Below are 58,568 nucleotides of genomic sequence, written 5' to 3'. Positions count from 1 at the left end.
CGTCAGGACTTGTCCTGCTATGTTTTTTAAGATCTGTTCACACATTTTCATGATTTTTGAAGTCAAATTGGAGTAGTGATTTTGGTCACGCTGAAACAGGAAGTGGCGCGAAAAAGCGAGTGATTTTGCGGCGTGAATTTTTTTGCTCTAATTTTAAAGTAGAGTGAGAAAACGGCGTTTGAACAGAAATTCGCTTTCCCGCTAGTGGTTTTTCGTTCACATGCGGCAATTTCACTTTGGTTTTTACCGTTTATTCGATTTTTTGGATAGGATTTTTTTCTAAATGGTTTTCCCAATCCATTCATAGTTCATTCCGGGTCTCATTTTTTGTTTAGTCCATGAAAATTCTTTGAATTGTACGTCAGGACTTGTCCTGCTATGTTTTTTAAGATCTGTTCACTCAATTTCATGATTTTTGAAGTCAAATTGGAGTAGTGATTTTGGTCACGCTGAAACAGGAAGTGGCCCGAAAAAGCGAGTGATTTTGCGCCGTGAATTTTTTTGCTCTAATTTTAAAGTAGAGTGAGAAAACGGAGTTTGAACAGAAAAAATTCGCTTCCCCGCTAGTGGTTTTTCGTTCACATGCGGCAATTTCACTTTGGTTTTTACCATTTTATTTCGTTTTTTTTTGGATCGGATTTTTTTCTAAATGGTTTTGCCAATCCATTCATAGTTCATTCCGGTTCTAATTTTTTGTTTAGTCCATGAAAAATCTTTGAATTGTTAGTCAGGACTTGTCCTGCTATGTTTTTTTTAGATCTGTTCACACATTTTCATGATTTTTGAAGTCAAATTGGAGTAGTGATTTTGGTCACGCCGAAACAGGAAGTGGAGCGAAAAAGCGAGTGATTTTGCGGCGTAAATTTTTTCCGCTCTAATTTTAAAGTAGAGTGAGAAAACGGCGTTTGAACAAAATTTCGCTTTCTCGCTAGTGGTTTTTTGTTCACATGCGGCAATTTCACTTTGGTTTTCACTAATTTTTTTTTCGATTTTTTGGATCGAATTTTTTTAAATGGTTTTCCCGATCCATTCATAGTTCATTCCATGTCTAGTTTTTTGTTTAGTCAATGAAAATTCTTTGAATTGTACGTCAGGACTTGTCCTGCTATGTTTTTTTACTTCGTCAAACTTTTTTCGCTTTACCCATTTTGCCGCTTTTTCGACAATTTGCGTGAACTTTTTTCGACTTCTCAAGGCTAGTTTCTCTCATCTCTCATTCTGTTAAATGTAATTTTGAACATCAGTTGCTCAGCAAAGCAATTCAAAATGAACAGAGTCAGTATAAAAAATTGAAGTCAGAAACAGAAACGGGATAAACCCATGAAGCCCAATTTTAGATGCCCGCTATTTGAACGTCGTTCCTATAAGTCTTAGTTAACATCTCTAATGTTTATTGGTTACAATAGCAGCCCTTGTAGCCTCTCTCTAAGCAACAGAAGTATGTTCAACTACGAAATACCATCAAAATAAATCGGACTTAAAAAATGTTTTTGTACAAAAATCTTTTTTTTTCAATATTTATTCTTTCAATCCCAATCATGCTTATTGGAATCAGCGACGGCTATTTTCCGGCAATTTGCCGGGTATGTTTGTAATTGGGTTGTCGTATTTTTGTCGGTTTTAAACCTAAAATCTCTGAAAATTCTCCGTGAAACCGTACCAACTGTCACATTTTGTAGGTTCTGAACATACGATTTTAAGATTTTAGTTGAATTCATTGAAAGAAATCTCTTCTATAAGCTCTAACAGCTTCATTTAACAATGATCAGTAGATATATAAGTTCATGAATTCTTTTAATTCCTGGAATTTTTGTTGACCGGGACTAATAGATAACCTACTATCGTCGGGCGAATTGATCTCAAACGAACGGCGAGCTGTTGGCTTCGGTTGTAAGCATCCGGGGCTTAGCGATGCTAGCATTAGGTGGGGGGGGGGTGGCTTGAGTGGAGTGGGGCGCAGGGTGGGGGTCAAGCGTTGATAGGATGAGGGGGAGTCAAGCGATGGGGCGGAAGTAAGGTTGGTAGGACTGGATATATGGGTTGAAATCGACAGGTGGAAGAGGATGAGAGGTGGACAGTAGGATTGATGGGATGGGATTAGTGGAGGGGGTGACCGAGCGGTGTCAAACTTTTAAGATTACGAGCCACCCTTCACATCAGAAAAAACAGTTTCGGTCAATGGCGTACTTAGAGATTAGTAGGGCTCTAAGAGAGCTGCTTAGCCACAGATGCCATACGAGTGCTACCTTTTCATCATATTTTTGAGTACAAAAGTTAGACAAAAAATCGGTCAAGCAAAAAATCGCAAAAAATGACCAAAGGGCTAATGTAGTTGCTGCAAGCTTCCTTTGAGAGCAATTTAAAAGCTACCAAAATACTATGCCCTTGTCAGTCGTTTGTCTGTGAGCAACCTGTTCAACTTTGGGCGTTGTAGTGTGCAAGGATTTTGGGGTAAAAAAGATACAGACATGCAAACAATGTAAGAGCTAATATTCAAGAAGTCTTGCTGTGTGAGCATTTTGTCTCACGCTCATAAAAGGGAAGATTAAATACGAAAGTAAAATCTTTCCCGGTATTATGTCCTGAAACTTCAATCACTCATGTGTTAGACATATTTCAATAACTGCTAGATAAAATTTTAAATAAATTATAAACGGTGAATAACTATAAACTTTCTGAAATTTTACTTATGTTATCACCGTAACTTGAAAATCAGTTAAATATGGAAATGAATATCATATGGAAGGGCCATTTCATTTGTAAGTTAGTACCTCAGTTTCTAACTAAATTTCATTTTTATTTTTGTACATTAAATTCTTTTTTATCTGTTCACGTACCCAGACAGGTTTTTTATTAGGTTCTTAAGTTGTTCAAGATAAAACTATTTCAGATGATCAATTAATTATTTGCTATTTTAACTGTTTATTTTTATCCTTGTTTCATCAGCTAGAAACTAGTTATGAATTCAACTTTTCTGTTACACCTGATTTTAATCAACGAATAGGATTCGATTCTTTCACCTCCCATAATCCCAATTGTAACTATTAAGAGTATTTTAATTATAAATAGAAGTGACTTCGCACCGCAAACTATATAGTAGTTGTTCACTAAGCATTCACGTTGCTAAATTGTAATATATCCTGTTTAGATGCAACGATATCTACAAACTTTTAAACTGAATGTTGTAACAGTGCATTGACTGAACCTCAGTGGAAAACTACCCTTTCGGCAAACTTTCTCATTCCTAAATTTGCAGTTTTGTTTTTTTTACCTCCGATATCACAACCACACAGAAAACCACTTGAAACATCCAATAACGACTAGCTTTATAATGATAAAAAATTATTGGATCTTTTCTGTCTGTTTTCTCCCAGTACGTTATGCTCCTCCGGTTACAGAGCACGTGTCATCTTTATCTTGAGCACCTGTTAATCATTATGAAAAGATAGCACATGCATCTTGGGGGCAAGGAATATGCAACCACTATATTGGGGGCGAAAACGTAAAAGCTCCAAATTATTATCAGCAATTGAAATATTTTGAGATCCTTTCCGTTTTTGGCCGATTCCACCTTTTTCCCAACCTCGCAATAGGTTATGCAGCCAGTTACAGAGTGATAATGACGATAGCTACAGAGTAAATCAAATTGCGAAAATATGACACGAATGCTTGAAGCGAGTAAATAGCGTAAAACCAAAAAAACCAATGGGCCTAGGGGTACAATCAGAAAAAAACTCGAAAAGATTGAAATTGATGAAAATATAACAGATTTGGTCAGTTTTCCGGTACACCAGACACTGTAACATAGCTAACTATTTAATAGGATAAAAAAAACCACATTGTTTTTCATAGTTATCTAGAATTTTTCAAGATGTTTGGCACAATGGGCATTAATACAGGTATCCAACTGTCATAATACCATTGATCACATTTTTTAGGATGATGTAAATCACCACATCAGATTTTGAAGTATCCCGATAACACATTTTGCTTTCTGGCTCGAAAGAATTTATCTGCGAGCTAATTATTAGCCAAAGTAGAAAAACTTACGTGCGCGTGGCACATCAAAACTAAGAAAGAAGGAAAGAATGACATCATTGATTCTTCTATATCGGATCAGCTTTTGCACTAACAAATCATAACAGATTGGCTATATATAACAAAATAAAGCTATATTGGAAACTTGAGTTGTTGCAATTACCACCCGAAAACCCAAGGAACGAACTTTAAGTAAAAATGCAGTAAATAAAAATGAACTCTTCAAAATTAAATCATCATCTTAAAAGATCTGGTTTGCGTGACTAACGGATGCAGTCCTGTTATTCAAGAACAAAAAATCATGCATACGTCATTTCGTGAATCATTTTGTCGCTTTCCATTGTTAATATGCGTGAATTCTGAGCTTAAAAATGAGATGTTGATCAAAATGCTTAACAAAATTCTCCCAGGACAACTGGTTTTTTTATCAGGTTGATCGGGATCTAGAGGATTCAAAGAGTTTAAAGATGTTTGTAGGTCAAATAGGTTAACCTCAATAGAATCCGAGCTTTTCGGATTGCTGTTTTCAAAACTTCCTGTCTGATTTCTGTATACAATTTTGATGGAAAACTGAATTAAATGTTCTTTGTGAGAGGCTCTTGGACAAAAAATTTAATGCTTTTAGCATTTTTTTTCGGAAAAGCTCCCGCTTCTGTGTGATTTAATGTCTTCCAGTTGGGAAGGGTGCTCCATATGGAAACCTATTACGTTGAAACTTATTGAGGTATTTCGCAAAATTTGCTGCAATCTTTGGTGCAATGTTATACAACAGTATTTGGTTCCAGCCAATTTTGTTTTTTTTTGTAACAGTGTATTCAACAATTCTGACTATTTGTTTTTGTTTGAAAAAGCATGCTATGGGCATCGTTGCTAATTGTATTGTGTGTCCATAAATATGATTGCTTCCTCTCTTTGCTTGTTGGTGAGTTACATTGTTGTTATGTAATACACATCGTTTTTGCGTTGTACAGTCCCTTTGTGATGCAATTGGTTGGTTAACATGGGCTTGCAGTACTAAGGCACTTAGGGCTATTTCACTTGTTTCTTATTGTTTCAATAAAATGATATTGACCTATGAAAGGCTGAACGGTTTTCTAACGCGAAACAGATAGTCTAGTTAACAACTCTATTTACTAGCTATATTACTATTAATCAATTACTGCTAAATTTATGTCATTTTACAATGTCTGTTACTATTGTTACTCTAATTTGAATGCTGTTCACAAAGCATTTTTATTTTTGCTGAGGAGGCAAAAAAACTATTGATCTATTAATCTTGATTCTTAAAACTACAATTCCGTTTTCCAATTTCAGTAGTATTGTAAGTGCTTTATTAGTCATTGAAACGAAATTGAGATAACTTGACCGTTGGACTGATGAAAACTCCAGCTTTTATTTGAAACAACCAGCTATTTTTTTTTCATTCCAAACAGCTGCAGCTTTTATTTCAAACCATTTATAATTTCTGTCCTTTTTGTATCGACTTTTTGTTATATATCCGACGACTAGGTCTGCGACAACCAAATCCTTGACTCTGACCTAGATTTAGTTTTTTATTTGCACTGCACAGTAAGTAGTGAAGAGAATTTCTCTAATTAAAAATCGGCTTTCGAGAACTGCATACTGAGCTCTAAACCTCAGATGTGAAAATCTGTGAGATTCCTCCATGATGAGACGGATTAGGTTTCCACGGAGTGCCTTAGTGCCACCTCTTTACTCTGTACCCAAAAAAGTTTTGGCGAAATGAGAAACTCCCCTTTTGTATCCTTTTTAACACTTTTAACCTTTTGTAACCCTTTTATGGGGGCACAAACGGAAAAGTTCCGAAATGGACTTCAAGTCACACATTGAATAGCCCCCCGCATTGTACCATTGAATAGCCCCAAGTAATTGTACCATTGTGGGACGCTATGTGTTCGCGAGGGCTGTAATGTGAAACCCAACTTCAATCATTAAGTTATTTGACAAAAACTGACCTGAACTTTATAACTTGAATCAATTGGGTTGTTGTGTCCTGTGTCTTTTAATTCTATTGACCTTCGAGATAATCTTCTGATAATTAATACCTCTAAAGCTTTAATAGGATTTACTCAGTTCACCCCAAATAAAATACATGTTTATTCTCAAGCAAATTTTTGAAGGATTTGAGAGATTACAAGCTCATCTGAGCACACAAAAATTGAGTTTTTGGGCTTTATTCCATAATGTACACGTTTCATCCTCTTTGCCAATGGGACTGAATTATAACTCCCTACTTAGCGACATTGTACCACAATCAAGAATTAATTTTGTGGTAGAAAAATTTGATACACACAAAAACTTGTATATAGTGTGAAATTATGTTAAAATCGCTCCACAATGCTCTGTAGTACATCCCCGCGCACCCTATATCTGCCCCCCTCCAAATTACTCTGTCAACCGGATAGGCACGAGCTTCTGTACAGTATCAACACATGCTCAATAAGTAATGGCTACTTGATTCTGCTTTATGTCGCTGAGAACTTCTGGCGTTTATGGAGAATTGCGAAGTGGTTCGGGAGCATAAGTCAGAATTTCAAAGTGTCTTCTGTAGATCACGCAACCGAGCTCAAAACACGAAATGCGCTCTTTTAAAATGACGAAAATCACCAGAAGTCGCATTTTGGAACTTCTGGCATTGCAGACCTTAATCGCTCAGCATATTTAATTGCTTACCTAAAGAATACACAGATTTTACCAACCGCCGCATCGAAAGAAGATCGGAACTATATTGAGCACAGACATATGGGTCAGTTTTGGTGGGAATAATTACACGACGGGTGTATTTACCTGAAATGCTAATACTGAAGCTTAGACATCCCAAAAAACCAGGCTTAAGTGAGCTGTTTGAAGTCACAATTATCTGAGCCTAAAGGTTACAAAAATTTTTCCAATGAATCAGGAGAAATTTTCTAACCAAAAATTGGCTGTCGAAAACTGCATACAGAGCTCTATGATGAGTTTATTAGATGAGAATTACTGTCGCACCTCAGTAGTCATCCTTCAAAATAAAACGTGGGGTAATAGGGAGTTATCCTTGGTAGTGGTACATGGATTGATTTGGGTGGAAATACATGTGCAGTGCAATTTTTTGAAATTTATGTCGGTATAGTGACAGTTAATTTTCAGTGATCGTTTGTAAAACCATATGCCTACCAATGCTACAGTTGATTTGCAAATTAGTCGCAAAACTTGCAATGAAATCAAAAGATAATATTAACAAAACGGTGGAGGCTTTATAAAGTTTTTGGCTACTTGTCTTCATTTGGAACCTGAGATTGATTTAGATATAGCGTTGGAACTACGATCTTATGGTGATTTGATTGCCATCGACAATTCAGCACTCGACAAATATTTTAAATATTTCAAAACTTTGAGAGTTCATGCGATGCTTCACGACGCTTTTGGTTTTGTATTTGAACATAGTGAAAAGGGTCCAAGCTATTCCTACGTATTACCCTGTCCAGTGATAAATGAGTATCCTGGTCATGTGACTGGAAATGTTCTTTTCATACGTGAAATTCTTCAAAAATAGTTTATTCAAGTTACTGGAATGTTGAAATCCGGAGCGGTTGTTTTTGATTTTGATGGCTTCGAAGTAAAAAAATCTGTTTTTATACCGAAATAAATTTCGGTATCTACCAAATTTACCACGACATGTTTTAGTGTTTACTTCCAAACTAATCTAACATACGTTCCTAGAGTGATGCAAAATGATGCAACTAAACTCTTAGTTCCACTTCTATTTGAAAAAGTTTTGGAGAACGTTTTTTTTCATCCACTCTGATCAGGGTAGCGATCAAGTGGCTCGCAAATTTTGCCTACGGAAATAATTTGTTTTGCAAGCTTTTTGGAAAAAATTTTTCTAATTAGGAACTAAAATCCCCGTTTGAAGGCGAATTGGTGGTATGATTCGTTGTAACACTTGTATGTATTGTGTCCGAAGTTTAGGCAATTCAAGCGTAGGTTCTATGACAGCAAAAAAGAGAAGCGATTGTGAACATCGCATTGAAACATTAACTATTTAACTATAATGAAAACAGGTTCAAACTTTGTTGTCGATGCTTGATGTACTTGATTCTATTATCCACCCTTTGTCGTAAAATGAGAATGAGAGCTTTTGGAGTTGCTTCGTTGTGGTAAGTTCTTAACTTTGACCATCAGTGAAAAAACTTTGCTGCCCCTTTTTGTTGCTTAAATTTAGACAAACTCTGCTGAAAAACCATCTGAGAGCTTATGTAATTCGTTATTTCAATCCTAGTTTTTAGAATTGAGAGAGAGCATGCAAGAGGCGTTCGCTTATTCTATTAAGGATGCTTCCCATAAACTTACTGATTCATTGTTTTTTTGCAAATTTTTAACAAACTGCTGTTTCTCGTTTTTAGATATAAAAAACGGCAGGTGATTGCTCCTCAAAATTTCAACACCAATAAAGAGATTTATGCTGCTGAGCGGAAAAAATGTTCCAATGAGCACTAGATAATCTACTAAAACTCTTAGATTTTTATCCAGTTTCTTTACGCAACCGCAAAAACGGACTCGCGATTTTCCATGTGACACAACTCGCGGTTAACCATGCGGTTTTTGATGTGACACAATCGGTAAATCGGGTAAAATTCACGCATGCTTTCGTGTAAATTTAAATTAAATCATGTGTTCTCCAAGGAATTTTCACGTGATCTTTCCAACGAAAATATTACTGAAACATGAGAACAATTTTGTTCTTTTTCCTTGATTTGTTGTGCATTTGTCCGTTTTAAAGGGTAAATTGAGTAAAAGTACATAATTTTTGAGATATTCACAAGAGAAAAAAATAAGGTTTATTTTTCTTTATTTTAGCATGTTTTTGTAATGCATCTGAGTGCCGCGATGGTTCTGACTCGTCAAGAGTTATAGCTGAAGCGATGATTTTTCTGTTTTGGTACTTTTTGAGTAAAGTTTAGCAATCGCTTCACCTCTTTTGATTTTGATTCTCTCTTTTTTCGAAGTTTTAAAAAAGACCAATTGTTTTTGTTCTGTAAATATTGTCTATTCTTGCTTTATAACTTTGCAGAAAACCTCAAACTTTGATGTTTCTCAAAGCTGTTATAGCAAATCTTCATATCTTCTGTGAAACTTTTTGAGGCTCTTGAAGTTCAATGTAACAAATACACACAGCATATCAAAAAAGAGGATTTAGCATCGCGCTATAGAACGTTTTTAGTGAACTTGGGACTTACGAAACCCAAATAAAGCTTTCCAAAAAAGCTAATAGAGAAATTTTATCCCATTTATCTTTTTGTTTATTTATAAAAGCCAATCCCAAGGGCTGAAATAAAGTTATAATTGTTTATGTTATTGTTTCCAAAATTTTGCATTAAGTGCAGTAAAGTCTGCGGTACCTTTTTTTAAGTTTGGGTAGAGGGCTTTTTTCTGGATTTTGGGTAGAGAATGAAAACAAGGGAATTCCAATGAAAATAAGAAAATATGATACCAGAAGTTTGCGAATAAGCTACATTTTCTCAGTGGACACGTTAAACTTTTCAATTTTAAAATTTTTCGGGCAACGTTTTCTTAATCTCTATTAACCAAAACTACCAAAGCGATTTTATAAATCCAGAGAGAAACTTGTATGAATTCTAATAGTTTTTGTAAAAAAACACCCGGCCTGAAGATTTATTAGATTTCAAATGCGTTTAATTTTTCGCCATTCTGTTTCTATGACAATCGTATTGCTACTGTTTGGAATACTGTTGCTCCATTTCGCTATTCTGATTGGACATAGCTAAAGTCCATCTTTAGGCAAGCATTCTCCATGTTTGGAACATGTCTTTCCTTTTCGGCATTGGGATGTGTAGATACATTGTGTGCAACTTAATTCCTGGGGATGACAGTAATACCCACATAAACAGAAAAGCAGAGACCAAATACCATAGGAAGAAATGGCCCTAAACGCCTACTAAGGCTAGAATACTCAAGAAGGTTGTGGGGGGGGGGGGGGAGGGGGGGGGGTAGGAGGAAGTCCCTATGATTCTTCTATAAACTAGGAATATCAGCCTCCTCGAATTATCAGCATAATCAATCTCCTTCACCGAACCAGACACTCCGAGACACCTATAACTCGAAGAATGATATGCTCAGATTAACAAGGCTCTGGCTTTACCAGTTTATCCAGTTTTAGAAGACGAAAATGGAGTGTAATGAAACATATATTCTAGACTTTTGGTTGCTCATATTTGGTTGCGACTTCTTGTCAGATGTTTATGGGAAAGAGTAACTCTCAGGTTTTTGGCGGTAGTTTTAATCATCAGCAAATGTCATGCTTTTCTTGAGTTCCCAAGGTCATCGGGATCATGCTCCAAGAAGGAGGGCAGGGGTTGGAGATCATCTTGATCGTCGTTTGATCCGATATCCTTGAACCTATATAATTAGAATGAAAATACTGCAATGGCAATAACATCAAAGGGGGTGGATGTAGCTCATGTTGCCTAAGACCGGTGCGAAAAATTTGAATTAAAAAACTACGGGGAAAAAACCCGTGCGAGGCCGGCGACAGGACGCACGAACGAGCCGTAAGCCGTTTTTACTTTGGCAACTCGTACTTCACCATCTCATCCAGGGGATGTTTCCACAACTCTTCCAAGGGGCCAGATTCCTCTCGGCGTCAAGTCCTTGAGTACCCACACAACATCTCCTAATTTCAGAGGAGGCTGGTTGTTGTCTGTCCATTTACGTCTCTTGAGTAATGTCGGCAGATACTCCTTAATCAAACGGCGCCACACGTGGTTCATCAACTGTTGCACGTGCTTCCAGTTCTTGAAACTAGCTGGCTGTTGGTCTCCAAAGTTTCCGGGTGGCAAGGAACTGTAAGGGCGTTGAATGAGGAAATGGTTAGGAGTGAGTGGTTCTTCGTTTTCAGGCTGATCAGCAACGTTTGTCAGGGGTCTGGAATTCAGGATTGCTTCGACTTCTACCAATATTGTCTCAAAGATGTCGAAGGAGAGACGCTTAGATCCTAGAATGATTAAGAGTGTCCTTTTGACGCTCTGAATCAATCGCTCCCACACGCCACCGAAATGAGGGCCGTATGGTGGGTTAAATTTCCATGTGGTTTTGACTGCAGCTAGGGCTTTATAAATCTTGTCTTTGTCTAAAGCCTTAACCGACTTCTTCAGCTATTCGGAGGCGCCAACAAATGTTTTTCCGTTATCGCTGTACAATAAAATAGGTTGGCATCTTCGGCAGGTGAATCGTCGATATGCATTGAGGAAGGTGTCTGTATTTAAATCTGGACATGTTTCTAAATGGACTGCTCGAGTAACGAGGCATGTAAAAATAAGTCCATAATGTTTCTCGATTTTGCCTTGTTTGTCCTCAATATAAAACGGGCCAAAAAAGTCCAGTCCTGTGTTTGCAAACGGAAATTTGGTTTCTTCTGTGGGGAAGCGGAAAGCAGGAAGTGGCGCCATTATTGGTTGTATATTTTGAGTGTCAAAACGGCGACACAGAAAACATCGGTATTTTATTGAAAGTAGTGTTTTTCGAAGTCCAATGACGTAGTAGCATTGTTGTACGAACGCTTCGACCGGTTCTGTTGCTTGATGAGCACAAATTCTGTGTGCATGTTCAAGGTATAGTCTCGCAATCTTTTCCTTTGCGTTCAAGATTATTGGACATTTTTCGATCTCCAATTCTGTTGGAACAAATAGGAGACGGCCACTAGATCGTAGGAGTCCGTTTTGGTCAATTATTGGATTTAAGTTTCTCAATTTGCTCTTGGCGTGTAATTTTTGTGTTCTTTTTAATGCGTTGATTGTTGAGGAAAAAGCATTGTTTTGAGACAACTTCAGCAGAAAATTTTGAGATAAACAAACATCATCTTTTGTGTATTGGCTTTTGTCGGAACGATTCTTCTTAGCTCTGTAAATTAAATTGAAGACAGCTGCGAGGGTTAAAAGTAGCTTATTCCGTGTTGAAAAGCGGTTTGGGTCTAGAACAGGTTTGATTGGTGTTCTTGTATTTCTGGTTACGGCACCTACGGTTGAAATCTTTTTCAAATCTTTCCAAGAACTTTCAGTGTTTTGCAAAAATTTTGGAGCTGTAAGCCATTTCGGGGGGATTTCTGATGGCTCAAGGCCACGCGTTCTATGGTCGGCTGGATTAAAATTAGTTGGGACATAGTTCCACTCATCAGTTTTAGTTGTTTTCTTAATTTCTTCGAGTCGATTTGAGACGAAAACGTTTTGTTTCTTAGTTGAACTGATCCAATCTAAGACAACACGACTATCAGTCCACAAGTAGACTTTTTCAAATTTTAATGTCATTTCGGTTTCTATCAATGTGCGGAGGCGTGTACCTAAAACGGCTGCTTCGAGTTCTAATTTTGGCACACTAATTTGTTTTATTGGTGCAACTTTGCATTTTCCAAGCAGAAAATATGTTTGAAAGATTTCATCCTGTTTTTGGGTGCGAATGTAAGCAACTGCTGACAATGCAACGGTTGAGGCGTCAACAAAGACTTGGAGCTGGTGATTATTTTCCTGATTCGTTGAGGAGTTAAACAATCTGGGGATTTCGATATCAGGCATTGCAAAGTAACTATCGAGCACTTTTTGTTAGTGATGCAAATTCAATTGCATTATCTTCTGCGCAACGGTTCAGCGGTTTAGAACGAAAATTGCACAAAATGGGGAGCAGGTTGCTCCAAAAATTAATCTGGTGAACTGGTATTGGTTAACCATCTCTTCATTGGGCCAGAGAAAGCGTAATGCAGATTGGTCCTCATGCCTTATTGCTATCTGCATGAACATGCCTTCGATATCAGAGAGAATGGCAACTGGGTTTTCACGAAAACTCAGAAGAATTCCTACCAAGTTGTTCAGCAAATCTGGTCCTGTGATCAAATTGGAGTTCAAAGATTGTCCTCTAAACTTGGCCGCAGCATTTGCTACTCTGCGCACTTTTCCGAGCTTGTTTGGATTAACCACTGGGTGATGAGGCAAATACCAAATTTTCTCGGGTTCTGGCTGCTGCATTTCAACTGGCTTGACATAAAATTTTTGAAGATCTGTTGTGAGAGTTTGCTCATACAACTCTTTCAATTGGAGGTCATTACTGAGTCGCTTCTGAAGACTTTTCAGCTGGCTGAGAGCTGCAAAATAATTATTTTCAATTCTCAATGGTTTTTTCCAAGGCATTCCAATTTCGTACCTCTCACCATTGTAGCTGATTGTTTTGATCAATATATCAAGGGCTTCCTTGTCAACGGGATTTTTAGATTTTTAGATTCAGGCTCGGGTTGAGTTCCTTCAGCTTTAATTTTCCAGAATTGCTCAAGCAATTCATCAAGAGGCTGATCGTCGGAGCTTCTTCGTGATACGTGGTACACGTACTGTTTCTGCTGGTGAGATCGTTGTTTGGGTTGCTTTTGCACTCTTTCATACTCTCCAGCTAGGGTCCATCCAAGACTCGTCTTTACGCCGAAAAGCTGGTTTTTAGTTGCCGGGATGACTTCAACTGGATGTGTGAAAGCAAAAGTGTTTATTCCCAAAAGGGCGCCGATTTTGCCTTCAGCTATTTCTGGAAAGTGAATGTGACGGAGTTCTTTGAATGCATCGCAAAGTTGGTTCAGTTCAAATGTTTTAGCTGGTGCTACATTTAAACAAGGAGTGCTATAAGTGGTTGTAATTTGAAACTTTTGATCCAAATTTTCGTAGGATGCAACTGTCACTTGTTCAGAAATTTTTGAAAGTGGCATATCATGCTCTGTGTTAAGATACTGAAGCGTAGTTGCTTCTTGATCTTCGCATGGAAGAGCAAGGAACTCTGTGATTCTGTCAAGCATGAAAGTAAATTGGCTTCCTGGATCGATCAGAGCGTACGTATCGAAAGCTTTTTTGCCGTTTAGAAAAGATACTGGGATAAGTTGAAGTTGTTCGAACCATTATTTTGGTGTAGACTGTAGATGATTCACGCTAAAACTTTGGTTGGCATTGTTCAAATTAGCGCGCTGGAATTGATTCTGATTTTTGTTTGCAAAAGACTGTCCGTAGCGGCTCTTTTGTGATTTGGATGAGGCGCTTGCGTTGTTGTTACTTCCTGGTTCACATTGCTGTTTGACAAGCTGATTTGCTTGGTTGGTAACACTTGTACCTGTGGAATTGCTGGTGGCAAAAGCAGCTGGTGGACGCTTGATAATTTTAGCAGGGTCATGCAGTGTTGTGTGGTGGTATCCGCTGCATGTTTGGCAGCGTTTTGTTGATGGGCAGTTTTGCTTCTTGTGTTTATTGCTCAAACAGTTCGAGCAAAAATTGCTCTTGCTTACAATGTCAAATCTATGGTTTGGGCTGCATTGTTGGTAATCGGGCAGGTCGCTAGTATATGATTTCCTCGACATTTTTCGCAAGAAAGCTTTGGTTGATTTGAGTTGTTTAGGGGTGGAAATGGTGGAGCGCTAGGTGGTTTCACATTACCGCTACTGCTTATTGCTGTTGACTGATTTAGGCTAGTCGGCTGTGCTGGAAAACCTAAATTTTGGGTACTTAAATTTCTTGAGTGATTAACGCTGTTGTTCAAATTTCCAGAGATACTAAAGTTGTTTCTACGAAGGTTATTTTGCTGGAATTTTTCGCGGTTTATCTTATCGTACACATGTGCTTGAACTTCTAACCATTTCTGAAATTCAACTAAATTATCTGGTGTTTCGATTGATGTAACGGTGTGCTCTGTCCATTTGAGGAGGATGTTATGCGGGACTTTTTCTTTAGCTTTCTTCATAAGTGTTGAGCTCTGTAGGTCCGCTGTGTATCCCAGGTATTGGAAAGCTTGCACTAAACGTTTCAAGAACAAAGCAAAGGCCACAAAGTTTTGCTTGTTATAGTCATTAATTGATTTCCAGTTTTCCAATTGATTTATGAAGGCGTTCACCACTATTGTAGGATCACCAAAATATGACATCAGTTCGTTTAAAGCTGTGCTATAATAAGCAGGATCACACGAATAAGCTTGGATTACATCTTTTGTTTTGCCAGTAACTGCATTTTGCAAGTAGGTGATACGATGTGTGTCGGTGATACTGGTGTTGTTACGTATGAGGCAAAAAAAGTTATTTATCCATTCGTGGTACTTCAATGGGTTGCCATTAAAGTTTTGAATTGTAAGAGGTGGTAACTTTATTGAGTGTTTACTTGTTGGATTCTGCCAATATGGAGCTGTGTTTGAGGTCCACGGTAAAGAATGATTTCAAATGAAGGGTTTTTGAACCCTTCATTTGATATTGGATTTAATACGCTGGAAAATTGATGTGAATGTGGTAATTGTGGCTGGGGATTTTGCTCTACTGAAGGCAGTGCTTGTGGGGGAAACGTTGAGATTGAAGGAGCAATTGCAACAATTTCAGTTATTGTTTTTGAACAGGCGGTTTGTTGAACACCGAATGGGTTGACAGGCTCAATGCCTACGGTATTGACTTGTGACTGTGGCTGCAATTGAGTGACGTTTCCAGGTAAATTTTTATTCTCTGTGTTTTTCGATTCCTGTCTATTATGCAATGGTAAAGAAAATATGTTAGATGTTTGAAAATTGTTTGCGTTTTGGCAGAAATGTTTGGAGAACTGATTAAAGATTGTCATTGTGTTACTCAGTTCAATTGGTTGTTTTGTCTGTTGCGGATCAAAATTTAGATTTTGTGCTTTTTCTTGACTGTAATATTTGACAGAACTGGGATTCATCAAGCGGGGTTTATGTGTTCCTTGGAATTGGGAACAACCCATGCTCTTTGGTTCAAACGTTTGCGTCTGAAACAGTTCCTCGGCGATATCTCGAGAAAATTCAGACAACATATTTTTTGACTGTAATTGATTATTAAGGTTTTCCTGAGGAAAACGGTTTTGAAAGTTATTTTGCGTGCTTACAAAACTGAGTGGCTGGATTGAATCATCGTCTGCTTTAAACTGCTGCTGGTTGACTGTAAAATTTTCAACAGCAGATAGCGTTGTATCACTGAGAGCAAAACGATCGGGAGTTTTTGCGACGGTCGTCTCAGGTTTCGCAAAATTTTTATCCGAGTGTTTTACTTCTGTTTTGGAATCAACTGTGTTATGGATGTTAATTGGTCTGAATAAACTTGTTGTACTCATTGCAATTGTAGGGGGATTCTCGTTGTTGCCATTTAAAAACTTTGACACCATTGATTTGGTCCTGTGGCATTCAGACAAAAACAGGGATGGTTTCTCAGGTCTCGGTGGGAGAGGTGGTGTTTTCTTGGAGAATGATGAACGTTCTGGGTTGCTTGCTTCTGGAATCTCGTTCATTGATGGTGAGCATCTCCGTGAGGTTGGATATCTGGCAGTCATATGAGTTGTTACACTGACATCATCGCGTATCCTAGTTGAAGATTGGCTGAGTAGTCCATCGTCATCTAAACTGTCAATTTCGTGTTCAAATTTCTCTAGCCGTGACAGAAGGTTTGAATATCGTTCCATGACAGATGAAGTACTGCTGGAGTTCGGACTTTCTTTTAACACGGCATCAAGTTTTGTTTTCAGCTCGTCAACATTTGATTTTGCTTTATTGATGAGCAGGGTGAGTGATCTGAAACTCTTTCGCTGATCAATTGCAGATTGTAAGAGGTCCAGCTTGCTTTTCAAACTCAGCTCTGCAATTTTGAATTTGTTTAGGGCGTACTGACAACTCTGACTGTTCTTCTTTGTCATCTTGCTCTTGTTGGTCTTTTTCGTACTAACAGGTAAAAAACGGCTTCGAAACCGGAGCGACGCAAATTTCAAAGTCGAAAAACAATAATTATGACACTGTGAGGCTATTCAGCCCCAGTTTTTGTTGTTAAAAATACGACGCAACTTTTCTGAAAAATAGAATCCTATTGTTTTTTTGTGCTAAATCTAGTTAGTTTTATCTAAAAAAAAGAAAAAATAAACGTGTGCGCGCGCTTGTTTCGTTATTTCAATAAACACGACCAAATAATTGCTAAAACTTGGGGAAATTAAGATTTCCTTATGAGTATAATAAGTGTATGGCTCTTGAATAGTTTTTTGTTACAATCTTTTACAAGTACAAAACCTTTTTTGAAAAAGGAGTAAAAAAATGCTTAGAGATTGCTACTGCTTAGACCCTGTGTTGAAAAAATTTCAGTTGAATTCTGTTTTTATTGCGGTGCGAATAGGAAACGTGAGCTACAGACAAGCAGACAAGACAACTCAATTTGTACTGGAGCTCGTTTGAAATTTTTTCCTCTTAAGTTGAACTGCTTGCTTCTTGTTTTCTTTTCAAAACTTTTGAAATCTTTACTTTGAAAATTCCTTCCGCTCCTGTAACTGCTGACAGTAAGTTTTGAAGATCATCTACTATGGTAACTACTGACATCAAAAATACTCTCTCCTTCTATCTGGTGACTACTGAGAGCAAAAAAAGGGCAAAGGGACTTCTTTCGGCGACTTCTGAGACCGCGGACAAAAGGAAGAGACGTTTGAGTTATCCAACTCAAAAGAAGTATTTGTGTGAGCAAATTTGCAAAATTTAAGTGGGGAAATATTTCGAGCTTTTGATTTTCTTGCTTTTGATCTAAAGAAAAGAGAGTTCTTAATTTTTCCTCTTTTTTCGTTTTTCTTGAAGTTGTTTTCAGTGCATACTACCCCATTAACTAAGCGCGCGGCTAGTAGTATGCAAAATTTGAAAGCAAAAAAGTGATTGTCTGGTTTTCTTAAAAATAAAGTTTTGCTAATATGATAAACTTTATATATCAGCTTGTTTTGAAATAAACTGAGGGGGTTCGATCAACAGGTTTTCTGGGACTAATAAATGTTTTAACCAAAACTTTGGGAAAACGTTTTTAATTTTTTTTTTTGAGTGAAAGAAGCAATTTTGCCAATTTTATGTTGCCTCTTTTCTAAAAGTAAAATCGAATTAATAATTTTGAAGCTTGTATTATAACAAACTGAGGGGGTTCAATGAAAAGGTTTTCTTAGATCTACTAATTGTATCTATCAAAACGTCAAGAAAAGTTTTTTTTTTGAGTTTTTTGAGTCTAAGAAGCAAATTTGCCAATTTTATGTTGCCTCTTTATTGAAATGCAAAATGGATAAACTAACTTTGAAGCTTGTTTTGTAACAAACTGAGGGGGCTCAATGAATAGGTTTTCTGGGATCTACTAATTTTTTATAACAAAACTTCAAGAAAACGTTTTTTTTTTACTTTTTTAACGTCAAAGATGAAATTTTGCTAAATTCAAGTTGCTTTTTTTCTAAAATGTTAAATTGATACACTAACTTTGAAGCTTGAATTATAACAAACTTAGGGGGCCCAATCAATAGATTTTCTTGGATCTACTTATTGTTTATATCATACTGTCAAGAAAACTTTTTTTGAATTTTTATAGTCAAAGATGAAATTGTGCTAAATTCAAGTTGCCTCTTTTCTAAAATGTTAAATTGATACATTAACTTTAATGCCTGAATCATAGCAAACTGAGGGGGCCCAATCAATAGGTTTTCTTGGATCTACTAATAGTTTATATCATAACGTCAAGAAAACGTTTTTTGAATTTTTAAAGTCAAAGAAGCAATTTTTGCCAAACTCTCGTTGTCTCTTTGCTAAAAAGCAAAGTCCATAAACTAACTTTAAAACTTGTATTATAGCGAACTGAGGGGGCCCAATCAATAGGTTTTCTTGGATCTACTAATGGTTTATATCATAACGTCAAGAAAACGTTTTTTGAATTTTTAAAGTCAAAGAAGCAATTTTTGCCAAATTCTCGTTGTCTCTTTGCTAAAAAGCAAAGTCCATAAACTAAATTTAAAACTTGTATTATAGCGAACTGTGGGGGCCCAATCAATAGGTTTTCTTGGATCTACTAATAGTTTATATCATAACGTCAAGAAAACGTTTTTCGAATTTTTAAAGTCAAAGAAGCAATTTTTGCCAAATTCTCGTTGTCTCTTTGCTAAAAAGCAAAGTCCATAAACTAACTTTAAAACTTGTATTATAGCGAACTGAGGGGGCCCAATCAATAGGTGTTCTTGGATCTACTAATAGTTTATATCATAACGTCAAGAAAATGTTTTTTGAATTTTTAAAGTCAAAGAAGCAATTTTTGCTAAATTCTCGTTGTCTCTTTGCTAAAAAGCAAGTTCCATAAACTAACTTTAAAACTTGTATTATAGCAAACTGAGGGGGCCCAATCAATAGGTTTTCTTGGATTTATTAAAAATTTTCGATTAAAATGTTGGGATAACGTTTTTTGATTTTTGACCCTCAAAAAAGCACTTTAGCGACTTTTTCGTTTTTTGTGCAAAAATTTTACATAAACAATTAAACTTTAAAAAAGTCAATTTAAGGTCCAACTGAGGTGTTCTATTCAACTACTAATTTTACTGTTATGTAGATTTTTTGCGACAAATTCAGAAAAATGTTTTTGAATTTTTCTGATGGGACAATTTTCATGTTTTTGAGATTTTTGTCGCAAAAAAAATTCAAGTTTTTTTTTTGGATACGTCTAACCGGGAAAGGGACTTCTGAGGTGACGTCTGAGGGACCTCGGGCTATCATCTCTTGGTGACGTCTGCAACCAAAAAAAAGTCAGGCCCTCTTGATCGGGTGACGTCTGGAGCCCTTGAAAAAAAATCTCCTCGTCTTTGGTGACGTCTGAGACCAAAAAATCGTCTTGGGGGGCTTCTCTTGATGCTGATTGAGGTGTTGTGTAACTGGGTAACTGGTCATCAGGTTGGCCCCTTTTGTTCGGACACTTGGTACGGTTTCTTTGTCTCTTTTTCTTGGGGGGGGGGGTGATGTCACCCTCTTTGTTTAAGAAAAATTCCGTTTCAGAAGGTAGACTATGTTTCTTAATCACGGAGGTAGGTCTCCATTTTATGTAATGAAACATATATTCAAGACTTTTGGTTGCTCATATTTGGTTGCGACTTCTTGTCAGATGTTTATGGGAAAGAGTAACTCTCAGGTTTTTGGCGGTAGTTTTAATCATCAGCAAATGTCATGCTTTTCTTGAGTTCCCAAGGTCATTGGGAACATGGAGTAAAAAAACAGAAATCACTGGAGCCATCAGAAAAACTCCAGAAGGCTTTAGCCATGAAGTTGAAGAAAAGATAACCTTTCCAGTAAATAACTTTGCCAGATTGCTTCTGAGAACAGTTAAATTTTACAAAAATCTGACTTAACAATTTCATCAGTTATATCTGCCATCTCTCACGATATTTTTACCTTAAGATTATTCATATAAGCTTTCTCATATATTCTCGTGCAAAACTCTTTCAAGGTGAATTTTTTTGAAACGCTCCCCATGTTAGAGAACGTTTTGCGCCAAAAATTCAATTATAACTGTAAAACCTTTTTGTTATATAAAATGTATATATAAGTAGTAAGTAAATACTGTCTCAAGAGAGGGGGTTATCCTATGATACCTAAACATGGGATAATAGGGGGTTATCCTAGACGGAAAGGGATTAACTTTCATTCTTTACCAGATGTGATTATGTAAGACTATTTCCAAGGCGGCAAACTTGGTTTCGGTCAAACAGCCAACTTTGTTCTGAATCCAGTTCCTTTCTTTGCATTTTTTCGTATGTGTACCTCCTCCTCCCCCAAGTACACTATGATCCCCTCAGTTACAGAGCACGTGTCATTACGTGGTAAATCATTACGTGAAAGTTTGGCCCGTGCGTCTGGGGGTTGCAACTAATATGCACTCACTAAACTGGGGGCACGAACGGAAATGATCCCTTTCCTTCTCCAGAACCACAAAAGAGTGATCAGAGAAAAAAAAAGAAAAGTGAAAATTCCAGTTCCAATTAGAACTCGCAAGGGCATCCGAATCCACTCCTCCACGATAAAACCAGCCATCACCATAGAGAAAACTTAAAACAGAAACGCTTACGAGGATCGCTCTGCCTGTTTGGCTTTGTAGTGATAAGAGTTGAGAAAAGCATATCCTTGTATATTCCGTACTTGATTATGCAAAATCGTTGTAATGCAAGCGCCACCAAAAAACGTAGGCGTCCGTTGTAGGAGTTGCATTGGGCTCAGATGCAATCATTATGTCCGGCGGACTTTCTTAATTGTAGCCTTGGGTTGGCTTGAACATTGCAATCTCCAAAGACATAATGAAAGTCTGTGAATGGTTTTGACTCTTTGTTCTCATGAAGGTTGTTTTTTAAGAGCAAAATTTTGAATTTGTTTACGCAAAACTTTAAACAATTCGGCCCATTATGATGCATACGATTTCAAACATTGCTAACTCAAAATAGCTTCTAAACGTAAGGTGCGAGAGCAGCGCTACTACAATCATGAAGTTTATCATAAACCAGAAATGAAATATTGTTAACATATGTCGATGAACTTGAGGCCAAAGCGGTGATCTGTCTTATCCTTGAAAAAAAGAGTATAATTAGAGTTGCAGTAGCCCCCATTTTCTTTGAAACTTCTTCGCAGTTCGCGCAATTAAGAAAATGATGGCGGTCGATCCAAGAACACCACAAGCAACATAGTAAAAATGTTTCATAAAAATGGTAACTATTGTGACACTGAATGATAAAAAGAAAGGGAAAAATATGGAAAGAAGAAGCCAGTTTGTTGAATACATTGAACTCGATTCGACTGTTTGCTCTACTACAGTCCACAAACTGATCTACTGAAAAAAAACGGCGCGTCTTTGAGAACACTTTTTCTGTAGAGCTGCGGTCAGAATGGCAGCAAAGGTTATTAGTTGAATGCCAAAGGCGGCCATAACATCATCATACTGTGCCGGGGCGGATTTATCAATGTCAAAAAGAAGAGTAATCAACTTGAAAAACTTGGAAATTGGAAATTTGTGCTGAAAAAAATGTGGATCGTTTTCATATATACATACCGTTCTATATGCGTGTCAGACAGTTACATAACAAATTACATAGTAAAAATTATGTGAAATTATGGTAGGCGCTCTTGGGCGATGACAACGTGAACCCACCAAGCGTGAGACGCACGAAGGAACACGAAAAAAGTATCAGCCAATCTTACAACTTTCTTTCAGTTTTTAGCTGGCTAGTTTCATAAACCACAATTAGTCACAAAATTCTGATGAATGGCGGCTGAGTTATGAGACTTACTATCAATCTCATTCACCACAGTGCCCCTACATTATACTGTGCCCCTGCATGGTCGCACTTGCTATATTTCTGCAATTTAGAGGGTTCTTCCTTTTCTAGCTCCTATAGACACGAAACGTATTCAGTCATTACAGTATGACGGTATTGGGATTTGGCGATTTTTTGGGGAACTATAACTGAAAAAAAGACCAACGTTGAAAAATTGGATCTCGAAGCTTGCTTTGTTCGTGGTGACGGGGGGGGGGCTAACTAAAATCACAACGGGGTTTCAAATGACGTCATTGGAGGTTATTATTTACCACTTTGACCACATCTAAAATTTATTGTAGAAAAAAGACCCGACTTTGGCGGGCTTTTCATTGGACTGTTCTGGATCTAATCTTTTTGATTGACTGACTCTTGTGATTGAGAGAGAAATTTAGAGGCAGCACAAAAAAATCAAGGTTGCAGAAGTCTGCCGAAAAGTCAAATTGGTCAAGCAAAGTTTTTGCCTTAAAAAAGACCGAAACACTTACAATAATTGGTTAACTTCGTTCGAGACTAATTGATAACGAAACTAAAATTGGATCCTTTCCGTTTGTGCCCCCCCAGCTTAGTGGCCGCATATTATTTGCACCCCCCAGACGCACGTGCCATATTTTTACATAATGATTTACTATGTGACGCCACGTGCTCTGTAACGGGGGGGCGTATGACGTGCTGGGGGGGGGGGGGCACAAACGGAAAAGATCCCTAAAAACAAATTGGGTTTTAAATGGAGTGGTAGACTAGAAAAATCGATTTTATAGCGGTTTTAATTAAAAAATTGTTATCAATAAAATCCCTTCTACAGCCTCAATCTGGGACCATTTTAACGATTTAAATCCTCTTAAATCAATTTACTTGTGTTGAAAAAAAGGATTATAGTTGTTTAAAGAACATTTGAAATCGATTTAAATTGAGCTACGAAGACTCTCTTAATTAGATTATTATCTCCGCTCAGTGAAAACTGTTATATTTTTAATTTTAAATTAACATTTCATTTATTTTGAAAGATTTAATTTAAAGTTTCAAGTCCACCAGTTTTCCATCAGTTTCAGCCCTTCCGCGCAATGTGATACCTTCGCAACACCAAGACCATCGGCTCAACAGGTGCCCAGATGAAGAAACCGAAGATCTGCATCTAAAATAGAGGACAAAATGCTGTAAAACCTTGTGTAAAATTAGCAAAATTTTTCAAATAGTGTAAAATTAGCAAAACTTTTGAATAAAATAATGGATTATACATGCATAGAGGATGTCAAAAGTAGATTGAATGTCAAAGGCAGATTGAGGAAACAGAAGATCTGCATCTAAAATAGAAAACAAAATGCTGCGAAACGTTGAAAATTTTTTAAATAGTGTAATTCCTCTGTTATTCGTCTAGTTTTCGACCATTGTCCCTTTTTTTGGAGATCGTTTGCCTGAAATCAAGGATAGCTGAATTTGTTGAATTGAAACTTAAAAAATCCAAATTGAACCAACCGATTTTCGGTCTTTTTGTGATGATGATTTGGGCTGTGATGTTGGAATAAATCTCAATTTGAATCTGGAAAGAAAACATAATGTGAAGCCAAAAAATATTGTAAAAATTTGTTGAATTGAAATTACAAACCTCTGTAAAAGTTTGCCAGGAATCTCGGGCTGTGACGTTATGAAATCTGAATTTCAATCTGAAAAGAAAACATAAAGCCAAAAAGTGTAAAGCCAAATTTGTTGAATTGAAATTACAACATATTTAAACGACGAAATCATGCGAGCAATTATGATGTGTTTTATAGCAGTTTTGTTTTCGCGAAGCTAAATTTTGCTCAATTCTGATTGGCTAAAGATCAGTCGCAAGAAAATAAGACAAAAATCTTAAATCGCTTTTAATCCGTTTAAAAAATTGCTTGCTATCGTAGCTGCAGGCTTCTTTAAATATACCCCATTTGTTGGCAAAATATAGTCTTAGCCTAAGAAAATCTCCATAAAAAAGATTGCTTGCTTAAGTTTTACGACACGGGTTTTAAATGGAAGGGCAGAACAGTACCATAGACAGTTTCGACATCAATTTTAACCAATTTTGGCGTCAACCCGACTTCCATTTGAAGATCTTGGATCATATTGAACCGCCAAAGCAGATGATTAGTCATTATGCCAAAAATAAACACGTGTTTTTTCACACAAATACTTGTCATTGTGGCATAATCATTTTAAGAGAGCAAAATACCGGAAACAAATTACAACTGGAGTTGGTTGCTTGCAAACAAAGATCGAAGTTCGGGTAACAGTGATTCCATTGACTGAGAAACGCGGGGTCACCCCCCCCCCCCGTTATAACGTATACTCCACAATCATGTTTAACTTACCAACGTACCATATTTGGGGGCTTGTATGTCAATTCCAAGGGGGTTATAGTGGGAAGACCCGGAAAAGTAAAGACATAGCAATCAATTTCCAAAGAGTGAAGAATCTAATACTCGACAAAGTTAGAGTTCGGATTTACACTTACATAATTTACAGGGCTGACATTAACAGAAAACATACTATACAAGTTTTTGTGGCCTTTTTGCATTATAACCCCCAAGGAATTGATAGACTCATGAATGTATTATGTATGGGGTATCTTTTCCTTTTGTGCCCCCCCCCCCCAGCTTAGTGGGTGGATTTTTTGGCACCCCAGACGCACGCAGAATAATTTTAGGTAATGATTTTCTATGTAACGGCAAATGCTCTGTAACTGGGGAGGGTGGGGTGCTTAACGCTGGGGGGGGGGGGGGGCTCAAATTGTATGGGAGAGGGGCATGGTTGGTTTTTTCTGTGCAGCCGCATTAGCCAGAGCTTAGGGACAGGGGTGTTAATGAAGATGGGAAGACCCTGTCGTCTTGATGTCTTTTGGGATCTCAAATCAGCTACAACATCATAAACAGTAACTGGATGCACTAGGCATTGTTATTCCCAACCACCGAAAGTGTCTCCCAAAAACATAAACTGTCATCTGTATCATTTCATTTGACAGTTGATCACATCAAAGGCCATCTTAGCTAATTTCAAATTCCGAAGAACACAGCGAGGTCTAAAGTAAGTGTTTGGATCTAATCTGTCCCCCCCCCCCCCAGCTTAGTGAGCATAAATCTTTTATGACCCCCAGGCCCACGTGCTATTTTCTTACTTAGAAACGTGCTAAAAAACAAAATATAATTTGACATGGGGGTCATAAAAAACACAGGGGGGCTGAAACAGTATAGATCCATGTTTTTCTGTCAAATATAGACATTGAAGTTGCAATGATAAACCACCACGCAATTATTGTCGTATAACAGTTTAACTACCTTAATACCGTACACTCTCTATGCTTACTATAGGATGTAGTGCTAAAGGGACGTGGATTTTTTCTTATACGTCTATTTGTGTTTGAAAAGTGATTGAATAGAAGTAAGCAAAGTTTTCAATAACGGATAAACAAAAGCAATGATCTATTCAGTTCCCCCAAACGTAAAAATTATATGCCCACTACTGAGGGATGAAAAAAAATTGCCCCAATAACTGACATTATCGAAATCGGATCTTTTCCGTTTGTGCCCTCCCGGTAAGTTATGCACCTCCCCCCGTTACAGATCTGGCCATTGCATAGGAAATAAATAAGTAAAAATATGGCACGTGCGTCTGGGGGTTGCAGATAATATGCACCCGCTAAACTGGGGGGGGGGGGGGGCACAAACGGAAATGAGCTTCAAAATCATTCTGTTTCGGCTTCTAGAGTATTTTGCATCATACCCAATATTGCTCCCGAATTTGAGTTTCAGAGCATTTCAGCGCTGCATCAGCACATTTCAAGCGTAAAAACTTTAATCAGTTCTGGAAAGCTACATCTCGAGACCATTTTAAGTTTCTTTATGTGCACTTTTTGTTCTTTATGATTATAGTGAGGACATGGAGCTCGCGCAGACTGAATTTATCTGGTATAGACTGAAAGTTACTCAACCCAAAATTAGGTCTGAAAAGAATAATATCGTTAATTTGTAGCTTATAACTGGTAATTACTATAGTAGTATACACGCTATTGATACATAAGCTATTGTGTAGGCAATTATCACAAAGCCCATTTAGCTTAACGGTTACGTCTTGCAAATTAATTGTTACTAGTAACCACGCTGGATTTTGAGTCTCACCTAAAGCAAAACTTGTTGGCAGCAGATTAGTTGAACATATTATTTTTCAAGTTGTAAATTTTACCCAAACATTAAGACTGGCCATTGTAAATTGTGACATAAACAGGGTACTGGCTAAGCTAAAATACAGAATTTCTCTGGACTGATTCAGCGCTGATTTGGTCTGCCACCAAACTCCGGGCTTCTCATGAAATTTCAATTAATTCTTACGTGATTCTGCTTGAAGTCAAGGAGAACCGCTGGCATTTAATGAGAATCGCGAAGCCGTTCTAGATTTTAAGTAGGAATTTCAAAGTGAGTTCTGTTGAGTCACGTAACCATGCTTAGAACACGAAACGTATTAAACGAAAGTATTATATTGATGAAAGTCAACGGAAGTCAGACTTTGCCTTAGTAGGAACCTCTGCAAATTGGATTTCCGACACTGCAGACTTTCGGCATTTTAAAATGTTTTAACCCACCATTACGCCAAGCATTGAGTGGGGCTATAATTTACAATCCACTAAACTGGCTACTTGATATTTGGGATCTAATCTGTGTCGTCCCCTACAGTTTTTTTTTATGACCCTCCATTTACAAATTATAAGTTGTTATATAGCACATTACAATGTAAGAAGTTAGAACGTAAGCCTGGGGCTCACAAAAGATTCATGCTTATTAAGCTTGGGGGCCGAAACAGAATAGATCCGATAATTGCAATAAGCTTGTGTTGCACTTACAGATTTATAACAGACCGCATACTTTTTTGTAAATTGAAAGGAGCAATTTGTGCAAATCAATACCGTTATGCAGAGTTGATTACATTGCCCCCATTCTGATTTGAAGAAATTGCTTGGGGCTCTAAGTTACTTTTCAAAAAATGGCTGAGCTAAAACGTGAAAGAGCCCATAATTGGCAGTGTGTTAGACTCACATATAGGTTACACACGAAATAAGTTTTTGTAAACTAAAACTAGCGATTTGTGCAAACGAGTTTAATTAAACCGAAGAGCTTGCTTAGTTGCAGAATGCAAAATCGGTCGAATGCTTGGTCTCTAATGGTTGCTCGATTGTTTAAACCTGTGTTTCTTGAGAGACTGGAAGGATGACCTCTGACGTGTGATTAGGAAACGGAGAACTTGCATATCTCCTCCATCTGACTGGCTCTCTATCTTCAGGGTAGACCTGTCTCTGTAAAACGTGGTATCGTGGGCCTTCATATACAGGTTGTAGTGCTTGTCTTTGACCCTCAGGGTAAAACGCACTAACTGGGATGCCATCACAATTCGAAAACTGAGAGTTTGTGCGGTATCCGCTCGCACCTGTAGCAAAAATAATCGGATCTATTCTATTCCCCCCGTGTTTTTTTTTACCCCCAGCTGGCAGAGGGCACAAACGGAAAAGGTCCCAAATATATAAAAACACATGCATAAAAACGCATGCGCGCACGCCCACTCAATCGTCTATAAAGAAAATTTAGTTATACCTACCCAGAGCACCGATTCCCGGACACCTTAATAAGTTCCCGGAAAGTTTCCCGGCAAGACCCAGGAAAAACAAGGGGAAGACCCGGGAAACTTACCGGGAAACATTCCAGTGTTCGTAAGATATGCCAACATTGAGTAAGATCCCGCAGTTCCCGGCAGGATTTCCGGGAACACATGTTTCCTGGCAGGGAAACCAGGAAAATAGCGGGAAAATTACCAGGAGACCCAGGGTTTTTCCTGTATCTTATCAGGGTTTCAGGGGGTTTCGGGTTTTCAGCGAGAAACTTACCAGGAAAACCCAGGGTTTTTTCCTGCATCTTATCAGGGTTTCAGGGGGATATAAGATTCCCAACAGGAAAACCGGGGAAAAAACCCCAGATATTATCAGCGTTCTCGGGAAAAATCGGATTCCCCACAGGAAAGCAGGGAAAAAACCGATTTTATCAGGGTTCCGTTTCACCCCATTTGCAACGCTAAGTCAGCAACCAAAACCACAGCAAAGCTTTTATTAGCGCAAATTGAATCACGCTAAGTTTTTTGATAGTGGAGTGTCAAAAAGTGACTTTTTCGGAGGAATTGTTCAATTTCATGGCCGAGAAGATCATAGAATCATTTGATTTTTTTTCCTAAATAAAAACCAGAACAAGTGGTGTAAAACCGTTAATTTGATTCATGGAATACTATCCAAGAGAGCACGTTTCCGTGACTGCTTCACACCCATTGCCCATTCCACAAGATGAAATTGTCAGAAACATCTTTAAAAACTCATTAGTTCGAAAAAAAAATCAAATTGAAACTACTTTGCTGAGCAACTTTTGCAAAAGCCAAACCCTATTTGGCAACCAGCCAAGTCTTTATTTTTAAATCAAATTTTCTGTATGGAGCAAAAAATTGACCACCAACATAGATTTTTCAGCTCCTGCTTTTGCCTACTTCCAATTAATGTTTGCAATTTTTCGAAAAATCATTTGGGTGCTAGAGAAAGTGTTAAAAGGAGTCAAAAGTTATAAAAAAATCAAAAAATGTTGTGTTTAAATTAAATTTTCTATATGATGGAGCAAAAAATCGACCCCCCAACCTAGACTTTTGAGCTTATGCTTTTACCTACTTTTAACTAATATTTGAGATACTTCATAGAAAATAATCAGTTGATTGCAAGAGATATTGTTGAAGGGAGACAAAATTAGAACGAAAATCGAAAGTTTTTATTTTTAAATCAATTTTTCTATATGATGGAGCAACAAATCGACCCCCAAAGTAAAAATTTTGAGATTCCCGACGTTCCCCTATACTTTCACCAAAAAGAGATAAAAACAACTCGGGTTTCTCATTAATTTTCGCAGTAAAAATCCTTATATACAGATTTCCTGCAAAGATTGCCGAGAAAATTTAGGACTCCCGTGATCCTGCTAAGGTTACCGGGAAACGTTAAGACTCCCGGCTTTCCCATCAAGATTACTGGGAAAAGTTAGGACTCCCGGGTTTCCCGCTAAGATTACCGGGAAAAGATAAGATTCGCTAAGATTCCCGGGTTTCCTGGAAGGAATTCCGGGATTCGGTGCACGGGGTATACACTTATAAACAATTACAGATTATGCTTTTTATGGTCTTTACTTGTTTTTTGTGCTTCTGCGGGTAATGAAGAAGCCATTCGGCAGAACAAAGAAGAGATCCTCCCAATTTCCCATTTATAGCCCCCACCTTAGAGATCAGATAACCTATACCCCCCCCCCCCCCAATCATGGTAATCATATACGATAATCAGAGCTATAATTTCAATGCAGGGGCTATAATGGGAAAGACACCAAATAAGATCATGTAGGGCAAATTGTTAGAATAAAATGGAAGGAAACTGAAAATTTCATTGAAACAATTATGATGTTTTCATTTCCCCCAGCTCAACGTCTACACATCTCACGTGTAAATTTTATTGATTTGCCGTTTAACGGCTTGTGTTCTCTGTCGTAGAGGTGCATAAAGAACAAGGATCTTTTCCATTGTGCCCCCTCCACGAAATTTTAATTCCATATTGATATAATTACAGCAATTGGTGGGGCAAAATGTTATATGACCACAAAGAGGGTAGTGGAGGAAACTAGTATTAGAAAAATCGATGATTGAATTAGTGAGTTGAAACATCACCGACTAAATGTCGGAAGAATTGCTCTCGAACGACTAGTGGGAGCTCTAATGAATTGCAGCCTGCTTCAGTCGGGGGGAGGGAGGGGGAGCTTATAAGGGGCTAAGAAGTTCAATAGTGGGCTTCAAATAACCACATTAGAGGTTAATATATACCACTATTAAGATTTAAAGTAAAAAATGGCACCAGTTTCAGCGCACTTTTCAGTTGACTTTTAGTATTAAATTACCGCCAATTGAGTTCAGCTGCCTGAAATTGTGATGGAGAGAGAATTTTAGATCACGCGAAACGCAAAAAGCCAAGGGCGTAAAAGTCACACGATAAGTCAAAATCGTCAAGCGAAATTTTTGTTTAAAGAAGACACACGTTTACAATAATTGCTATGAGCTTCGTTCAAGAGCAATTAAATAGTAGTCACAGTTCGAATGAATCATTTGCTGAGGTCTAAGGTTTAACTCTGTTGTTTGACTTGAGTTATCTAGAGAGGGGCTAACAATAACAATTTATATTCCATTCAACGCGGGCTTGCCAAAAGCCTTGTTAATTGTTTCTCCTAATGTTGGTTTATGGGTTTTTGCAAGCGGAATTTCATTGAAACAATTATGATGTGTTCATTTCCCCCAGCTCAACGTCTACACATCTCACGTGTAAATTTTATTGATTTGCCGTTTAACGGCTTGTGTTCTCTGTCGTAGAGGTGCATAAAGAACAGGGATCTTTTCCATTGTACCCCCTCCACGAAATTTTAATTCCAAATTGATATAATTACAACAATTGGTGGGGCAAAATGTTATAGGACCACAAAGAGGGTAGTGGAGGAAACTAGTATTAGAAAAATCGATGATTGAATTAGTGAGTTGAAACATAACCGACAACACGTCGGAAGAATTGCTCTCGAACGACTAGTGGGAGCTCTAATGAATTGCAGCCTGCTTCAGTCGGGGGGGGGGGGGAGGGCAGCTTATAGGGGGCTAAGAAGTTCAATAGTGGGCTTCAAATAACCACATTAGAGGTTAATATATACCACTATTAAGATTTAAAGTAAAAAATGGCACCAGTTTCAGCGCACTTTTCAGTTGACTTTTAGTATTAAATTGAGTACAGCTGCTTGAAATTGTGATTGAGAGAGAATTTTAGATCACGCGAAATGCAAAAAGCCAAGGGCGTAAATGTCACACGAAAAGTCAAATTTGTCAAGCGAAAATTTTGTTTAAAGAAGACACACGTTTACAATAAATGCTATGAACTTCGTTCAAGAGCAATTAAATAGTAGTCACAGTTCGAATGATTCATTTGCTGAGGTCTAAGGTTTGACTCTGTTGTTTGACTTGAGTTATCTGGAGAGGGGCTAACAATAACAATTTATATTCCATTCAACGCGGGCTTGCCAAAAGTCTTGTTAATTGTTTCTCCTAATGTTGGTTTATGGGTTTTCGCAAGCGGAATAAAAAGCGTTTTTAACTAAGTAGAAAAATTAATTTCTCAAAATGAGAGAATAACAAGAATGATATTTCACAGTAGAATTTAGAAGATGAGATTTACAGGAGAGATGTTGATATGATTTTGGGGATGAAAAAGGACTCAAAAATCAGCTGTATATATACCCATTATCAGTGTGAAAAAGTCAAGATACAAAACTAAAATAAGCACCATGATTCATAGTGGGGGTCGCAAGGGTTACCGAATATGGTTTGCTTCTGTAAATCAGTCGCAAAGGGAACCAAAAATGGAATGCATTTGCACTTTTCAATAATTCTTTCACACTTCCGGAGAAATCTTAATCATTGAAAGCATGCTGGGAAGATTTTACATCAATTACATCAATTACTCAGTTTGAACCGAGTATTGATTCACAGCACCATTTCTTGAAGATTCATTTTTATCAGCATTGGTGACTTGAATCAATTTACCTCTGTCAGATTAATTTGTTAAGTTGAACTTTCTAATATTACTAAGTTTAAGTCTTAAACTCGAATCAAAATTCTAACACCCCCACTCAGATTGAGTTGATTGCGTAGAGTCTGTTCCCATCAAAACTGCTCTGAATGTTTCCACTTTCGGAACGGGTAAAGACTTTGTGAAGATGTCCGCTGCCATTTTGTCTGTAGGAACGTTATGAATTGAAATAGTCCCATCCTCCCGATGTGCTTGCTCCTCTTGTGCATGACTGGGTTTTGGCAAAGTCTGATACAACCTTGCTTGTCATCTCCAATTGCTATTGGACGATTCTGTTGGATGCCAAATTCCTCTAGAAGTTGTTTCAGGCAGAGTGCTTCCTGAACTGCTGCTGCCATGCCCTGATATTCTGCTTCTGATGAAGAAAGAGCCACTGTGGCCTGCTTCTTGACACCCCAGCTGAGTGCTGCGCCACGTCCGTTGAGCTCGATGTAATAGCCTGTTGTTGATTTTCTGTCGTTCACATCTCCAGACCAGTCTGCATCACTTTCCCCCACTAAATCATAAGTAGCCTCTTTTGTGTAAATAAGCTTTAAACCTTTTGAACCTTGAAGATATCGCAGAATTTGTTTTCCGCATAGCCAGTGTTGATTGGTAGGTGCGTACATGTGCCTGGACAGAATGTTGATTGTGAACATGATGTCTGGCCTCGTCTCTTTGGCCAGATAAAGAAGTGATCCAACCAAGCTTCTGTAGATCCTCTGGTCCACTTCTTCGTCTTCATTCTGTGCTGTCTGAAGTTTCAAATTCAGATCAGCTGGAGAACCTATAGCCCCCCCAATCATGGCAAATAGACCATAATGGGGTGTATATTTTCATGGGGAGCTGTAATGTGAAAGACGCAGTTGTTGTGTTGGTCAAAATCTTTACACCATGAGCAAAAGTTTCCAAAACAGTTTCTGTGAACCGCGTACTTGAAGACTAGGGAGCTCAAAGGCTCTGAGAACTTAGCCCTTTACGCTTTACCTGTTTATCCCATTTCTGAGGAAAAAAAGTCAAGCGAGTCAGACCAGAAATTGGTCAAGCATAAAAAGACCGACAAGACTATTAAAAATGTTACAAATTTAATTTGAGAGCGATTATTTAACACTTCTTAAACTGACTTCACCAGTTTGTTTATGTCATCCTACGGTTAACTTTTACTTTCATTTCTTAGGTACTGTTGTATATCTGTTTCTGTGTATCCGTTTTTGTATATCTGTTGAGGGGGCACAACAGGAAAATTTATTTTGGTTGCTTCGTTCTTTCTGCTGATAATTCATAGGTTATTTTTGCTCTGCATAGTCTGCTTGCTTTATACATCAGCTGAAGGATGATTTGTTTCTTTTACTGACCCGGGTCAAGGTTGGGTAAAAAAAAGTAAGGTTAGCGGTGAAAAACAATTTTTTTCACCGCAAAGCGCTAGCATCTTTTAGCATTGCATGCGTTGATTTTTTGTAATATTTGTGTTTTTTAGCGTTAAATTTTTTTTCACCGCGTTCTGCTGACAGTTTTTTTCAGCGCTTGAAAGATGGCAGAAAATTTTCACTGCTTAAAACTTTTTTTTCACTGCATTCGTCGCATTGAGCGCAAATCTTACACTTTTTGTTCAAATCTTACATCTTTTTACCAATTTTTAGCGAAGGCACCTGGACCCGGGGAAGAATGATTTTATCTATTATAGTCCCCAACCACCATCATAATGGTCAGGCAACCTATAGCCCCACCCCCCAAATCATAGCAAAAAACCATAATGCGGAAGGGGCTTTAGTGCGATTTTCGTTAATCAAGTAGGAATAATTAAGGGTGATTATAATTGGCTATTGCGGTCTGATCCCTCCGGCAAACACAATACTGAGTACTTCAATTCTTTTTTGTAGTCAGTTTGACTTACCAGAAGATACATGCGAGCGTGACACGTAGACATAAACACCCTTGACAAAATCACCAATCTCTTTTCGGCTCCAGAACCATAGAAGAGAAAATAATGAGAACATTGAGAAACTAATAACTCCTATGGCTAGCGGAATATCAAAGAAGATCCGAATGGTTTCCTCTAAAACTGAACCAGCCAATACAACAGTCAAAATCAAAACAGGAAAAACCTTAGAAGGACGTTCACTCTGTTCTGCATTATAATGGTAAGAGTGCAGAAAAGCAAATCCGGGTATGGTTATAAACCAAATAGGGTAAAATTGATTATAGGGTACTTGACAAGCAAAATCACGGTAGTGCCAGTGAAATTTAAATACAAATGGGTTCGTTGTTGGTGTAGTGTGTGGTTCAAATTTGTTCATTGCAAACGACGAGTTTTCATATTTGTAGCCTTGGTTAATCTGGAAATATGAATCTCCATACATGTAATAAAAATCTAAGAATGGTTTTGATTCTTTGTTCTCGTGAAGGGAATTTACAAAGAGAGCTGTGCGGAAAACTTGATCCATTATGATACACCCAACTTCGAACAATGCCAACTCGACGTAGCTTCGAAACGTTATATGCGCAAGGAGGGCTACAACTATCATGAAGTTAACGGTAAACCAAAATGGAAGAATTATCAAACACATGCCGGAAAAAAGGTTTTCGAATCGGAAAACCGTTTCATCTTTAAATAAAATAATGATAAGAGTTGAGGTTGCTCCAAAAATTGCTGTAACGACAATGAATGACATTTGATATGGTTTTCTGGTAAAAAACTTGCACTTTCTCTGGAACGTCATGGGAAAACGAGCTACTAGAAACATGCACGCAGTTGAACCACAAACACCGTACCCAACATAGTAAAAGTATTTCATAAACATAGGAGCCAATGTGACGGCAACTGAGAAAAATATTAAAAAGAATACTCCGAAAAACGAAGCCAGCTTGTTGAATCGTGCAATATATACGCTAAATTTATTCCGACGGTTGGTCGAACTACAATCGACAAATTGGTCCAGCGAATAAACAATATTCTTTCGGTCACACTTTTTTAGCAAAATGACAGTTGATAACACAAGCAGAGTAATGGCTTCCATTCCCAGTGCACTATAGATGTTGTATTCCAGTGGGGAGTCCTTGACATCAATAAGATAGCTAGTTAGGGTAGTATTGTACGTATTGCTAAGCAGAGATAATAGTTCTGCAGTTGGATCAATGCCAAGTAAATTTGTTTTGGTACGAGCGAACATCCATGGAGCTGTGGCCTTGGAAGACTCCAATCCTTTTTCTGTTACTTTGATGACATACTCGTAGGTTGCATTGGTGAAGGAAATAACAGTGAAGACTCCTGCGTATTTCTGAGAACCACTTTTGAAGTACATGTCGATAACTCCATCAAAATTTGCGCTTTTCAACAAAAATGGAACAATTCTATGACTTATTTCTGAACAACCGAAGCAACCAAATGTAGTAAGCTTTTTATCCTCAACTAAATTGAGTTTTGGCATTTTTGCAGTTTTCAGAACTCTGTTGTCGACATAGCAAAGATCGCAGAGTGTAAAGTGCTCTCCGGTAAATTCGTCATGCAAATGTGTCTCGCAGACTCCCCATTTTGATGAACGGCAGAGTTGAGCCAGAATACTCAGTGTAATTAGAATCCGCATCTTCGAAATCTTAAAATCAAATTTCTGCTCCAGAACAAACAAAAAACCTCAGTTTTTTGGAACTTTTCCGTTTGTCCCCCCCCCCCCCCAGTAATTTATGCCCCCCCCATTCCTGAGCACGTGCCATTACATAGTAATTTATTATGTAAAAATATGGCAAGTTCGGCCGTGGGGTGCAAATAATGTGCACCCGCAAAGCTGGGGGGGGGGGCACAAACGGAAATGTTCCAGATTTTTTATATTTGAGAAATTGAACTCTTTCCATTTTATCTCCGAGATTCTGTAGCCATCCGTTCACCTGTTTTCTTCGTAATCGATATTGTGAACACTAAGGATATAATCAAAAGGACAATAGAATCTTTAAACTTTTTTTGAAAAAAAATCAAAAGTTCAAATTCACTTCAAATGCAGCTGTGTGTTTCGTAAGATGTTGCGTAATACAAAGTTTTAAACAAATGACGATCAGAATACTTTCACAAAAGCAGAATGCCCCTTGTTTATATACATTTATTTGAATACTTTTTGTTTTACTCTGATGACATTCAAGGGCCTTTTCTGTTATGCACTCCCAGTTACAGAGCACGTGTCATTATATAGTAAACCCAGCGGTGGGGGGGGGGGCTTACGGGGCGCAAACGTAAAATATCGACATTCAAAAGCAATATAAAAATGTTACTCTATTTTGCTTCGAACCCCAATTTTTTAAGCTACAAATACAACTTGAGTTTTTCTAAATAGCACATTACTATGTGAGGAACGTGGCACGAGTTCCTGGATTTCCTAAATGTTGCATTGGCACTGCTTTTGGGGGAGGCAAAAAAGAAAAGATCTAAATAATTCAATGGTAACTTTATAGAAATATCGGGTATAAAATTTAAACCAGTACAGCTCCTGTCTTGATGCAAATAACTTTTTATAATGTCAAGATGCCACGTTCCCTTTTCTGTTTAAATTTGCCTTAGTGCCCTCAGGCACATTTCTTGATGAAAGAAGTCAACCAGAACAAGCTAATGTTCTGTTATCAGCTTCATTTTGTAAAGCGAAAACAGTAAAATTAGACACTTAACGGCACCCCATACTTTCACGAAATAAAAATTCAATTTTTGAGGTAAAACTGCTCCAACTCAAAATCACACATAAAAAACCATATTTACAACATTGATCCTGTTCACAATTCCTCTTGGCCAATTGCAATCCTGTGACAACTTTCCTTTCACTGTCAAACTTGGATGGAGTTCATCAACTTTATATTGGGATTTCTGATGAGCAATGCGTTTTATCTGAGGTTCATAAGGAGACGAGAGGTCTGGTGAAGAGGATCAATTGTGTAAAAATTGTTTTCAAAACGTTGTTTTAAGCGGAATAATATTTCCTCACAAATTGATTTTTTACTTCGTGAAATTAGGGCGAGCTAGCTTTCATTTGACGTTCAGCATACTTCTAAACCATAATTTACACTGATCTGATTGGCCTAACTCTTTCGTGAAGGGAGACTAATTTTCACACAGAAACCAAAGTTCAACTTCAAAGTGCGTTTCTTCTTTTCCAACATCTTTTTTTATTTGCCATAAACTGCGCAAAAGGGGTTCAATTTAGATAGAACACTAATCTGGGAAACCATCAGGAAAGTGAGCTCAATATCGGGCACAAGCATTCTGAAAACTTGCTGCATTACTTTAAGAACTTCCAGATTGTATTAGAGCACCCACGGTACGATTTATTTCGTTCACTAAAACCTCGAGGCAGAGAGTTTAGTTTGCAAGATTGAAATCAGACTTAAAGAAGTGAAATTCTATTAGGTGTCTCGAACTTACCGCCAATCGTTCACTTCTTTTAGTCTATGTTAAACATTTTTTACTAAAAAATCTAACTTTAGTACAACGAAGAAGTGATGAATTTTGCAGATTTCAAAAACTACAACAATTTTAAACAAGCTAACTTATTATTTCTATACAAAGGAAACATTAACTCTCTATCACAATACCAAAACATATTCATTGACAAAGATGAATCAACAGTTAAATTTTTATGAAAAACGATGTTTGATTACTATAATCAATTTTTTTTCTCAACATCAGAAGAAAAAAAAGAGAGTTTGTTCCCTTCAGAATTTTTAACTAAAAAGTTTTAAACATGTTCCAATGAACCTCCCCTATCTCTTATCTTTCTTCCAGTCTGAAAAAATGAGAAGCATTTTTTTTCGAATGTTTTTGACAAAAAATTGAATTCAAGCGAGGTGATAAAATTTATCAAGTTTTTTTTACAAAACTTGCTCAGACAGCAAACTTTCGACGAAATTTAAGAGTTGCTGTTTCAAAACTTAACAGAAAAAATAAGTGGGGAGAGGCTTTTACGACATGTAATTAAGATGATCAAACAAGGGTTCTAGTTGCCCGGCTGTCCTATATGACCCCACCACACACTAAAGCCAACAGCCTTTGACCTTGAATCTTGCCTGAAAATTTATATGATTTATTGCTTCGTCTATAACAGATTCGGTTAGAAGCATTGAAGCTGCACATTACTTAACTAAATTTAATTGAAAGCTGGGTGTTTTTCCTTTAATTTCATAATAAAACTCAAGTCAGATGAGTACACAAGACATGTGCAACCCAATTATGATACGCACCAGTGGTTGGGAGCACATTCCATGTAACTGAAAAGTTTCACGTTGGGGCACCCTTGTTACTGAATTGTTTCCCTTTTATGACGAAATTCCCAAGATGACCACACCTATCAAGCATTTCCCTATTATCAGTCAGTTTCCCTAAAACTACGGCAGTTAGGTTTAATTACTAGTTCGTTTATGTGTCCAGTTTTTTGTTGCCAACGCTAGCTTGACACACAAAAATTTTGCTCTTCTGTTCCAAACTTAACTGCAGAGTATATAATATGTAAGAAAATTACACCAACGTCTCTAGACAATGATTTAAGTCACGTGACACTCCCTTATTGGTGACGTTTTTAAATAAGTACTCAACATTTGAACAAGTTAATCTTTCCCTAACAGTTGAAAACAACTGCTAGCAAAGACATATTTTTTAGCGATTGTATTTTTGGATTTGTCTAATACGGAAACAAGGTTGAAAATGGCTACTCTCTAAATATTTGAAATCAACGGGTTGTTAATTATTTTAGAAATTTGCGAGACAAAGGACAGTTAACACAAATTTGAAAAGCAGTCGGCGGAGCGCAACAAGAAAAAAAAAATTGAAAGGGCTTCTACGTTTTTAGAAACTGTCATATTGATCATAAACCAACATACGAGCTCGTTTTTTTAATCGTACGGTGCATAAATTTTGTTTTAGAGCCATATTAGGCCAGATCAAATTCTACAATTACGGTTAGTCTTTTGTTTTACTTGCTTAATTATGCTTAAAAATTAAACAAAACCCGGCAGCTAAAACTAGCACGAACTTTTGTTCCTGGAAGACCAGATCATGATTACTTGATATTTCATTCTTTTATATGTTTTCTAATATATATCTAAACATTTCGGCTAAACAAGCCTTGATCGCGGAAAAAATTGATTTCAGGGTTCGGGAAGGAATCTCATATCTACTATATGAAAACAATATGAAGCGAGTTTGGTTTCTTTTTTGGCTCATTATTACTGCACTTATCTACAACTAAAAACATGGCTTGTGCCGCCAGATTTCTGATTAAAAATGGGGTCTTTCTAATTATTTCATCAACGGAGTATTACTGTAGTAGTTTTTATTCTCGCTTTTTCTGTGGGAGTGGGGACAAAATTGAAAAATCCTTGCAAATTTTAGGTCGTCAGGAGTACCCGTGAATATATACTTAGGATAGATTTGCTATTTATTTTTTTTGCCAATAGCACGTTAATATTTGCCTTTATAGAGCGTGTCCATGGGATGAATGAGCATTATAAATTAACAAGAGATCGCTTTGTTAGAACATTTTGAATTGTCTCAGAGGTAACTCATATTGTTTCAGTTCACCGAGGTTCCAGCAGACGAAAATCCGGACAATGTTGCAAGACAAGGTGAGATTTTACGCACTAGTTTATTCTTCAAATAACGCTTGAAAAAGAGATCATCTTAGTTGACACTAAAGGCAGTCATCGCTTGACAATCTATAGACAATCACTGGTCACCAACAATCACAGTCAGTCTGTTATATAGCTGTAATTTGAGAGAATTAGGTACCGGAAAATTAGGTGCAATTCTTCATAAAGTTTCACAAAGTCTCATCTGAACAAAACCAGCTGGTTTTTTGTTGCTTTTGTTGTGTTTACTTTCTTCATCTTCACTTTCATGTCACCGTTCAGATTGATAAATGTCTTTGACACACAACTTCACATTAAACAAATTGCAAAAATCAGCTATGCCCCAATGTTTTTCATTGAAAACTATTTTTTGGTCAACTTGTTTGAAAAACACCCTTTCAGCTGTTCTGAAAAGAAAACTTATAGCTTAACATATTATGTCACAAAAGATCACGTATGTTCTCTTAAGTTTAAGTTCTTGTGAAAAAGTATTGTTTTTGCAGGTATTTTTGACATCCCGAGTCGAGACCGGATGATTATCTTGCAGGAATCTGTCAGATACTGGCAGATAGATGGTTATCTTCCTAAATCCGGAAGAAAAATGATGACCTGGCAAAATCTGCCAGAAAAACGGCTATTTTGTAAGATTCTGGCATAAAAAAAATTACCGTGTAGGAATCTGGAAGAAATATATGACAGAAGATGCATCGTCTTGTACGAATATGCCAGAATCTGCCAGATCCCTACAAGATAATCATCCATTTCCGACTGGGAATAGCTCATTTACTCACGACTTGAAACTACAGAAATATTCTATGCTTGTATTTCTCAAATTCAAACAATCTTCCCGAGACAATTTTTTTGCATAACAGTTCATGAAAGACGTACGCGCAAATTTAAAGGTTCAACAAAGAAGTCATTGATATATTCATTTGTGCTCTAAATAAGTGATACAAGATCTTTTTATCACCATTGTGCGACCTGATTTATTTACAAAAATATCAGTTTGATAGCAAGCCCGGCCTTTAATATTGAAAAATGAACGGTCATTTTTTCTGCACTTAGTTTGTTTAGTAATAAAACCTAAGGTAATAAAGTAACGTAATCAAGTAATAAACCTAAAGTATTAAAGGTCCTGGTTTTCATCTCATTTTCTGTCTTCATGTTTTGACATAAATACGATTTTTTTTGTTACAATTTCTGAGAGCATTGTGGAAATTTAAGCCGGATTTGTCGTCGAATTTTCTGCCTTTGAATTTTTTACTGCATAAATTCTTTTTAATAGGAGAGCCCCCAAAAACAATTTACTCATAAATGTTTGTTTTTGCCTATTCGGTTTGGCGTTTTTTAGTCTTCTGACACTCAATAGGAAGATTGAGCTATTTTTTCGTAAAATTTTCAGCAGAGCTAATATTGGCCTCAGTCTGAATACGATTATTAAAACAAAACTTCAAGTCCGTTGGAAGTTTTGCGGAGAGTTCAGCAATCCGTTGATGCTGTCAGTGCTCCGGAACATGGGCCAGTATGTTTTAACTATGCTTGCGTCTTGACGTGCCTTTATTTGCAGGCCCAGAGTTAGCAGCAGAACAAGGAGATTGAAAAAGTTAACGCCATGCTGTCGAGTTGGCTATAGAAATTTGATTTTTTATACCATTTCGTTTTTTTTTAATAACTATTGGTGTGTTGCCATTTCTGCCAACTATAATATTATGGGCAGGATTGAAATAAAACCTTTCAACGGTAGAGTGATAAGTGCATTCAAATATCGGCTAATGCTATACAGCAGAAGAAAAATTAATAAAAAAAGTTGATGCGATGACCTCGAGTTAATTGCTTTCTAAAACCATTTTGAAAATTTTAATATTATTAGTGGGTTGAAAATAGTGTTTTGTCATTGTTTAATAGAACAAACTAACTTCATCGTGCAGAAAAATCATGGTTTATTTCTAACTAATATAATATGCAGAGGATAAAATTAAAACGTTCAGGAAGTCACTTTGTTGAAAATTTGCGACATAGTTTAGGCATGGTGCTGCTTTTATTAATTTTTTAGGTATGTATTACATGCTATTTCAATAGAAATGTAATTATATATCAACATGAACAAATCTGAATCAACGTCGTGCTCAAAAGAATTTTCAGCCTGTGTATCTCGGGGAAAACCATCCACAAAAAGTCCCATTCTACGAAAGTCCAAATTTCATGTTAAAAAAATTTTCTGAACTAAAAGGGTTGCTTAAAGTCAAAATGTGAAGGCTCCGGTTTTGAATCTATCTCAGGTTTGATATGCGTAAAACTTTCAGCAGTGCTAATATTTTTCTCAGTCTGAATACGATTATTAAAAAAAACTTCAATTGAGTCGGAAGTTTTTCAGATATTAGAGCAATCCGTTGACGCTGTCATTGTTCAGAAACATTGACCAGTACGTTATCACTATGCTTGGGTCTTGGCGTGCCTTTATTTATAGGCCACAAGTTTGCAGCAGAACGCGGAGATTCAAAAAGTTAATGCTTTGTCTCGAGTTAATTGCTTTCTAATATCGTTTTTCAAATTTTTAATTATCATTCGGTTGCAAATTGCGGTTTCAATTATTTAATTGAAAAAGCCAACTTTTTCTTGCTGAAATGTCATTGTTTAGTACCAACTAATATAATTTTCAGAGGATAAAATCAAAGCGTTCAGGAAGTCACTTCGTTGAAAATTTGCGGTAGCGTTTAGGCATGGAGGTGCTTTTTTAATTTTTTTTGGTATGTGTTAAAGCTAATTCAATAGAAATGTAACTATAAGCAACACGAACAAATGTGAATCAACATCGTCCTCAAAAAAATTGTCAGCTTGTGTATCCAGAGGAACCCAACCAGAAAAAGTCCCGGTCTACTGATGCCCCAATTTAGTGTTTTATGAACTCTAATAATAACAATATTAAACTATTGGTGGTGTCATTATCATAAAACAGTAGCAAAATTTACATAAACTTTCTCAAAACAAAAAATTACATTTGCGACATTATGTTTAATAATAAAAAAGTATCCCTTTTAGTAATGGTTAACTGTTGAAGAAACGGTAATTGTAGCAATCGATAAATTTTTGCTCTACTGGACTTAAAAGAGTCTATCTAGCAACTCAGGGTTACCAATTATATAAAGATCCCAAAATGTATGGAAAAATGATTTTATGTTTGCTTCTTTTATTGCTCTAGCATCTTCAATAAAAGACTTGTTATAATTCAGTGCCATTTTTAACATCACAAAATTTTTACATTTCAATGAGTTACTATCGAATCTTTGTCTGCAAATTTGTACATAGTGTCTACGATTTCTCGTTCTCATGATTTCATTAGGGTCCGAGTCCGCTATTATGGTTGAAAAAACTTCGCTTATAGATTAATTCAGAGGTTGATTAGTTTTAATAGTTATTTGAAAATTTCAAAAGCATTATCTCTGAGGCGCTGCTTATCGAATTGGGCACTCGAATTTGCTCGATTTATTCGTGTTTGCGTTTCCAGAACATTACTTTTAATATTCTTTTAATCAACATGTTGATTGGTTTTAAAAAGGTTTCATTAATAGATCCGTAAATTAAAATTTGGAAATTCTGTATTTTACTATTGGTTTGACAAAAATTTTAAAAATTCTTAGAAGCTGTGTTCTCATAAAAATAAAGCGTAATCGATAAAAAAGGGAACAGAAATTTAAACGCTTCTCTTTGACGCAGTTAATATGATCTTTGAAATTCAACTGGTTGTGTAATATTAATCCTAGGTCCTTAAAAGTGCTGGCTGGTTATTATTAACTGGTGGAGCTGATTTTATTATTAATATTTTTGTTATGAACTCCTTGATAGCGTTTTTGAATACGCAAATTTATTGCGAAGGACACACATTGGAAGTTCATTCCAGCGGGAAAAAAGAAACATTGCGTAATCTATCGTTGGTAAGTTAGACCCCCTATCGGAAACAATTTATAGGGCAGCATATGAGGTATGTTAGATTGAGGCCAAACATAAAAGATGAACAAAAAATTGGCAGATGAACTTGAATTGATGTAAAAACTGCCAGGAAATAAAGAACAATAAGGCAAAAAATATGTGTTCATAAAACCTTGGAGTTTGTGAACCCAAACTTTCATTAATAATTTCACTTTGAGTTAAGAGGATCTCAAATAGTTAAATCGCCTTTAGCGATCCCTTGGCAAAAGAAAATTAGACATTCTTGGATGTAGCCTGAATATAAATCTATCATTGACTTCTATCAATTTTTGCAATGTAAACATGAGCACTAGTTTGATTTAAGGAAACATAAGAGTTAAGTAAGTATCGTCTGTAATATTATTAAATTCACACTCAAATTTTTTTGGAACAGACACAAAATGAGCTAAGTTACAGCATGTTTTTGGTCAAAAATGTGCAAAAAATGGCCCGTGAAAAAGTTGAACAATTCAAATCACTAAAACTTTAGGGTGTAAAAGTTAAACTATAAGAATCAGCAACTCATTATAAGGACCCGAACAAGCCATTTATTCTCAGAAAGTTGGATTGGCTCAATTGCGGTTACTGCTATCCAATTATCTAATAATATGAAATGCATTACTTCAGTAGATCTTAGATTTGGACTAAGCAATCATATTTCTCGTAGACTACCAATTAACAAGGAACACAAAATAGATTGCTCTGAATGTGACATACAGTACAATTAGAGCAACTTAAAAAACATTGTGTGTAATCTAGAAAATGTTAAGGGCAAACTTGAAGTTTCTGGAAAGAAATTTAAACAACATCGATGAAAATTACATGTAAACGCGATAAGGTCATCAATATGAAGACAACCCTCCATCTGATTGTAACTAATCGGAAATCTATTCTGCTTGCATATCATTAAAGACGAGTAATTTATGCAACAATTATTAAATATCTGACAGGTAAGCTTGGTAACCCGAAGATCTTCAACTCATCATATCTCAAATACTCATTGAGTTTTAGTTAGACGAGATTTTACGAGAGCATTGAGAACGAATGTATGGTGAAAAAAAAGTATAATGGCAAAACTAGGGCTATTGTTCATCCAACTCACAAAAAAAAGACTTCTTCTGGTAGTTTTTGCAAAATGTAATTTAAATAAAGATGACAGCAACAATTGCTGAAAAAAAAATGATTAGTCCTAACCGCATCTCAGACTGATTGGAAGCGGAAAGTAATAAAAATGGTCACAACAAAACTCAATGCAATGATAATTATGGGAGTAAGGAACAAATAAGGCCACAGACGTTAAAATCAATAAGAAGTTAATGAGAAAAAGACTGTTTACTACATCTGTTTAATTATAATGCAAGAAAAAAAATTCATTAAATAACAATAAAGAAAACAATTTATAAGAAATTCTGGAAGTTTATGAACCTATGAAATATTGATGAAAGGATTCAATAAAGAAGTGAGAAATCGAACATCAACCACGTTTCCCTATTTTTCGCAATTTTTAGAGAAAAGTAACATTTTGTTTTAATCGCAGAAAAAATTTTGAACCTTCCAGGACCTGAGAGCTATTGTTCAGCTAACTTGGCAGTGATGCAGAACTAATACCATCAATTTATTCAAAAAAAATATATAACTCTAATTGATAAATCTAATTGATGTTTTCTAATAATAATTGACTTTCATACTCTAATTGTTCGGCAGTTTCACTTAAGAACATTGTTCCTGACAACTGAATTCCAACAGTTGTTTACCTCTACCGACTCTAGAATCCTTTTTTCTACCAACTTTTGGTCGCAAGTGTGCAAAAAAGACGCATAACAATGAGACCTTAAAGTCAGTAAAATATTAGGCTGCAAGAATTAGAATGTAAGAACCAGCAATTCGATGTACGTAACAGGAAGAACCAAACGATTACAGAAAAGCTGTTTGACCATAGTTGAGTTTGCAGCTACCCATGCATCCGGACTGCATTACTTCCTTGAATCAGATTCCATATACACTACCAAGCTGATTTTTGACTACGATCTACTACTTAACAAAGAATTGAAATAGAACATTCTAAATGTAAAATAAATTCGAATTTGCGCAACATAAAAAACAACATTTTCTGTGTGAGCTGGAAAATGTTTAGAGCAAATATAGGAATGTCCGAAGGAAAATAACGACCAAAATAAAAGATATAGTCGATAAGATTACCAAATGCAGGCAACAATTCTTCTGTTTGTAATTAATCGGTCATCTATTCTGCTTGCTTACCATAATGACAGTTATTTTATCCCAAAAAGAATAAGAATCAAACAGTTAAACTTGTGGCAGAAATCACAATGCATAAATCAGCCGGAAGAAACACTTCAAGTAATTATATCACCTACCATTGAGTTTTAAAAGAAGGGGTTTTTCAGAGTTTGAAAACAAACGTAAAAAATGAAAAAAGTGACACTGCGACTGCTGTATATAATTCCTAGTATGGTAGTAACTGAAAAAAGTGAATTCAATTAAAATGACTATCTATTGCTGAAAGGAAATTAAAATTTTTACGATCCTCGTCTCAGCCTAATTGCAAGCGAAAACTAATCAAAACGATCGCATCAAAATTCAATCCAATAATCACTTTATGGAGTACAGAACAAGCAAGGCTACACAGATCGATGTCAATTCGGAGGTTATGAGATGCAACTTTACTATACCTGTATATTCAAAAAATCAAGCAAATCATCCTTTGATATCAAAAATGGAACAAATTTATGAATTTTCTAGAAACTATGAATTGTTGATGAAACAATTCAAAAAAAAACTGGAAAAAATCAAAATTTTTATCCTGTTTTAACAATTTTGGTAGAGGAAATAACATATGTTTTAATCGTAGTAAAAATATTTGGAAGCTAAGATTCTGCACATAAATCAGACTTAAAAATGCTCTAAAGAGTGCAACTTTGAATTATTATTAAATTAAGAAAAAAGATTTAAATTGACAATAGTAAGAATATCACCTGAATTGATTTTCTATTTAATTTGCCAAAGTTTGACAGTTTCAGTTTAGATTCACAGTTTTCAGAATTTTCATATCCTGTCAAAGTGTTGGTTTGTTTCTTCATAAAAATAAGAAAACAATTACATGACTAAAAATTTTAGATTGATATTTTTTTAGTTGTTTTTATCTATGTTTAAATGACTATCGGACTCCCTTTGCATAGTTCGACATTGTCACTTTAGATCTTGATTCCCATCAAATTGAATTGTTGCCTTTTACGGAATCCAGATTTCTTCATTTTTCTACAACCTGCATTATTAAATGGCTGCCTTAGTGATAGCTGAGCACAGCTGGTGTTCACTGTCTCGCATCTTTTACAATCTGCTGGATTTGGTCTGTTTATTTTGGTCTGATTTGGTCTGATTTGGATTTGGTCTGTTTATAGTTTTAGGAAGCCAGATGTCAAACTGGAGATGCGTTTTAGTCAATTTGACCTAGCAAGTGTAGCGAATATTCGTGTAGTATGATATGCTTCAAACTGTTTCTAAAGCAGAGTGAGAAAATGCTTGTTTGCAAATTTTACAAAGCATTCTTTTACATGCAGCAATTTTGGCTTCTTTTTCAATTGTTGCCTAAATGCTTCAAAGATGACATTTTCGTTTTAATCAAGCATTTTTGCAGTTTTCTGAATCCTTTAAAGGGCAGAAAATACCTTTCAAGAGTATATCTCTGTTATTAAATTATTAGCAAAAATTCAATGATAACATCAATTAGTTTTTCTGCGGTCATTTCTATTATTGTCCAGTTCTATGCACTGTCTCATTGACTTCTCGTGAGAATCAACAGATTTTTTTCGTTTACAACTTACCTTTTTGCGGTTACTTCCCATTTGTTTGGGTTTTTATTCAAATAAATTTTTATTTTTTTATTGTTTCACGCATCGATTTTTATTGCTTTTCTGATGAATGTTTGACTTGGACACTGCATTTTCCAGATATTATCTGCTTAATTGTACTGTGAAGATGTTCTCTGTCTTCTCAACAGTAACAATTCAAATCTTTTCAGGTCTTTAGTTAGTTTTTGACCAAATAACTGCGCTCCAACGCATATGCAACTCTCTTACAGAACTACGCCTTAGAAGTCTCGAAGTGTGGAATTCACAGATACTTTTTTGAGGAGACAATTTCACTGTGTGGAGGTCGGTTCTTAATCTTAAAAGATTTAACCCTCAGTCAACCCTCCTCCCACTCTCTCCTCTCCCCACCAGAAGTCTAGCATCTCCAAGCACCATTTGATTGTTACATCACCTGTCTTTTGATAGCAATTTATCTTTAATTTTGTCGGTTATGTAATCGGGTGATCTATGAGGTTGGTGTATGTAGTCGGTGGGGTATGAGGGTTATATATCACCCAAAATGAAGCAACTTTTTTTACATTCATATGATCAATTATTGATTTCATAGTTTGAAGTCATTGTTTAGCTCAATCTCAACAAGGACTTTCCAAGAGACTTTTGCCAACGTTAAATTGAGAATTTCAAATCTAGTGTGAAAACTGTAGAACATTTGAATTTAATCCACAGGCAGCCAAAACTAACGAAAACTGAATTCAGTAAAAAAAAAATCAGAAATGATTTCTGTGGTCTGCCTTTACTTTTGAAGTTCTAGAATACTAATCTACAAAGCCATCTCAAGCTATCTTATGGTAATCTTCATTTTATTATGTTCATAAAGGGCTCGTTTGTTAATCAAGTTAAATAAGATATAGTAGAAACTTTTTATTATTTATTTTTATGTTTTATCAGAAAACAATTTTTGTGCTATAAAATCAACTTTTGTGTTATTAATCAAATTTTTTTGTTTATGACCACCGAACTGTTTAAGAATCCAAAAATTCTTTTTTTTATTTCATAATATTGCCTTCATTTTCTCTGTGAAATTATCTGTTTCGTATGCTACCCACTACGTTAGTCCTTCATGCTAAGCAGAATCTTTTTTTTCTACCCCAGCATATTTTGCAAATGATTTTCTGTTTCATTGAAAGTAACCTCGAATTGATAGTGGGACAATTTTTCCGATTATTGCATTCCAAGTATTTAGTTTTACCTTAATTTCAAATAAATTTTGTGCACTTCTAAAATTGGTGGAACATATGTTCTTTTCTTAAGATCAATACTACATTATTTTCTCTTAACATTCCTAGCCATCTAACATATGCATCGCAATTTTTAAGTTCTTCATGAACCTATATCGTTTTTTGTCATTTACGTTACTGACAATAGGTTTCAAGGGAAAAATTTTGTTGATCATTTTGCTTTTACCTAGTTACAGGAAATTTGCTCCTCTTCAATCGACTGTCTGTTGTTGACCTAAGTAAAGAGAACTAAGTAGTAGAATGCTAATACGAACATCAAAACTTGAGAAAAATTGGAAAAAAAATTATCGGGACATGATTGCAGTCAAGCCTGGAATCATCAAAGAGCACATTATAGTTACATTTCGGGCGTGTATGGGAAGTTTTCTTCTTTTTGCTATTGAAAAGATCGAGGAAATTTTTCTTTTGAAAATACAATAAGGTCTGCTCGGTTATTTTTCTGATCAAAATGGATCATAAAAGAAAAATAACCGAGCAATTTTTATTGTATTTTCAAAAAGAACCAAATCATATTTAAATTTAAATTAGAAATTCGCAGAGAACCTCGGAGGTTCTGTACCAATTTCCAAATTAAATTTAAATGTGATATGGTTCTTTTCAGTAGAAGCCACGTGCCTCGCTTACTCATTGTAGCTAATTTGTTTAGTTTTGAAAATTGGGAGAATGGTTAGAACCGAACCTCAGCAAAGTTAGATATTCGTTCGTTTTTGAGAGACCTAAATTATCTCTCACAAAAGAGCCTGCTATAAATGGAATCGAAGCTTCGTGTGCTTCAACTTTCAAAGAAGTCCTAAGTACTATTTAGGTCAATTTGGTTAGTCTGGCTGAATGGCTAAATTTCTTTTCGTATAAATACAATTCTTTGTCTGCAAATGATTTCAGACAACAGAAATAATTTCTTGCAGCCGTTTTTTACTACTTCATTTAACAGTGCAGAGGTCAGGAAAGTTAGGCAAAATTTAAAGCAAACTTTTTGAACGTTAAACTCCTAAACGATTTGAGCCTTCAATATTTGATGAATAATTATTTAGGGCTGCTGGTTCCTTCTGGTTACTGTTTGCGTGATGATGCGCTATCAACAAGTCAATGCTGGAACTCACTGCAAGGAGACGAAAGATTGTCCCTATTACGAGATTTGCAGACTTGATGTTGAGTCGGGGTTGTGCATGTGGGGATGCGATGATCTTCACTATTGTAGATTTTCTCTAAGTAAGTGCTTCTCAGCACGAGAAAAAATGTTTTACCCATTCTTTAAACCTAGTGCAAAAATTCGGAGCGCTTTAAAACATCTAGGGAAACGAGAAGACGCCTACACAAATTCAGGTTATCGTTTTGACGATGAACATGGTGCAAACAAAGAGAGGCCCTCAGAGCAGGTCAATGTTTCGACATACTGATTTGTAGAATAAGGTCACCTTTAGAAATAGGCTTGTAATAATTCTTCAGGTGCCAAGAAAATCACCATAAAACCAAATTTCGCATTATGAAAAAAACTCTCAAACTAAGTTCGTAGTATTCAAAAACGAAGCGCAACTGGGTATCTGAAAGTTGAAATAATCTGGGTTTCAAAATCTGCGGCTTCATTCTACTGTTTGTTGTTTAATTAAATCCGAACTTGGAATGAAATTTTATCTGAAAGCTAATATAATATTTCAGCTTTCAGCAAAACAAAACATGCAGTTGATTAGAAGAAAAGTGCTCATATGTTTCCAAAAATTACTTTTGAGCTAAAAGACGTCGCAATTGTTTTGAGACCGGCTTGCGTTCATCAATTTTCCGGCTGTAGCTATATCTGAAAAGCATTTCAAAGTTTTGATCAAAATTCAAGAAGGACCTTCTATGACATTGGAAAGAAATTAATTTTTTGTTATTGGAATCATCTTTTCTGTTTAGGTGGATATTATTGTCATCCCGTTTATGAAGATTGCTCTGAATGTATCTACACTTCGCAATGCCCAAAAGGAAAGATATGTTCATCTTTCGGAGAATGTGAACCTGCTCCACATTGACATTAGTTATGTAAGGTCATATGGACGCAAATATAATTGTCACCATCTGCCAAAACATTACGATAACCTTGTAATAGACACAAAAACAGAAATGGCTCATTAATAATGCTCATTTGTATTTGAATATGTTGCTTTTTTAACAAGTCGTGCCTAAATTTGATGTTCAGATGCTTCTTTTAAAACTTGTTCATTTTCCTGCACGTTTGCCATCAAAGCAATATCTTTCCATTCATACGTGCTTCCAATTAAATTTGGCATTTTCTCGCAAAAAAATAAGATGTTTTTGTATTCTGTTTATAGAAACGTGAATGCGTCTTTTTTGAACACGTCCTGACAATTGAGGAAACGACAGGCAAAATTGACCGTCATAATAAAAACTGAAGAAGCTTCGCTTCAATTTGGCATAAAATTGTCTGAAAAAAACTTGTTATATGTCAATACCGAAAATTTTTCTGGTAAAAACATGATGTCATCGCAATTACACAAGGTTTGATTTTTAATATTTTGCGCAACTCACAAGGTATTGGTCGATCTTTTGCTAAGATTATTCAATAAAAGGATTTTTCATCAAACTCAAACTCATAAACCAGCAGAGCAAAGATATATTGTTCCTATTTTTACTCTCACTTTTTTCTAACCAAATATAGCAAGAAGAGATGGTTTTGAACAACAGAGGTTTAAGAATCTAATTTTTGGGATTGAGAATCACACAAATGAAATGTCTCATGTTTGTACTGTGTGACTTTCTAAATAGCTCTTTGCGTTAACAGTCACAATAGCAAGTATTCTTAGCCTTTTTTTAAATAAAAGCATTTTGTCCCTTGTTTTCAATATTTTGCACTGAAGCCAAACAAACTATCTACTGCACTAAAACCAAACAAGACATTTTCAATAAAAACTAAAGTTTTCAAGACAGAAGCAAAGGGAAAACTGATTGTGTTCCATAATTTTTAAAAAAAGAACTGGCACAAAAATAAAAAAAAGATCATAAAAATCTGCCTGTGATAAAAAAAAAACAGGATTAATTACCAAAGAAAAAAATTTCTTAAACTCCAAAACACGAACCTAGAACATAAGCACCAACGAAAATCTTCGCTGGACTTACATTGCACTAGTAAGTCCGTCTATTGTCTTAGGAAACCATAGCTCTACGCTTATATATAGGCCTGAGTTCCCACTTAATTGTTCTAGAAGTTCAGTAGGGTCGCTAGTCTCTGTAGAAAATTCCAACTGCAAATATCCTAAGACCAAAACCTGAAGGTTTGACAGTAAAAAAACTTCGACAGTTGTCTGGAAACAATAGCCAAATCCGACAAAAAACTGAGCAACGAAGGATAAAGAGCATTTTTGACAAATGCCACATGGAAATAAGCAATCTTTATTTGAAGTCGAAAGCGATGTCACAATGTTGTCGGTAAATTTTGTTTGTAACCCAAATGAGGAGAAACTCGTGTGGTGCTGACATTTTGAATTTCGGAGATTTTGATTTTTTAGGGCTCAAAGATTTTCGGTTGCACCGTAAACAATCAATCTCATCTTGTCAATATTACGACATCGACAAATTTGATTCAGTTTCCGAGCGGAGGAATTTTGGCAAAATTATATAAATTAAGCTATCTAGCGTTTACGAGATGAAATATTGACCGCAATTTGCATTTAATTTGCGGCAAAGGCGTACAATTTTGCTCTTCAAAGCGTAGATATAAAAGACATTCGCGTTTTTAATCTTAGAACCAATATAATTCTGAGTTTCCGTGCGTAGTTGATGCAAAATTTCAGCTCTTAGAGCTCTGTCTCGAATTACTGATCTCCTGCGTGCTTTTCGCTTCTTCCACCACTGTGCCACTTTACACTTTTTTACTTACAAACCACATTCTTTAGAATCGGACAGCAACATATCAATGCTAAATTCAACGAAGAATCATTTTAAAAAGACTACGTTCAACAAAAAAAACTTGTACGACCAACGCTGAATTCAACGCAAAATTGTGTACGATATAAGCACAGAAAAAATTATGCAAGAACAACATATAGAAAGGCAAAATTCTGAAAGAAGTACTCTTAGAAACGTCAATACTTTCTTTTCAACGACTTAAGGGTAGATGTTACATAAATTGAGCTCATTGACCACCGATCTTACTTTGTTTTGCATTTTTTAGCGTTGACATCTCGGCCCTTCGTGTTGAGGTTATCCATTGGTCCCATCTGTAAAAAAATCAACTTGTTTAACTTTTCATTTTTGTAAATTTTTTTTACTAGTACAGTTACCCCTAATTTTTATGCATGCTGGAATTTGCGACTGAGGTCATTCAAGCGGAGAACAGTGTATTTTCATAGTAGAACGAAATACAGTTCTGAAACATTGCATATCGAGAGTATTTGATCACTTTTATGCGCAGTTCAACTTCATTACGATTTTATTGGTATCAGTCCTTGGCGCAAGCTAAATTTGTCCTTTAAAGTCTAACAAATTCAATCGCTTAAAAGTGGACGGTACCAAAAGTCATTTTGTAGCAAGAAACTGGTGATCAACATAGTAGTATACAAGGTATATAAGAAAATATTTTGAGTTCAGGAGCTATAGCACCATAAGTTGCTTTATAGTGAGCTGCCTAAAATAGAGATTAAGCGAACAATTAAGATCAAGCAAATATCAAAAAGTCAGATAGGTTAAAGTTAACATTGGTTTAGTAAAAAAGCCATCTAGCAAACAGCGTTTTGTAATCCAAAAATTTTCAGGAACCAGGTCACTTCTATCTTTGTCAAGATTTTCTGACGCCATAGCAGTCATTCCATTTTTAACATAGGCAAACAAAATTTTAACCGGTCAGTTTTTAAAAGTTTAAGAAAATTAGGATGAAAATGTTCCCTATTTGTGTGGTAACGTTGTACATTGAAAATAATCGCACACTCGAATAAGTTTGTATGATTGTGACGAGAACAGCAGTTCTTAAAAACAATTAGATATAATCTTTTTCGCCAATTCGAATTTTTCTCTATCTAGTGATGTGCTTCTTAGCATTGGATAGTACACTTTGGACTTGTAAGTATGTTTTGAGAATCAGAGTTCTTCCTCGTTTTCCATTATTTTGTGGTCTTTAATTAAAAAAACACGTTGAATGAAGCCCTGTTAAATATAATTTCTTATCGTGTTTTTTCTTTTGCTCCATTGTTATCTAAAAATATTAATTTTTGTGACCGGGACTTAGTACAGTTGATGGGAAACGAAAAAGGTACCTAATTTTTTTAATCGCATGAAAAATTTTCAACGACAAAAGCTTATGCAATAAAAGAAACCGGAGCTACTGGTTGAGTAAATCGTTGCTGAATCAGTCTAAAGACATTGTTTTTCCTGGATTGCCAGTACTCTGCTCGTAACAAATATACACTGTCTCGATTTAATTTTTCAGTAAAAAAATTTCTTGAAAAATAACATTTCCAGACTACCTAAAAGACTTTCTTCATATTCAATTCGAATTTATAGATGAGTACTTCTACCACTCTTTTTGTGTGGTATCTCCTTATTACTGAGCAGCAGACTTGAATCAGATTAATTAAAACAAAATAAACAGGGTGATCGAGAGTTATTTCCAACCAGTAAGTTCCCCAGTGATTGTGGAATTTTTATCGTGTAAGATCTGACAAATTTCTGACAAAACCATCTTGCTAATAGCCTGTAAGGGGATGCATCTTCTTATAAGATCTTATAAGATGTTTATCAGATCTTATACGATAAAAATTCCTCTTATAAAATCTTACACGATGAAAATTCCTCTTATAAGATCTTACACGATAAAAATTCTTCTTATAAGATCTTACACGATAAAAATTCCTCTTATCAGATCTTACACGATAAAAATTCCTCTTATAAGATCTTACACGATAAAAATTCCTCTTATAAGATCTTACACGATAAAAATCCCGTCTTATCAGATCTTAAACGATAAAGATTTCCTCATAAATAAATTCCTGAAGTATGGTATTTTCTTCATATTGAAGACAATTCAGAGTTGCTCTCAAGCAGTAGCCGAAAAACTACAGCATGCAACACTTAAGTGTCAGAGCAACAAAGAAAAATACTGTTTTTCAAGACTTATAAGATATTGTAAAATAGATTATTTGAGTGGCAAGGGCTTTCTCCGAAGCGATGATTATCAAACAAGGCTGAAAATTTTTTCAAATACCAAAACTATCTTGGACTGCTAAGTTTAGCCATAGTAAATAATTAAGACTCACAAAAAAACTGCCGCCAAAACAGAATCAACAAGCATTTTTTGTTTCATAATTGGTTAGCTGGCCGATTATTTTTTTACTTTCATAGGACCTTGACTACGTTATACGGTTATATTGAAATAATTAAGACATGTCATATCAGATCTTACACGATAAAAATTCCGTCTTATCAGATCTTACACGATAAAAATTCTGATAAGAGGAATGTTTATCTTTCAAGATGTCTTATCAGATCTTACACGATAAAAATTCCTCTTACCAGAATTTTTATCGTGTAAGATCTGATAAGATGAATTTTTATCGTGTAAGATCTGATAAGATCTTACACGATAAAAATTCTTAGTCAGCATCTTATTAGATCTTACACGATAAAAATTCCACAATCACTGGGGTTAACATGAGTCAGCTTATGTTTATTTTTACTGGTATCGATTAGCTAGTGACACTAACAGTTTCGTTCTCGTTTGACAGCAGTTTTTAATAAAAAAATAATTGCGGGACCATTTTTGATATCCCAGGTTCTCTGTTAGTCGAAGAGGCTAATTTTCGGAGCTCTGGTTCTCAACGTGAAATATTTGGTCAGTTAGAGAGAAACAACCAATGACTGTCGGAATGGAGAATCTTTATTGGGCTGACTGATTTCTGCTTCTGTAGTCGAATTGAATTTGCGCAAAAAGAAGCGAACAGATGGCAACCTTGGGTGACCAAATGTCGCCTACAGCGCTTTGGAGTAGGTAATTCAATTTGCCCAGGCTGAGAATTTTCTAGAAAAGGGACTGTTTTCTATAGCTATAAAATAAGCTTTACCTTTTTGATTTCTCGAAAGTGTTAGTGGAGTTATTTGCTACAGTACTGTAGGTGGTGCTGAATTTATTGTGGGAACTAATTTCAGTGACTAGTTGCTGCGGAGGAGCTGCGACAGATGTTGGAAATCAATATGAAAAATACCAATAAAGTTTCTGACTCAATTCGATATGTAAAAATTGCCGGTTTATTTATTTTGAATAGTTGTGCAACCCACTAATTCGTTGAAATCTAGAAATCACTTGCGACTCAGTAGTAAACATTGGTGACCTTTCAACGAAAAACACGTTGACAGCTACCAAAAAACTGAATTTGAAAAAAAATAATGTTAGGTAAAGCTTCAGGGAGTACGTTAAGTTGAAAAGAAGTTAACGTCAGGGAGTATGTAGTGAAGAAACAGATTGAAAAAAAGGAAAGAAAATAAGTTAATTACAAGAAGAAAGTATAACAAAAAGTAAAAAGAAATAATGCTTGCAGAGGATTGTCGCACGAAAACTAATTAGTCTAAGTTTTTTTTCAAAAACCTAACAAACAGTAAAATAGATAAGAAAGCAAGTGTCTTCATCCGAAGAAACCTTTCCTTATATATATATATATATATATATATATATATATATATATATATATATATATATATGTATATATATATATATATATATATATATATATATATAAACTATAAAATACATACTAAATATTAAATTTGCATAACAAATATCATAATTACCCTAAATATGAGAAAAGTTAGTCCACGCGCCTTCAGTTAAAAAAAATCTCGATCGTTCAATTTGTTGAAGATCATTTAAAACTTATAACGGAGATTAGTTTTCAAGACGCGTTCCCATTGTTTTCAACTCTGGAGAAGAAATTGTTCATCTAGATACACACATACTACAAAAACATAGTAGAACTTTAAAAACTTGTTTTTATTTTAGTTAACTATCGAAGTTACTTAATTTTTCAATTGAAAGATAAAAGTAAAGCAAGTAGGTACACAGAAAGTGCAGTAAAGCATCTATTTATTCTAGGGGTCACGTTAAAATTGAAACCATTTTTTCGAATTGTAATTGGTTGTTGCTCATAGCACTTAAACGTCAGGAAATAGAGGAAACAAATATGAGCAAATAAATTGAAAGTGCACGCTGTTTAGATGAAGTTTAGACGCTCCCTGACTACCTGCAAATTTCAACAGACCCAACAAAAGTTAGGTTAGAGAGTCAGACTACTCTTAAGCAGGCATCACACCATTAAGCAAGAGCAGCTGTTCCACTGCAGCCAAAGAACTGAACAATCCTAATTGTGTCCTTTGGAATAAGGAAAAGGCGCTAGAAGAACAACAGCTACAGTGGAGAAAAGCAATATTGAGGCATTTTTTGAGGACGGAAAGTTTAAAAACTATGATTTTTTTTCGACAACAACTACAAGTAGACAACATATGTGATGATCTGTTGAAATACAACCTCGCTCAGACCGAAGCAAATGAACAATTGCACATCACTGGAACCGAATCAAATTATCTTAAAGTAGACAACCATAACAAAGGTCAATGAAAAAGGATTACTGTAGACTCCGAGAGAAATTTCCCACAGCGTCAAAGAAAGACAAAGCCAAGACGTTTTTGCAAACGCAGAACGCCCTGCTGACTAGCAATAAAAATGATGAGCCCTCAACAAACCATAAACCATTTTCCAATCAACAGAAAACATATTGATAAACCGATGAAAAATTTTTGGATCATGCAGAGAAAATAACGCATTTCTGGATCAGAACAACAACAAAGCAGCAAGAATTCGCCTGCGCAAAAAAGTTGTTGAAAAAGAAAATAGGAAACGAATGATAAGGAACACTATCCAATTATACTTACTGCCAATTGAGCGAAGGAATGTTAGGAACAACGACCGTATTGACATTTATAATGCAAACCTATATGTTGCACTAGAAAAGAACGGGAAACAGAGATGCAGAAACCTAAATCCAACTTTACGCAACTACGCTCATAATCCGGGAACTTCGCATAAAAAGTGATGTCTAAAACATCCAGATCAGCCACGTCTTCAAAGCGACCTTTTCAACTCGTAAACAACCAAAATGACCAAAGCAACAATCCAAATAGCCGAGAACTTATCAGAAACGTCAAAAAACAGATATTCTTTTTCCTGATACAAACATCAAATTTTGCAAACTAAACCTAAACAAAAAGATCATATCGACAAAGGAAATCAGGAAATCAACAGAACAGACCAACAACAATCAGAAAGATAGTTTCAACATACACAAGACAGCAATTGTTTTCTGCGAAAAGCGCCACAACAAACGTCCATATCAAGCATTATCCTTTCAAAAACTCACTCAAGTGGTTCAGCGGAGACTCTTTGAAGTGGCACGACTGGTTTAAATTTATCACAGTCGCAACACGTGATAATGACACGACACCCACCGCTCGATATACCTTCGAAACGTCCTTACAACCAAGGACAAAGATATCATCATTGGTCGCTCAGAAAAAAGGGAAATGTTACATTGAAGCCATGCAAGATTAGCAAAAAGGAGATCTTCGAAATCACAACTTGTTAAAGCAACTTAACTTGTTAAAACTCAAGGCTGTTCCAGATCTTGCATCAAGAACTACCAGAACTTGCACAAACAATGAAAATCAGATGGAATGAATATGTCCTACGGCAACCTATTACACAGCATAATTTGATACACTTTCAGGACTGGATTAATAGTTTTGCTGCACAAAGTCGAATGACCCAGGAAAAAATCTCCCAGTACACAAAAGGACAGTGTAACAGCGATACCGTTGTCCCATAGATCAGAGCATCCAATTCCATCGCTCAACAAGTCAGGCGAACAATTTCAACGCTCCTTCCAGTTCTTCACCAACTCAACAAAAACAACAACAACAACAATCAAAATTCAGTGGCAACATCAACAAACAAACAACCAAACTCGGTTGTCATCAAAACGGT

The 58,568-nt window shown here is 36.1% G+C and overlaps 2 protein-coding genes and 1 long non-coding RNA gene across 8 annotated transcripts; 1 reads left to right on the top strand and 2 right to left on the bottom strand.

Moving 5' to 3' along the window:
• Positions 1–23,234: 23,234 nt before the first annotated feature.
• LOC142344681 (uncharacterized) lies at positions 23,235–23,685 on the bottom strand. Its single transcript, XR_012759273.1, has 3 exons — positions 23,652–23,685; positions 23,414–23,479; positions 23,235–23,310 (listed from the first exon to the last, which is right to left on the bottom strand). It is a non-coding gene; the product is annotated as an uncharacterized LOC142344681 (long non-coding RNA).
• Positions 23,686–24,291: 606 nt separating this feature from the next.
• LOC142344273 (uncharacterized) lies at positions 24,292–50,741 on the top strand. Of its 3 annotated transcripts, none has more exons than XM_075395854.1 (5): positions 24,292–24,432; positions 25,061–25,229; positions 39,405–39,453; positions 49,582–49,759; positions 50,444–50,741. In XM_075395854.1, the coding sequence occupies exons 3-5, from the start codon at positions 39,439–39,441 to the stop codon at positions 50,557–50,559; spliced, it is 309 nt and encodes a 102-aa protein (XP_075251969.1). In that variant the 5' UTR covers positions 24,292–24,432; positions 25,061–25,229; positions 39,405–39,438; the 3' UTR covers positions 50,560–50,741. The 3 variants fall into 3 exon arrangements, with proteins under 3 accessions (XP_075251969.1, XP_075251970.1, XP_075251968.1); XM_075395855.1 differs by lacking the exon at positions 24,292–24,432 and adding an exon at positions 38,753–38,787 and having other exon boundaries at positions 25,024–25,229; XM_075395853.1 differs by lacking the exon at positions 24,292–24,432 and having other exon boundaries at positions 25,024–25,229.
• Positions 27,279–36,394, bottom strand: LOC142344272 (uncharacterized). Of its 4 annotated transcripts, none has more exons than XM_075395850.1 (3): positions 36,325–36,394; positions 33,755–35,453; positions 27,279–27,620 (listed from the first exon to the last, which is right to left on the bottom strand). In XM_075395850.1, the coding sequence occupies exons 2-3, from the start codon at positions 35,442–35,444 to the stop codon at positions 27,373–27,375; spliced, it is 1,938 nt and encodes a 645-aa protein (XP_075251965.1). In that variant the 5' UTR covers positions 35,445–35,453; positions 36,325–36,394; the 3' UTR covers positions 27,279–27,372. The 4 variants fall into 4 exon arrangements, with proteins under 4 accessions (XP_075251965.1, XP_075251964.1, XP_075251967.1 ...); XM_075395849.1 differs by having other exon boundaries at positions 36,294–36,339; XM_075395852.1 differs by lacking the exon at positions 36,325–36,394 and adding an exon at positions 35,845–35,987.
• Positions 50,742–58,568: the final 7,827 nt, after the last annotated feature.

This window comes from Convolutriloba macropyga, chromosome 8 (assembly GCF_964194025.1).
Source record: "Convolutriloba macropyga chromosome 8, txConMacr16.3, whole genome shotgun sequence".
In the NCBI taxonomy this organism is placed as follows: domain Eukaryota; kingdom Metazoa; phylum Xenacoelomorpha; order Acoela; family Convolutidae; genus Convolutriloba; species Convolutriloba macropyga.
This window is presented reverse-complemented; position numbering and strand designations above follow the sequence as displayed.

Bases quoted from the DNA above. Each gene is read 5' to 3' on its own strand.
- LOC142344272 (XM_075395850.1), bottom strand. From the start codon at position 35,444: ATGCGGATTCTAATTACACTGAGTATTCTGGCTCAACTCTGCCGTTCA. The intron at 27,621-33,754 runs GTAAGTCAAACT...TTTTTGCTACAG, and splicing joins ACGCTCGCATGTATCTTCTG to GTGCGAGCGGATACCGCACA.
- LOC142344273 (XM_075395854.1), top strand. The intron at 49,760-50,443 runs GTAAGTGCTTCT...TTTTCTGTTTAG, and splicing joins CTATTGTAGATTTTCTCTAA to GTGGATATTATTGTCATCCC.